This window comes from Ambystoma mexicanum, chromosome 4q, assembly GCF_040938575.1.
Source record: "Ambystoma mexicanum isolate Mex_15411 chromosome 4q, UKY_AmexF1_1, whole genome shotgun sequence".
NCBI classification, from domain to species: domain Eukaryota; kingdom Metazoa; phylum Chordata; class Amphibia; order Caudata; family Ambystomatidae; genus Ambystoma; species Ambystoma mexicanum.
Window position 1 is genome coordinate 118,255,323 of NC_090928.1, and position 72,089 is coordinate 118,327,411.

At 47.0% G+C, this 72,089-nt stretch overlaps 1 protein-coding gene across 2 annotated transcripts; it reads right to left on the bottom strand.

Moving 5' to 3' along the window:
- Positions 1 to 10,316: 10,316 nt before the first annotated feature.
- LOC138467525 (zinc finger protein 572-like) lies at positions 10,317 to 56,712 on the bottom strand. 2 transcript variants are annotated; one of them, XM_069607628.1, is made up of 2 exons: positions 56,501 to 56,712; positions 10,317 to 11,782 (listed from the first exon to the last, which is right to left on the bottom strand). In XM_069607628.1, the coding sequence occupies exon 2, from the start codon at positions 11,766 to 11,768 to the stop codon at positions 10,734 to 10,736; it is 1,035 nt and encodes a 344-aa protein (XP_069463729.1). In that variant the 5' UTR covers positions 11,769 to 11,782; positions 56,501 to 56,712; the 3' UTR covers positions 10,317 to 10,733. The 2 variants fall into 2 exon arrangements, with proteins under 2 accessions (XP_069463729.1, XP_069463728.1); XM_069607627.1 differs by having other exon boundaries at positions 10,597 to 11,779; positions 56,501 to 56,631.
- Between the last annotated feature and the right edge of the window lie 15,377 nt (positions 56,713 to 72,089).

Consider the following 72,089-nt stretch of genomic DNA (forward strand, 5'->3'; position numbering starts at 1 on the left):
TTGCTATTATGTTGCCCCTTCTGGAGAAGGCTTACTCAAACTGACTGTTAAATTAATAATTGTTTAATCAAGAAACCTTGTGTGTAAGAGTTTATTTGAATACTTGTCACTGTGGAGTACTGTGTAACTCCCCTACAGCCCACATTGACCCCTCTTGAGATAAGCCTGGCTGCTCAATCACGCTACCAACCTGTGTAGTACAGACTTATACCAAAGGTAGGGTTCCTATTGCCAGGAGGTCAGGGTTGTTCTAGTGCACCCAAAAGGTACTGCATACAATCTTGCCCAACACACTCCTCTTGTCTGGCTTCCTGCTATGACCATGCCATGTAGGCGGCATACTACAAAGCACCATCTTGCTGCACTCCAGCACCAACTCACAGAATCAGACTGATGTGACTGCAGGCCTGAGTTGGTGCTACAAGGATTCCACAAACCAGGAACTTCAGGGTCCAGGTGAGTATGTTTCAATGGCATGCTGATAGTCGGCTCGCGGCCAAGTGATTTTGAAAGTGTTGGTGACAGACGAAGCTGTGCCAGTGGTCACTGCTGGCACACCTTTCTTCATGCTTTCCAATGGCAGGGCCAAAGCAAATATGCCTAGCAAAGATTTGCCAGTCAGGTCTCCCCACTGAATTGGCTGCAAATCATTGAACAGAGCTGGCAACTTCTGCTCAGAGGGTGGAGCGGCTCCATGTCTACACTGATGACTTGGTGCCTGCCGATATCAATGTGGTGGTGGGTGCTAAGCAGCAATAGCAGCCTCTGCTGCTGGATTTACTCTACGCTTCCATGCTTGGGGGTTACTCCTACTCACCCATGTCCTCCTCCTGTGCAACATAATGAAAACAGCATCAGCATCAACATGGGTGGCAACAGAAGTCTAAGCTCTGCAAAGTATGCATTGGAAGGAGGGACAAGTGGTACGCTACCTCCCCTTATATGGTGAAAACGTCCTCAGAGTCCAATTCAGCAGTGGGTAGGTGGGATGCAGGCACTGCTGAGCTGCCAATCATGCTTTCATGAAATGGAAGGTGGGACAGCTGGAATCCCAGATTTCATCTACTGCTGCTGTGCTGCTTGCAGGGAGTATCAAGTTCTTCCCCTCCACAGTTAGTGGTGTGCTGCTCCCACTGCTTGCTGCTGAGGTGGAAATTGCCACGGTCATCCTAGAATTGTGGCTGGAGAGGGACTGGAAAGAAGGGCAAAGACGTTTTTTAAAGTTAGCGATGCTGTGCTGCTTCTGCTTCTCCCATCTCCTCCCCAACTAGAAGGGTTGTGGTGGTGACTGGGAGTTAAGGCTCACTTATATAGGAAGAACCACAAAAGCCAGCCAATCACTTTCTTCACACTTTGCAGAGAATGACAGGCAGCACTTTCCTAAGCAAAGAATGACAGGCAGCACATGCAAGAGAAATGCACAACTCCTTGTGTCCGAACATGAGAGAAAGTGCATGCCAGTGAAGGAAAATGCAAGCTTCGCATTTGCCCAAAGCAAAGCGTGAAGCAAATGCAGGAGCAAGAGAAACACATGCTTCGCTACACATGCAGCAAAGCATTTAATAAAGTGCATGCACACAAAAAAGGCAAAGCATGCGCTTCTGGGAAATTCAGGCGTGTTGTCAGCCTTTGTGAACCATGAGCTAGCGCTTGGAATTTTGGAATATTATTTTTCTGTTACAAGTACAGGCCATGTGATCTCACAAGGGGACCACTTTGTAGATATATAAATGAGAAAAACAATGTCAATTGTCTATGGAATTTCATAGTATAACCTAAACTACAGGGCTATCATAGTGCCTCTATAATAGACACTGCTATACTGGCTTCTTTTACAGGAACAAAGACAATTAATAAAGGCGCAGATCCTTCCTACAGGATATGGCAATACCCAGCATACTGGTGTCTAAACGCCCGCTCTTACCAGAGTAGACAAACCAGGCGGGAAAGATGTCTAGCTTCTTTCTCCTGTATCTGAACACTAATGTGGCTACCTAGTATGCTGGAAATATTGATAAATTAATTTAAGATGGGGGCGTGGCTTGGCACCAGGGATAGGACTGCACCGCCCTGGAGCATGCCATAATTAATGACAGTATTTAAATAACGTACTGCCTTTCGTCTTCGGTCCTCTTCAGCTGCCCGCTCTCCTGGTCCTCGCCTACAAGCTCTGCTGCGCTCCGGCGGCTTCGGTGTCTCTTCTCAGTAGACGCCGTCAACAAGGAGAAGCAAGCGCCCTCTGCCTCAGCTGGCTGCCCTACTTCGTGAGGAAACATTGGGCGACGTTCCTGACGCAACGAGCCGGCTCAGGCCTTTTCGGCTCGTCAGCTTCGTTTCGGAGCTCAGCGCCACCACCTGCATTACAATATTATTGCGGCTAAACTACTTCGCATAAGCTAAGTGTTTCCTCCTCATTTCTTTTTTCTGGATTCTTATTACTACGCTTGCCTTAATTTGACTATTATACATTGATAAGCACGTTGTGCTTGACGGCTTTCTACCTAGATTTTACAGACTTTTCCGAGAGGAATTTTTCATTGCTGAATACTGCCTGCTTTTCAGCATCTTTTTAATATTTATCCTCTGAGGAATGCTTTCCTGATGCTTTAAAGCCACCTCTCTGCAACGCCATTATTATCTGGCGCTTACCTGTTGCAGGGGCACTTGGTTGTTATTTTGACATTCCTGCAATATTTTTCTTGGGTAACTTGAAATATTTCATGCAAGCATTCCATTTTCATTCCTCACCGCAACGCTTACACACCTTATGTTGATTACTACTACTGGTCTGGGTTTTTAAAGCCTCCAAGGCTCAGACCTTTACATTTGGCTGTTTTTCACTGCCTTTATTCTACTACACTTCTAAAACAGTCCTTCTCGCGTACCTTATTCTCTGGCATGGCTTCTGGTAAAGGCACTCAAAAGTCAAAGCCCACTATCAAGGACTCTATTCCTCCCTTGGCCAATCTCAAAAGACCACTGCCACCGCGCTCTCCTGCTGATCCAGCCATTGAAGCTATCCTACAAGAGATCAGAGCTCTAAAACCCTTCTTTGAGACCACCAACCATAAACTGCAGCAATTAGATGACAGGTGGAAGGGTTTTGAAGATAGAATGGATGAAATGGAGAAAAGGGTCAGGTATGTGGAGGATGTTTCCCCAAAAGTGGCAATGCTTGAAAAAACAGTTAGGGATCTTCAAAGACACTCAGAGGAGTTGGAGAACAGAAGCAGGCGAAACAATCTGCGGGTTGCTGGTCTACCAGAGGGATCTGATACCATATCATTCCTGCTGAACATGCTGCCTGTCCTGCTTCGTCTCCAACCAAATACCTCAATCAACATCCAGCGTGCCCATCGCATCGGTCCAGTCAGAAATTCCCCATCATCTATTCAACCCCCTTGCATGCTGATATTATATCTTCTAGAATTTACTCAACTCCTAATTTCGAAGGTTAAGGAGAGGAATCCCCTTATATGGCAAGGTAGCAAAATTCATATCACGCAAGATGTGGCAAAGATCACTGCTCAACGTCGTAAGGAATTTTTGTCTTTTCACCTAGTCCGGAAAAAGCTTAACGTTAGATTCAGCCTTTTTCATCCCTGCTCCTTCAAAGTCACCCATGACGGGCGAACAGCCAGCTTTGACGAACCTGCCGATCTGAAGGCCTTTATTCGCTCTATAAAAAAATTAAGGCATGGACACATTGCTTAGCTTGGATTCACCCTCAACTTCGAGACCTTGATTCTCTTCTGCAATTGGCAGTTTCCTTCAACTTATTGTTTGTAATATTGTTACCATCTCATGTTCTGTATTTTTAATGGGTTGGTGTATTTTGTGACCCTTCTCCTGTAGAGGAATGTCTGTGTGTTTGACGGTCCTGGTGGTGTCATCCACTCCCATTACTTTGTTCCCCAATTTTCTCAATTTTTTAGCCAGACCCTCAAGCCTAATCAATTATTTTTATGTGCTTTATCACTTGGAATAGTGTTTTTTTTTCTCACCACCTTATATTGTGTGGCGATGTTAATCAGGTACTGGATCCCTTTTGAGATAGACCATCCAAATGTATCTTCAAAAGCTCTAGACCCCATAAGGCCTTCACGCGTTGTCTGGCCTTGTTGACACCTAGAGGCTCTCACCCTACTCACTTAGATTACACCTACTCATCACCTCATGAAACTATCCCCGAGACTTCCGTTTCTCCCACTCATATCAACTTTTTTGTAAAAAAAATAAATAAATAAATCAGTAGAACATCATAGCCTCAAACTAATCTTGGCCACTTGGAGGGAGCGGTTACTCTTCCTCGTACCATTAAAGGATTCAGCAGAGGGAAAGCCCCTGGTCCCAATGGGCTCTCTACTGAATTTTTTAAATCGCTTTGCTAGCTCCTTCTCTCCCAGATTAAAGACACTATACTCTTATTTTTGCATTCCAGCAATGTTCGTCTGGTTCTTTTTCCCGCAAGGCGACAAAGACCCCCCATCCCCCAACCTTGCCAAAAATTATAGACCAATCTCCCTCATTAATGTAGAAAGCAAGATTTTTGCCAAGATTCTGGCCAACAGAATTGAATCTTCAGTTCCCACCTTAATCAAGTTGGCTACGTCAAGGGCAGGAACATCTCCACGTATGCCAGGCTTTTACTGAATGCTCTACACATGGTGTCGGAAGGACAAAAAGGACTATCTAGAGAATGCTGCTATAGCACTTGATGCCGAAAAGGCTTTCGGTCGGATCAACTGGGATTTTATGTTTCAAACTCTGCGGTGGCATGGGTGTGAGGAAAACATTATATCCCTTGTTAAACTTCTTTATTCCTGCCCGAAACCTTCTGTCTGTATTAATGGCTTACCCTCACCCTTCTACCCTTTACTAAGAGGCACTAGATAGGATGTAGAGAATAGGGGAGAAAGGGTAGCCCTATCTCTAGAACCTCTGTTAGAATTAGGGTTGTTCTGGGTTACTGAGATCCAACAACTTGAAATTAGGCGCTGGACAGTGGTTCCTTAGTATCCAATGAGTATCAATTACCACACACGTTAGGTGTTGCAACATTTGTTGCTTTATTTTTCCTTCAGTAATTCACACATTGGTTATCACTCTTGTGACCAACATATTATTTGCTAAAACTTCATATGTGGTACAGAGTATGTGATATACGTTTATTCCATTAGTGCCGACACGTGTTTCAACCTTTGAGGTCTTTCTCAAGGCTGCATATTAGTGCCATGAGTGACAGGGTGCATGGTGAGTGGTGATAGAGGAACATTCATAGTTATTACATTAAAGCCCATAATTGGTTGTCAGTATTTGACGGCAAGACCATAGTTGACAAGTTCATAAACAATGTTAATAGTCCCATGACATTTGTCAGGTGTGACATATTCAGATATTAGCAATGCAATTGTGTGTATATTAATTGGTCACATGGGTTAAATTACCATTGTATTTTACCATTGTCATTCAATTATAGTCATGTTATGCAATTGTTATGGTTTCATGGTGTTATTAGCAAAATACAACAGGGACATTTAAAAAAAAATATTTTGGGGAGGTAAGAAGAGAGAAATTGCTCTTTAGTTGCCTTGTCTGTTGGTCTAATTAAGATTTGCATAAGCTTGGTTTAGTAAAGCTTACCAATTGTAGGGTTAGCATGTTCCCGGATGGTTGGAATTGAAATTCTTATGTTCAGCAATGGTAGAGGGTGACACCTATGTGGAAAGAGATTGAGGTAGTAATGAATTCTATGTTGGTCCTGATGCTAATAGTTCCATGGTTAGCTTGGGTTTCTTAGTTCCTCCATTTGGTGTAAATCACCAGATTTACGAGAAAGGGGGCACAAGGCCCGGTCACGTCATCCACCAGTGTTGGGTGTGCTCATGGGTTGGTTGGCTAGAAAAGTAGCGTGCCAAAATAATGCAGTGAATGCTACACATCCAGTGCTCAGTACATACAGAATGAGGAGAGGCCTCTATAGCATTAATGGGGTTCCATGGTGTGTTAACCCATTGCTCCTGAGAAGACTACGGAAGACACAATAGCTAAAACATCTGTAATGAAGGAACTGAACATTAAAGAATCAAATTTGGACATACCAGAGCTTAGAATCCAAGTTTACTTCGGTACAATGTGGGGACAATGCCACTGATATTTTCCAAATAGCAGTAACCTAAGACTTGCATGAGTTGGAGGATAAGTCCAAAACCAGGAAACGCTATAGCCAAGGCAATTTGAAACCAGAGGAAGTCAAGGTCCTCAAAACTTTGAAGGAGAACAAAACTATAATTATCAAAGAGGCTGACAAAGGTGGGAACATTGTGATACTTGATGAGGAAGATTATATAAAAATGGGAACACAACACTTACAAACACCAGGATGCTACAGCAAGATAGCAAGCAATCCGACTCAGGCAATAGTGCAACAAGCCATGAAACTGATAATGAAATGGCACAAGATGGGACAACTCACGGACGATGAGCGTGACTATTTGAAACCCAAGCACCCACGTATACCTACAATTTACTTTCTGCCAAAGGTACACAAGACGTTTGACACCATCCCAGAGGGCAGGCCAATACTAAATGCTATAGGTTGGATAACCTAGGCATTCGGCAAGCACAAACAATGTTCTGGGACCTGAGGTCAGCAAGATACCCGCATACCCAAGCTAACCATGGAACTATTAGGAGAATTCATTACTACCTCAATCTCTATCCACATAGGCTTCACCCTCTACCATTGCTGAACATAAGAATTTCAATTCCAACCATGCAGGAACACGCTAACCCTACAACTGGTAAGCTTTACTCAACCAACCTCATAAGCTTAGGCAAATCTTAATAGACCAACAGACAAGGCAACTAAAGAGCAATTTCTCCCTCTTCTCACCTCCCCAACGCCATGAAACTATAACAATTGCATAACATGACTATAATTGAATGACAATGGTAAAATACAATGGTAATTTAACCCATGTGACCAATTAACATACACACAAATGCATTGCTAATATGTGAATATGTCACACCCGACAAATGTCACAGGACTATGAACATTGTTTATGAACTTGTCAACTATGGTCTTGCCGTCAAATACTGACAACCAATTATGGGCTTTAATGTAATAACTATGAATGTTCCTCTATCACCACTCACCATGCACCCTGTCACTCATGGCACTAATATGCAGCCCTGAGAAAGACCTCAAAGGTTGAAACACGTGTCGGCACTAATGGAATAAAAGTATATCACATACTCTGTACCACATATGAAGTTTTAGCAAAGAATGTTGGTCACAAGAGTGACAACCAATATGTGAATTACTGAAGAAAAAATAAATCAACAAATGTTGCAAACACCTAACGTGTGTGGAAATGGATACTCATTTGATACTAAGGAACCACTGCCCAGCACCTAATTTCAGGTTATTGGATCTCAGTAACCCAGAATAACCCTTGCAAACATTGGGACCAGGCACTTTGTCCCTCTGAGATCCACCTGACAGGCGGCAGGCAACATAAAGAAGATAGCAACACACACACTAGCGCAAGACCCATAGTCCTAACAAGCTATCAAACCACTTTAACTACGTTAGAACTAATTAGGGCTGATGGAAACATCCCACACAAAAATTATGGCATATGCTGATGACATCTTGATTCTTATTAAAAACCCCAAGCTCCATCTTCCTTTTTTGCTAGATTCACTGTGTCAGTTTTCATTGGTCTCTGGCTACAAGCTTAATAGAGATGTCTGAGATTCTCCCTCTTAATTTCTTTTGTGTTAAGCATGATTTGGACAGGTTTGGTTTTAAATGGTGTGAGGACTCATTTAGGTCTACAATTTGCTTCTACTGTAGCCGAGACTGTTAAAAAGAACGCCAAATCACTAATTAATAGACTCAAAAGAACTCAGATTGAGTTGGTCACCCCTTCTTCTATCCTGGTGGGGTCATCTTGATACCATTAAAATTATATTGTCCCCCATTGTCCTGTACTATGTGCAGCTACTCCCAATCCCATTACCTTCCTCATTTTTCAAGTCCATCAATTCTACTCTTCTCAATTTCCTTTTGGGGGTCAGGGAAATGTAAAAGAATCGCTGTTCGCAAGTTAAGAGCCTCATATAAGGGGAGGTGTCAGATTCCCAGATTGTAAACTATATCACTCTGCCTTCTTACTCAAACAGACCTGTTGCTGGTTCACCACCTCGCTCCGTCTCACACCACCTTGGTATATGTTGGAAAACAAAAAAAAACTGGTACTCCCATATGACATCACTGATCTAATTTAGATCTTCAGTCATATCTCTTCTACATTCTCAGACACCATCAAAGCTTCCACCTCGGCCTTAAAACGGTTTCTCTCCCCACTGCAGATCCCCTGCCCAGAATCTCTCCATTTTTAATGCAACAATAAAGCCATCAATGCAGGCAGGTCACTCTACCGCAAGTCCTGGTTAACAAAGGCATCAGATTTTTTTAATCAGATTAGTGATAATGGCTCTCATCTCTCATTCCAACAGCTAAAATATCTTTTCCACATCTCCATCTCGGATTTCAACTTTTACAATAGATTGGTCAATGCGTGTCTGGATGCTCGGCTGCGTTTTCCGAATTGTATTCTCTGACCAGATGCCTCTAGATTCCTGCCTTTAACCATGGCTTCCGATGCCCCTGCTGCAAAATTGTATAAATCTTTATGTAATACGGCTCATCCCATCACTAAATGGCCTGTGCAGGCTAAATGGGAATTGGACTTTGGCACTACCTTAGATGAGAACACTTGGTCTCTATTGTTTGCAACGTTCAAGGGTGTGTCCACCTCTGCTAATATAACACATCTGTATTTTTTTTATTCATAGAGCATTCATTACTCCCCTGAAACTGTACAAATCTAAACATGGGGAGGGACAAAAGTGTTGGTCCTGTGGTGTTGCCCCTGCTTCCTATAAACATATGTTTTACGATTGTTCTTATGTACTCAAGTTTTGGAAAGAGGTCTGGCGATTTCTTCATCTCATTTTTGATGTTAATATACCTCTCTCATTTCTGAATGTTTTTCTTAGTAGTCATGCCGTCAATACTGCCAATTTACGAGAATCAGCTAAGCTCCATGACCTCTTTATAGCTCTTGCCCTTAAGCTGATCACTACTAATTGGAACAACTTGCAAAATATCTCAGCTAAGGGATGATGGAACACATTTGTCATGTGCAGAGAATGGAACAATGTATGGCCATTTACCTTAATACCATCCCCAAATATAATGCAAAATGGGCTTATTTCATTCACTATTTAGATCACTTCAGCTTGACTTCCCACGGCTCTTACATTGTCCTTTGATGCGCACTTGCTGCACCATCCTTTCTTATTGCACATTTGCCATTATTGACTTTTGTCTTAACTCCAGAGTTTATAATGCTTTAATGTTATATGCTCCGCTCCTTTCCTTCCCTTCTCTCCTCTCCTCTCCTCTCCTCCTTGTGTTCATTCCCTTGCCTGTTCCCCTGATTATTATTTATTCTTTTGTATTTTCAGAGTTGGTTGCTTTTGGCTAGTACTTGACATTATTAGAACATTAATCTGCCTGTTCATTTTTCTTCGAGCACTATTTGACAGGTTTGCTCAATTGTTGTTCATATTATCTTTGAACATTCTGTTTATATGATCTTCATTATGCGGTTATAACCCTCTTCATAATCTTATCAAACGGATACATGAATTTAAATCTTTGAATGGAGTGATTATATCGGAACAGATTTTGTACATTTGAAAATAGTAACACCAGTTCAGCAAAAGCCTTGTACACCAATGAAATTTGGTGAAAAAACAATGGGAAAACATTTCCCAAATCTGTCCTGAACAGTGTCCTAAGGAAGCTATAGTATGTTCCCTGTATTCCCAACCTCATTAAAAGCCTTAATCACAACATACATTTGTATAGATGTTTATATTGCCAAATGAAGCCTCTGTAGGCACCCCATTTAGATTTTAAAACCAACTTTCTAAGCATTATAATATGCATAAGAACACAGATCCTAAAGTGGGAATCTTCATGGAACCTTCCACAGAGTGGAATTGGGCAATTTGCAGTGTATTGAGAAATTGTTGAAACTTTCACACTCATATCCAGGTTATCACTGCAGTTAAGTAATTAAAGGGAGGAATACAGGAAATAGTCTGCAGGGTGATGACAACATGAATCCAAACAGGAATTGTCAAAAGAGAAAGTAAGAAATTAAGGTGTGAAAAAGCCAGTTTGGTGTGATTTACTAGAACACTGCAAACGAAAGAAGAAAGGGCAAAGAGAGTACAACTTTTTAGACCAAGTCTGTTTTATATTTGCAATTCAGAAGCAATTTCTCTTTCATGGTTTATGTCCCCAAAGTGCATTACATTTTTGCTAACATAACATTACAGGAACTAATAGTGCATTGCACTGTGTGGAATGTAAGTGCTTTAATTAAGCAATGTTACAATAGTGCTGCTGCTTTTCTTTTACATTTTCAAAAAGCATTTTCTCTTCTCAACAGTTGCAGAGTTAGCTTAAGTAAACTGAAGCTCATTTCTGAAGGCTTTTTTGTGCCCCTGAAAGTAAGGCACATTAGGACAGTATCCTGCATAAATATTTTATATGAAGTGCAAATTGCTTTCTTTAACATTGTATGGTGACACAATCTCGGTCATTATTGTTCAGCCTACTGTGAACTTTTTTTTCATGAGCCCAATCAATCAATCTGGACGATGCCAATGCTTTGTTGATCAATCTTATGGTCTGTGTCAACTTCTGCTGGTAGCCAATGATCTTCTGATTCTCCAAGGCTCTGAGAGAAGTAATCATTTGTGATTGTTACTTCTATGAGCCTAACCATAAGCGTGTGCATTTTTCTGGTACTCTTTTCTACATGTGTTTTTTGTTTTAGCAAAAGATCCATATTTTGAGCAAAACTTTCATTAGATTCACAGAATAGATTGGGCTGTTGTTCATTTGTCAGTTCATGATGTGCAATCACATTATCCTTCCATCCAAGTTCTTTTTTACATTCAGTACACTGGCATGTTCCTTCTCTTTTTCCACAGTTATCATTAACATTAATTTGCACAGTGACATCATTCTCATATTCAGGGCGCAGATGCGCTTCCACATGTTTACTTTTGCTAGAGTTTAATTTCTCAACATTACATTTTTTGTCATGCATTCTTTGATGATTTTTAAGATGCCCCCTCTGGCCAAAGCTTTTGTCACATTTACTACAAAAATATGGTCTTTCTCCCGAATGGGATCTTTGATGTCTAATAAGATCGCCATTCTGAATGAACTTCTTCTCACACTGAGTGCACGGAAAAGGCCTCTCTCCCGTATGTGTTCTTTGGTGTCTTGTAAGACTCGTCCTTGCACTAAAGATTTTTGTGCATTTAGTGCATGAATATCGTTTCTTCTTTTGCTCAGTGCCTTGGCTATACTTGGAGGGCTTTTTGTAATGAACATTGCTTTGATTTTCAGTTACATTTTCTGATCGCTCTATTTTGGGTTTCCTCTGAGGTCCAGTGGAATATATTATATCATTACTGCCATTTTCACAATGATGCATTTCCTCTCCACCCAATTCTTGGTTAAATCGTGAACACAGCAGAGTTCCAAAGCTTGTTCCCTCTTCAGTATACTGTGTGAACTTCATTTTGGTCTTTCCAAATGTAGCTGTGAATGGTTGGTTTCTTTCTGGCAAAGTTACGAATTCCAATGTTTTACCTTGATTGTTCATAGTTAGATAATCTGCTGGATAAAAAAAAAAAGTGTTAATCATATTTTATGTGTACAACAGACTATAGCAAAGCAAAGTCGTTCAATTTCCCAATCTCTCAGATTGCAGCCAATTTGATGGCCCATTTGTATTAGTTGTGTATTACAATAGCGAAAAAAGGCATGTTATTGCTTATATAATTGTGGCAGTGTGCAAAAGCAAAATCTGTGGAAGGGCATCTAGAATCAGGAAAAACAGACACTGCAGGAACATGGTGCCATAACAGGTGCCCAATGACTGAGTAGATACAGCAGGCACTGCCTGACACTTATTATGACGATCTTAAATGCAGCACTGATTTTAGAGGAAATACATTGCAGCACTGATTTTAGAGGAAATACATTGAAAATAAAGTTAAGAGAAATTGTGTACATGGAATACAATAGCATTAACACAATACAGACAAACCAATTGTCAATATTAGGTTTATGTATATAAAACGGTGCTAAAACGTATATAAATAAAAAAACTTAAAACCCCTGTGGCATCTACAATGTAAATATAAAATGGAATGGTGGATAAATAGAGAACTGTAATCTTGTAAGAAAAGTATTGTCTAAAGATGAATTTGCATCGGCTACAACTCACTGTTGGTTACAAATGCTTGTAACACAGAACACTCCTGCATACAGGCCCCTCAGTGATACACTGGTTTCACCCACAGGGAGAGATCATAAACATGGATACTTCTTACCCTAGATGCCCCTCAACCTTTTATGCAACTAGCACCAACATGGATAAAGTTATGAGGAAAAGTCGGAACATTACCAGTCACTAATCCCAGCATTACTGCATCATCCTTCTTCCTCATTTGAGCCCCAGCCCTAAGGTTCAAACATGTACCCTGCAGCAAAATAAATGTGCCAATTTATAGGCTATGGTGCAAAAGAGGGTCCCACGAGAGCTTCAGGGGACAAGACCTGGGCACACTATGGCAAATAGATTCAGTCACAATACACAACGTCGGATACTCTAAATTGTACTCATAAGTAATGATTGGTGCAAACAAATAAAAAATTCGGACAATTCAGTGGTAGCAGAAGAGAAATTAACATTTAATTCCAAAGAAAGCTTTAACATTGGCAATAATGTGCAATACTAGTGCAAATCTTTCGTATGTAACACATTTGATAAGTAAATTTTTGTGCATGGACAAAATTACATGGTGTAATACATAATTGCAAATGTAATGTGAGCAGATATCTCGGTAGGTGAGTTGTAGATTAGTTTAATTTTTTCTTAGTCGCAAAGTCTGCCTTAATCAAGTAATAACATAAGGATTTGCTTTTACATTAAGCAAATAGGGGGGGGGGGTAGGGAAATCGGGCCAAAGTCAGATCTAGTGATAAAGTTCTCCATTTTTTTGGATGATTTTCTTAATCTGGACACTGTTTAGAGTATGTGGTGATAGAGACTAGATCATTGATGGTTGTACATTCTTTAGATTGTAAAGCTAATTCTTGTGATATTTTTGACCTTTTCCACACTTGTTCTTACTGAGTCCAGATTATAACCACGTTTCTAGAGCTTCTCAGTGAGCTGTTCAGCTTTCATGAATTCATCTTAATCATCAGAAATGATGCACCTTAATCTGAGAAATAAACTCAAGGGATGCTTTCAATGATTCTTTTATGATGGAAAATTGTAGCATACAATAAGCTGACGGTTTGGTATATATGGTGGTTTTAATTTTTTTCTGATTTGATGTAGACTAGTACGTCCAGAAATGCAATCAACATCATGCTGAATTTGTTAGTAAACTTGATTCTGGGGGGCTAAGGAGTCCATGATAACAAAATAGAAATGCAGTCAATTCCTCAGCTCTACCGTTCCAGATCCCAAATAAATCGTCAATGTATCTGAAGAAACTTTTAAGATGTGTTATTCATTTCTCATTGTGCAAAACATAATATTCCTCTAGGTAAAGTCATATGTATTGGCATAACTGGGAGCCATCGCGGGTCCCATCGAGGTACCGGAAATCTGGACAAAGTACCTATCTTCAAACAAAGTCTGAAACACCAAATACAGATGCAATGGTAATCCGAAGGAATCTTAAAATAAAAAAGGAATTTAAGCCATCGTGAAGGATAGGTTTACAGTTCCTCAAACTTTCAGCAGACATATCCACCAAGATAAAAAGTTGAATGCAAAAAAAAGGATAATCCTGATAAGGTTTTAAAGGGCAGGTCTAGAATCACTCTTCCAACCAAGACAAGGTTTCAGGCAGGACAATGAAAACTGATAAATGGCTGGGACAACAAATGCTTTTGCAGACGGGAAGCAAAAAGCTTCTACTGTATTTATCCTGGTTAAGCAACCCAGGTTATTGGGAAGGTTGTGGATGGAAGAATGTTTGATTTAGCTTGGGCTGTGGGTGCTGCGTATATTGCCATAATTCTTACTTACCTGTAACTGCATTTCTCCAGCATTGGTATCTGTCATAGATTCACATGCTTGAATATTCCCCGTCAGACTGGGAATCCTATGGGATTTAAAAAAAAAAAATATATATATATATTTTTTTTTTAAATTATATGATACATTACTCACCGTAATAGTATTTCTGATGCTTGTATCTGCTTAGATTCAAATGGTGTGCATAGCCTGACATCTAGTGGAAGCCGCAGAGTATTACAGTTGTTCAACTCGAAAAGGGACGTCGACAGGGCCTGCCAGTAATACTATCCCTAGTGTGACGTCCACTGAAGCCATGATCCCTCACGCGTCGAGGTCCCTCAGATTGTTATTTTTTCTAACATGAGGTGTAGCGCGAGTACAGTTATATCCAAGCAGATACCTATCAGACAAGCTCATAAGCATCCATGCACTTTCTCTCCGAGGGGAGGAAGGGTGGGTTGCATGTGAATATAAGCAGATACAAGCATCAGAAATACGATTACGGTGAGTAATGCATCCCTTCTGAGGCTTGTGGAATCTGCTTAGATCACATGCTGTGCATAGATTAGCGAGCAGTGGAGGAAGGAGGTGGGAACGTGAGAAGGTTCATGAGCGAATAAGCTTGTCCCACTTGTGTATCTGTCTTGGAATGGGTGTCAATGCAGTAGTGCTGAGTGAAAGTATGTAGAGCTCCATGTAGCTGCTTTGCAAATACTGTCTAAAAGAACATTTGCAATAAAAGCCAGCGTGGCTCCAGTACCTCTTGTGGAGTGGGCCCTGGGTGTAAAAGGTAGTGTCTTATTTGAAAGGGAATAGCACACAGTTGGATACATCTGACTATCCACCTTGAGATGGCGTTCTTAGAGACGCAAACTCCTTCTCTGCCTGGCGCTACAGAGACAAACAGCTGATCTGTCTTTCTTAGCAGTCTGGACTTGTCTACATAGAAGAGGACCGCCCACCCACATCTAGTATGTGGAGTTTTACCTCAGCTGAGCTTTTGTGTTCTTGGAAGAAAGCCGGTAGCTCAATAGACTAAACCTAGAGTGAGTTCGTAAAACGTGTCTGTCCTTATGTATAGTAAAGAAAGGCTCCTGCACTGACAGAGCTTGGATTTCACTGACCCTTCTTATGGAAGCGATGGCTACTAAGAAGGCAGTTTTATAAGTCAAATATTTGAGACTAGATTTGTTCATAGGCTCAAGGGGGGGAGGGGGGCATGAGTTTAGCAAGTACTACATTAAGGTCCCAACCAGGTGGTGGGTTAGAAATTGGAGGGTGGAGTCTCTATACCCCTTCCATAAATGCTTTGACAACTGGCACTTTCCACCATGACACTTTGTTATGGGAAGTGGTGTAGGCTGATAAAGCTGCCAGGTGCACTTTAAGTGAGTTAAACACTAAACCTGCATCCAATAGGTGGCGCATATAGGTGACAACATTAGAAGGAGTACAATAAACTGAGTTGATTTGCTTATTTTGGCACCAAATAACAAATTGTTTCCATTTGTCATAGTAACAGTGCCTTGTGTTAGGTTTTCTTGATTCTTTCAAGATATCCTACATCTCTGGGGTAAGTTGAGATGTCCGAACTCTATGACTTCAGGAGCCATGCTGCCAAGTTCATTGAGTTGGGCTGAGGATGCACAGTTAGCCCCTCGTGCTGGGAGAGTAGGTTGTACCGGCACAGGACTTTAATTGGGGGGGGGGGGGGGGGGGGGGTGTCGCACACCGCCAGTTTGCATAGGTGTGAATACCATGGTCGTCTCACCCACATAGGAGCAACTAGGATGAGCGTCATAGGTTCCCTGTGGATGTTGTTCACCACTTTCCTCATCAGAGGGGTTGGTGGAAAAGCATAGGCAAACATCCCTGACCAATTCATCCATAGGGCGTTCCCCTTGGAGCCTGGTTGGAGAAACCTGAATGCAAAGTCTGGGCATGGACTAGTTTCGCTTGTGGCAAATAGGTCTACAGTTGGAAAACCCCACAGGGAAAAGGTGTTCTACGACCTCTTCATGTAGACGCCACTCGTGTTCTTCTGGCAGGGAGGGGGCGGGGGGGGGGCTCTGCTCAGTGATTCTGCTAGAGCATCGAGTTCCCCTGGAACATGTTGAGATGCCAGGAAAATCTTCCGTCGGAGTGGCCATCTCCAGATTTTCTGTGCAAGCCTGTGGTGCTGTCCGTTAGGATCTGCACCGACAGACTTGTTGAATGCGGTCTGAATGCTTGGAGGGCTTTGAACACAGCTAGAAGATCCAGCACATTGGTTCTGAGCCGTATAGGGAGACCACAGGCCCCTAGCTGTGTTGCGAAGGTAGTGTGCCCCCCTACCCCGCTAGTGAGGGATCTGTTGTGACCACTGCTCGCATCTGGATCATAGAAGGGTTTCCCTTGGTCAGATTCTCTCTCGTCCACCAGCGAAGATTTTGTACTAGTGTTGACGAAACAATCACTAGATCGTCCCACTGACCACTTGCCTGAGACCATCGTTTCGCCAACCACTCCTGTATTGGACACATGCGCAGGCGCGCGTGGGGAACCAGGTAAATGCAAGATGCCATCATGCCTATTAAACGCATTGCTTTGCGTACCCTTATCTGGCGTCCGACCTGATAGTGTGGTATTTGCAATAACAAGTTCTTTACTCTCTCCTCTGAGGGAAAGACTAACCCTTCCTCTGTGTTTAGAATAGCTCCTAAGAACTGTTTGAAGGTGCTGGGTACCAGGCTTGATTTTTCCTCGTTGATCGAGAAGCCCAATTGAAAGAAGAGGTGGATTGTTTGAATGTTTTGTCTGCAAATCAGAGGCGATTCCCCTGTTATGAGCCAGTCGTCCAAATAAGGGTACACTGGGATTGCCTCCCTGCGCAGGTGCGCTGCCACCACCGCCAGTACCTTGGTGAATACCCTTTGAGCCGAGGCTATTCTGAAGGGCAGCACCTTGAATTGGTAGTGCTGGTGCGCTATCTTGAAACGCAAGAACCTTCTGTGCACTGGAAACATTGGAATATGAAAATAGGCATCGTTCATATCCAGTGTTGCCATGTAATCCCGTTTTTAGAAGCAGGATTACTTCTTGTAGCGTGGTCATGCAGAACTTTTGTGGCGTGACATACTTGTTTGCAGGCCTCAAATATAATACAGGGCGCATTGTTAATCTTTTTTTGGGCACAAGGCAGCAAGTTGAATATATACCCCTGTTTACCTGGTTGGCCGGGACCACTTCTATGGCATCCTTTAATAGAAGCGCTGCAATTTCCTCTAGAAGAATCCGCTGATGTTCTTCTGAGTGTACCTTTTGTCACCACCGCCAGGTGCAGTCCGCACAACATGGCCGCCGGCCTGTTCTACAGGGTCGGGGGCTGGCGCTTGGGTAGCTAAAGCTACTCCAGTACCCTCGCCGTCCGAAAGTGCGGCGTCGCTGAAGGCTCCCTCCACCTCCATGGCCTCGAGTTGCCTGGTGTGGTGGGGCCAGCGCTTAGGGGAACGGTCCTTCAACGTCTTCGGCTTGAAGAGCCTACAGGCTCAACAAGACGTCTCGACGTGATCTCTCGGGAGACACAAGTTGCAAACGAGATGTTTGTCTACCCTGGGGAAGTTACGATTGCACTTAGGGCAAAACTTAAATGGGGTGTTCTCCATAATACTGGGTAAAGGTGATGGCAACTGGCCGAACCAAGTGTTGGAAGGGGGAGAATATGCATTCTACAAATGGCCTCTCCCCGCTCTCCCTACGGTTTGGGCACTGAGGCCCGGGGCGGCCTTCCAAGGCCGTTCGGTCCGTCGCGATGGTCTTCGACGGTTGTCTTCTTTCTGAATCTTCGGCGTACTACTACGAAGTCGAAGAATGAATAAAAGAAAAACTATCTTAATTAACAAAGTCAATGGCTAATTTGCCGAAAGGAGCTCCGCTATACGCGTCCGTCTAGCATGGTGGAAAAAAACAATACGAGGGACCTCGACACGTGAGGGATCATGGGTACAGTGGACGTCACACTAGGGATAGTATTACTAGGCCGCCCTGTTGACATCCCTTTTCGAGTTTCGAAAACAACAACTGTAATACTCCGCAGCTTCCACTAGATGTCAGGCTTTGCACAGCATGTGATCTAAGCAGATTCCACAAGCCTCAGAAATTTATAATCTCCTTAAGAAATTAATGTAGATTGCCCATTGTGGCCAATGAGGCATTCAATTGTGTAGTCCTTCCACCTCACTTTGGTCCATTATGGCTCTAACCAATGAGGTGGCAGGGCTTAAGTTCCACCCCAGGCAGCCATTTTGAGCTGCGAGTAGACTACATACATGATGACTGCCGGGCGCTGGAGCAGCCTCTCAGGGGGAGGCGGGTGGGCGCATGTGAATATATGAAAGATACCCATGCTGGAGAAATACAGTTACAGGTAAGTAACAGACTTCTCCAGCATTGGATCTTTCATAGATTCAGATGCTTGAATAGAATACCAAGCAGTTGAGGATGCCCACAATACTATACATTCAAAAGTAGTCTTCAGTGCGCCTACAGTAACTCAACAAGTCACATTTACCAGGGAAAGGCAGCTGCTCCTACTTTATGCAAAGAGGTGGCGGAGGACCACCTGTTCCACCGCTGATTCTTTGTTGGCATCTTCAGCCAAGCAGGAATGTTTGGCGAAGGTATGCAGTGTGCTCAAGTCGCGGCTCTGCAGAATTGGTATTCCTGCATGAAACGCAACTGAAGCTGCTCTTCCTCTGGTGGAGTGAGCTAAAGGAGGTCTGGCGAGAGGATCACCTTTAGATTGAAGGCAGTGACCAATACATTGGGTCACCAAACGTGCTAGGTTCTGTTTCGAGATATGCTGTCCTTTTCTGCGACCAGCGAATGATATGAAAAGCTTTGTAGAGGAGCCTTGTTCCTTTGTATGTAGTATTTTAGGACACACTACATCTAGCGAATGTAATAATGTCTCTGCATTAGATGTGTGGTTTGCGAAGAAGGTCAGAAGCACGATACGCTGCAAGAATGACATTTCTGATAGTACCTTCGGAAGGAATTTAGGGTGCGTTTTAAGGATGACACGGTCCCTTTGGAATATGGTGAATAGAGGTTCTGATGAAAGAGCTTGCAGTTCACTAATCCTCCTGGCTGATGTGGTGATGGCTACTAGGAAAGCAGTTTTCCAGGATAGGAATGTCACACCTACGTGTGGGTTCTTATTGTGGTTCCATGAGCGCTGACAGGACCGTGTTCAGGCTCCAAGAAGGAACCAGCATTGGCGGGAAAGCACGCAGCAATCCAGGTTGGTAAGCAAGGATGGCTGATTTGGATTTGTCATGTATGCTGATATAAATGTACCTTGATGGAGGCCAGGGAGAGCCCCGCTTTACCTAGGTGCAATAAGTATGGTAGCGCTTGTTCTACGGACGCAGTGATTGGGTTCACCAGAGACATCTCGCACCATCTGGTGGAACAAGTCCATTTTCGGATGTATGTGGTCCATGTAGACTGAGCCCTAGAGGCTTCGATTATGTCCCGGCATTCTGGAGGAAGTCTCAAATTAGCTAGTTTTCGCTGCTCAGGACAGGCTTGAGCGACAGGCTCGCTGGGTCGTGGTGGAGATCCTTGTGATTCTGTGTTAAAATATTCTGGTGAGTTTTGCGGTGAATCGGGGTCCACTGGGATAAGTGTTGGAGGGTTGGGTACCAAACTTGACGAGCCCAATCCGGTGCTATTAGTATCATTATGCACACCGGTTCCTTCCATCTGCAAAGTACTCGCGCTATCAAAGGAATCGGCGGGAAAGCGTACAGGAATTTGCCTGTCCAGTTCACTGAGAAGGCATCCTTTAGTGACAGGTGTTCTGAATATCTGGAGGCGAACATTTGACATTTCCTGTTGCCGTTGGTGGCAAAGAGGTCGATCTTCAGATGTCCCCACTCGTGGAATATCCGTTCAGTTCCCATTCATGGGATGCCGAGTAGTCTCTGTTCAGCTTGTCCGCTAAGACATTGTCCACTCCCGGTATATGTTCTGCTTTGATGTGAACTTTGTGCTGTAGTACTCCGGTCCATAGCTTCTGCGCTTCCTGGGACAACACCTCTGTCTTGTGCCTCCCTGCTTGTTGGTATAATGCATGGAGGTTGTGTTGTCCATCTGGATGGTTACTACTTGCCCTGCTAGTACCGGCAGGAAAGTTTTCAATGTCCAGCGTACTGCTCTGAATTCCAATACATTGATATGTACCCGGGACTCTGGGCCTGACCGCCTGACCACCTGCCCACCTACCCTTTGTTTGCAGATCTGCCAGGCCTGATAACGATGCCTGTTCTGTTGAGAAGCGTTGATGTCGAAGCTTGGAAAGGCATTCCCTGCGACAAATTTGAGGTGTGCTCCACCATTGGAGTGCTTTGTGGAAGTTGCTGGGAGCTGGATGATCTTCCCATGACCTGAATGCTTGTGTCCATTGCCGGTCTAGGGTCTCTTGGAATGGCCTAATGCAAAGGCTGCAATTTGGTATGAGAAATATACATGAGGACATCATGCCCAGGAGTGATTTGAAAGAGCGTACTGTGGCTCCTACATTGTCATTGAACCAAAAGGTTAGTTGAAGTATTGCTGATATTCTGTCCGCTGAAGGCCGTACCCTGGGTATGCTGGTGTTGAGCTCTGCTCCCAGGAAGAGCACCGTCTTGTCGGGTATTCGACAGGAGTGATCTATGTTTACAGAGAAAGCTAACCCCTTTAGGAGGTTCATTGTTTTTGTCACAGCCGAGGTTGCGAGTTTGAACAAGCTTACCCTTATTAACCAGTCGTCCAGGTATGGATAAACATTGGTTCCTGTTCGTCCGAGTCTTACTGCCACTGGTGCCAGACACTTTGTAAAAACTCTTGGTGCTTACCTTAGCCCGACTGGGAGAACACGGAATTGACAATGTGACTCCCCTATTGCAAATCTGAGGAACTTTCTGTTGGCAGGATGGATGGGAATGTGAAAATAAGCATCTTCCAAGTCAAGGGTGGCTAGGAAATTGTGTTTGTTTAACCATGGGAGGACATTCTGTAGGGATGTCATCTTGAATTTGATGCGCTTGATAAATTTGTTTAGCGCTCTTAAATCCAATATTGGTCTCCTTTTTCTCACAAGGAACAACTGGAAGTAGAAGCCTCTTCCCATTTGTTGGTCTGGAACCGGTTCTATAGCTGCTTTTTGAAGCAGCTTGCGAATTTCCAATATGATATGTTTCATGAGATGTACTTTGCGTGGGATGGGAGCAAGGGATGGGGGTGGATCCAGAAATTCGATTGTGTGACCCTCACAAATCACTTGCAACACCCACTTGTCCGATGTTATCCTCCTGCCAGTGTTGGTAATAGCAGCTTACTCTCCCTCCCCCACCCCCACCGGGGTGTGTCGTCTGAGGGGAAGGTAGGAGTTTTCAGTTTTGTTTGCTTTGTGTTTTGGCCTAGTTAGAGCCACGTTTTCCCCCCTTTGGCTGTACCTGGCTGTCCACTGATGGTATCATTTTCCTGAAAGGTGTTGGCCTGTAGGACGGATGGTTAAAACCTCTGTACTTGGACGATGATCCTCTCCGCGCTCCTTGTCCTCAGCTTTAAGGGAACTGATGGCTCAGGCTGTATCAGTGTCCGTTTTCATTCCCTCGAGATGGTCATCAATCTTTTCCCCCAAAGAGATTGTGTCTATCAAAGGGCCTATCCAATATTTGAGCTTCAACCTCTGGTCTGAAGTTTGTTGCCTTCATCCAGGCGTGTCTTCTCAGGACCGTGCCATTTGCCAAAAGCCTGATTCTGCTATGTCCACCACTGTGTCAATCATAAGATGGGATGTAGCTTCTCCGTCCGATATGCTTGACCTAGCCTCTTCCTGCAATTCCGCTGGTGTTTGGATAGCTTAGCCATGCAAAGCCATAGCTCATGGTCCAGTCGCGCTGTCATGGCCAGAGCGTTGCCTGCCCTGATGGTAAGGGAAGTGGACAAGGACACTTTTCTGCCCATAGACTCCAATTTACGGCCTCCCTTATCAGGTGGGGCTGATAAAGGAGATGATGGGTTAGCCATTTTCTTTTGGTCTGCCACTGTGATTATGGATCTGGCTTAGTATGCCCTCTTAGGGATAGTGGCGCTGTGTCCGGGGCTTTCTATTTCTTTTCTGGTCGCAAGACGAGTGCAGTTGTGGACAGAGGTGTAGATAACAGCTTTGCTCCCGAGTCCCATTTGGTATCTAAAAGAGGGATAGCAGCGATTGTTCTCCTACGCTTATCCCTATGTCCATATAAAACGGACTTCTTTTCTTCTGCCATAACTTGCAACTTGAAAAGGTCTGCTGCCTGGCCGATAATCGTATGGAACAATACCAAACCGTCAGGTGGTGAAGTATCTTCTGGAGAATCCTTCTTCCGGGGTTTCTCTATGATGTAGTCGTCCCACTCGCTTTGTGTGTCCGGTTCATGAGTAATCTCCCCTTCTTCAGGGTATGAAAAATCTCTGAATGGTTACTCCTGCCAGTCTGAAACCAAAGCAGTTGATAGCACAACCGTAGGATCCCGTGTAGGTAGCGTGGTCTTGGTCTGTGGGGAAGACTCTTGGTGAAGCACTGCGTGCCCTGCTGATAGCTCTGTGAAGAGGTTTGGGTGAACACAGCCTTTTATGAAGTCTGCTCTTGTGAGGGGAGCTTCTCGGCGTGCTTTGATGAGGCAATTTGTCCCTCTGAAGAGATCTTACATCTCTCGGAGTAGCAGAACAATTCCTCCATCTGACGCTTTTTGAATACGTCAATAGTTCTTTGCATTGACTCCATGAGTGTTGGGTCTTATGGATCTGTGGGCTCCTCCATAGTGGGGTGCCAGGGAGGGCTATTCTCCTTAGGAGTGAGAATAGGTAGTCCACGTATGAATTTGGTGTCTGAAAGAATCTTCCTGTAGAATGTCAGGCAGCATGGTCCTCTCTCTAAGGTAGATAACTGCGCCTACTGGTTCCTCGTGTGCCTCTGAGGTGTGGAATTGTGCCCATTGGTTTAACTGTGCTGCCCTCATTGGACAGCGTAACTGGGTTTTAGGCTTGCTTTTCTCAGTCGACGTGAGGGTTGATAGTTCGTCGACGAGTGATGATCTTTTGGCTCAGTCGACGAGATATGGGAATATTTCGTCGACTATCGTTTCGTGGACGACGATTTTGGCGACGAAGACTTATTCGTCGATGACCAGGTTTGACGAGTCGTGGATGGCTTCGGCTGAATTGACTGTTTGGTCGTCGACAAGCCCTTATCACTGGTGCCACTCGTAGACCACGTTTTCGTGGACGCTTGCCCCTCCCACTCCCAGTGAGTTTTTCGCATACGCCCCCTGACCTTTGGAGGTCGTTTTTTCCAGAGCTAATAGAAGGTGTGAGGGAAGTCATCTCCACCTTTCTTTTGCTTTTATGTGAAGGGGGAAATGCTCCTTTCCATTGAAGAGGCCCTTCTCTTTGAGGTTTGCCTTTCAGATGGTTTTATAGGTGGTATAGGGGCTGTCTTGACAGATTCCTCATCAGAAGATTGCCCCCTTTGATTCGAGGTGTAGCAAAAGCCTCCCGTGTCTGTCCTGCAAGGTTTTGTTGAAGGTCTTGCAAATGTCGCATTTGTGGATGTCATGAGGATAGAGGCAGTAAATACACTGGTCATGAAGGTTCCTCATATAGGCAAGTTTCTTCTTGCATCTGGTGCAGTCCCTGAACAGGGAAAGCTTTTTGGTAGTTGGTTCTTCAGCCATGGTGTGAAGTGAATCTTCAAATCGACAAAAACAGGTTGAATATTTGTGTTTTCTGAGCCCCAAAACAGTAGTGTCTGATCAGGAGATCAAGTTAGAGTATTTTTTGAAAAAGTTTGAAACAGCTAACCTTAGAAAAACTAAAAGCTCAGAAAGCTAGAGGATTCCCTCTGTTAGACTGCAGTGAAAAATCTGAAGATGGCTGCCTGGGGCGGAGCTCAAGCCCTGCCACCTCATTGGTTAGAGCCATAAAGAACCAAAGTGCGGTGGAAGGACTACACAATTGAATGCCTCATTGGCCACAACGGGCAATCGACATTCATTTCCTATGGAGATAATGTATATACATTTAATTGTTTTTAATAATTATTTAAATTGCCAAGGATTCCGGCTCTGCCCACGGGAAATATTCAAGCATCTGAATCTATGAAATATCCAATGCTGGAGAACCACTCTTGCACTTCCTGCACCCCATCTTATTAAAAAGGACCAATGGCAAGAAAGGCCATCTACTGCAATCAAGCACTTTCTCACCATCAAAAGATATCAGTACAGCAGACGTTTTGGTCCTGTGGATATATCCAGCAATTATATTTTATTAGTTTGTGGACAATATATTGCTAATACTTTAGCATACAGTTTAGCAATTATGTTTCGGGGTGCTACTGGTCAAGCGGAGCACCACTTGTATGAAAGGTTAGGGGTTTGAACTTGCGAAGTGCAGGCTGTTCTCATATAAGAGACCAATGATTTACCCTCAAAGCCATTGATCCTAGGTGATAATCTGTAATTGCACTGTGAAGACTGTCGTGTCCAGGGATATGGATTAGCAAACGCATTTTGAAACAAACTGGGACTGCCCCTCTGCCCCCGAAAAGCAGCCCAAAGAATATCTAGGGAGCCACAAGGTTTTTTTCAAAAGAGAGGGGCGACTGCTTTAACAGAAAATACAAGCAGTTGGGGCCTTTGAGGCATCTACCAACAGTACCCGTACTCAAGAATGGCTCCATATAACAAGCTTGGAAACTTAAGAGGGACAAATACAAGTTCTTGAAGAGATCCGCTTTGTCCTCCATCTGGAATTTACTTCAGCAATAATCACTTGTTGCTGGGGGAGGGCGGAATTCACCAGCGGTTAACGGCCCAAGTCCCAAATTATACGCCTGAGCAAGCAAGGGCCACAACGCCAGGCCCTGGTGCCATTACCAGCTGTTAACACAGGCTTGGTTCGTCGGATTCAGCTTTGGTTTAGAGCAACTGGGCTGGCTAGCGCACCGGCTGAGGAGGCTAATTTTTAATTCTTCAATGTGTTATTTGATAAATTTTGGCCATAGCCTTGAACTTAACCACTCAGAGGCCAATGGATGTGCCACTCTTTTTAAACTGCTGTACCAAAGGTAACAGGTAGTGGATTCTTGGTGATCTAAAGGCAATGGTGCACTTTAACAGAGGCATTGGTTCTATGCATTATTGTATTCACCAAGTACAATGATAACACAAGATTTTATATGGGAAGGGCCAACAAACACAATGGGATAATCCCAAAATAATAACCCAAAAGTCAGGTTGGCTCTCAAAGCCTACTCAGATAGCCCTTACTATCCTTGAGAGTGACTGGATATTTGCTGAGTCCTGGTTTAATGCCTTTCGGCCCTGTCCAGCTCCTAGTAAGTCCTTCATGTTATACATGATGAAGCAAGACTGCCTTGATATTTTATTTAAATATCTTTCCTTCAGGTGCATATGGTCCACCTTCCCACCAACCTAGTTTTGACAGACTAAAAGCAAAAATCCTTATGTCTTTCAACTTAAATAATCATCCTTTTGGTTTATCATCCCCTACACTCACCTTCTTAATACCTTGTGCACATGGAAACAACCTTACTTTAGGTGACTAAAATATGGCAGATACTACTTTGGATCCATGTTTCTGAAGCATATGCCCTAGATCTGGCTCTAACACATATTAATGCATTAGCTACTCACGGGAATGCCACACTATTGACTGGATACTCCAAATAACTCTAACAGCATCTTCCCCCAACATCTTAACCATTGGCTGGAATTTCTGTTTTACATATCTTGCCCTGGAAATGTTATCTTGGCCCTTGTTCCTCTTCTGGCCAACAGTCCCCAGTTGACTGGCCAAAAAACCCTGAAAACATTCATTTTATTTGCACCTCAGATTCAAGCAGCATTTATGATGTGTATAGGTGCATCATGAATGCCATATCCTAAGTGTTTCAAGGCGCAACGCAGCAAGGGAGGGGGAACAGAGAGAAAACAGAGACAACGATCCTACTTGGCCAAGTGTCATTCAGATTGCGCAAGTGAGGGGAAGGGTGAAGGGGAAAAGTGCGGGGTGGGGACAGTGCAGTGCCTGGAATAAAAGAATGAAAACAATAAGAGAAGTACGGCCAGCTGGTGGCAAGTGCAGACATCCGGTGATGAAGGGCTGGTGGGGGGACTGTAGGGATACAAAAAACAGTTGCCAAGTGCAGGGGTTGCCAGGGAGGCAGGGCAGGTGTGCAACTGGCGGGGGAGGGGACCTGGGCCCGATATCAGAGGGTGGCCAGGTAACCAGTGCAGTTTTAGCCAGGAGTTTAGCAGGGTACAGTAGGAGAGAAAGCAGAAGCAAAGAGGAAGGTTTTGAGGTGCTTCCGGAAACTGAGATGGTTCTCCTCAAGTTTCAAGGAGGCTGTTCCAGAGGGAGACCCCAGCCGAAGAAGAGATCTACCACCAACTAGTTGCTTGGAGAAGCAACTGACCCCGAGGGAGTTGGGGGCGGATGGGCAAAGAGCTTGAGAAGGAAGATATTTAGGAACAGAGCATTGAAGGTATTGAGGCCCCAGAAAGCCTTATGGACAATCCAAGAGGGTTTTGAACTTGATCCTCGCAGCCATTGGGAACCAGTGCAGAGATTTCAGTCCTGGAGAGATACGATCCCTGAGCTTGAGGCCAAGGACAAGTCTCTTAGTCCTGTTCTGGATGAGTTGCAGGGGGCAGAGAATAGAAGAAGGCAGATTTAGAAAGAGGCTGTAGTCCAGCCTAGAGAGAACCAGAGCTCTAGAGACCGTGAGCTTCTAGGGGAAGGAGAGGAAAGGAAGAATACCTCTGAGGAGGTGCATCTGGTAGGGCAACTTCTTAGAGATGTGAGGAGAGAAGGAGAGTGTGGAGTCGAAGATGACCCCGAGGTTTTTAGCCTCGCAGGTTGGAGCAGGAAGAGGGCCAAGAAAGGCCAGCCAGGGGATGACAGGAAAGGAGGCTTTAGAAATGCCTCGTCTCCTATGATCTGCATACTCTTTTGGTGGAGTAACAGTACAAAGATTACAGATAAATTTGCACCTATCAGCACTAAGGGCATATCCCCCACAAACCCTGCCCCCCCAAAAAAATCTGTAGATTTGGAACTTCGCACTCTTCCGATTAAACTGAGGAAGGGCCAGAGGGCCCGTCACGCCTCGCAAAATCTACTCACCAACTAGCATCGGCTAGCACCTTTAAGGCAGGTGGAGCCCTATTCTTACAGTACTAAACATTGCTGGCGAGCCCATCGAAGATGTTTTCAATCAATATTTCACTTTGATGTAATGATCATGGCTGTCCATTTGATGGCGGCAGTGCACACAGCATTTCAATGTCCAATTGTGTTAATACAGAAATAACAGTTTCCAAATCTGGCAATTAGCACACCACATACCCACACATTATTTCTAGTAATTCTTCTGAATGCCAACCCATGAAAGCCTACAAATAATGTTGAATGTAATTTGAAGTGTACATAGTCCAGTCCCCAGATAAGGTTTCTAATCAGATATATTTTAGGTCGTAGTTAGCTGTTACACAACATGTGGCCCGTGGGTCATGTGTGCCCCCACCATATTGCAGCCCACACCAGATTGATGACTACGAAATAAAACGAAGCAGTGTGCACTTCTTTATGCAAGAAATCAGTCGGTTTGCTCCAGAGTATTGCTGGCCCACTTGGCCTCCAACATGCACAGCCATTTAGCTCCTGCTTCTAGACCCGGAGAGCCAACTGTTGTGATACAAACAAGCCTATGTTGCATTAACTTTCTGCATCTAAGAATGTGTATAAATAACCATTAATGACAGATATTTAAAGCAGAATCAATTATATACAATGGACAAAATGTTGACGTTTCCATCCCATGTAAGTTGGATATGCAGCACGCCATGTAGTAGCTCCTGCCTACTAGCTGATAGCCGATGAGCAGGAGCTTGTTTTTTGCTCCTGCTCATGAAATTCGAATTTTGACACGCGAATGCATTGCATATTTATAGCTATTCCAAATCAAAGCGCAAATGCTGAGCCAATAGGCAACCAGCAACATGGGAACCATGCCCACATCAAATGGGCTTGTGTAAGCATCACTGTTGTTGTCAGAAGATTGCACCGTTGCACTAAAGACCCTCACTGGCAACAGTCATCTCAGCCTACTGGCATGCAGACCATCACTGGAGCCTTAGAATGTCTGCTTCCCTGGCCTAAACGGAGACCCTTACTGCCTGCAGAGCTTTGCCCTTCGAGGTAAGAGGAGGACAGTGTCAACTGTCTGGGAGTGATACCGGACATGCACCTATACATTTGATATTTGCCAATAGATGTGAAATGACTGTTGCATTAAGGGCTGTACTCATCCGTTTACGAAATCCGGTTTGAAACCTTGATAAAATGTCGTTGCAGCTATATTGTATTTGTTGGAAAAACAAATAAGTGTCGAAAAAAACATTAGCTGCACCGTCAGAAAGTGCAATAGGATGATAGGGATGGATCACCTTTTTTTTATATATGGGCACTATAATTGTATTGACCCAGGTCTCTGGCATAGTTGATGTTGCTAAGATAAGATCAAATTTAATTTTCAAAATAGCAGCCCATAGGGCAGGATCGATTTATAAAAACAGGGAGGCGCTGTCATGATGCCCGCTCCCGGGGCGCCAGTTCAAGCCCTGCGTCCCCGAAAGCGGACATCCAGTCCCCAAGGACTGGCGCCAGGCTCATAAAAGACATCCAGACATCTCATTATGGAAGTGCTTGGGTGCACTTACCTGATGCAGACCTTGCTGCAGGATTCCCGGCCTCCTTGAGGCCTGAAAGGAACTACTTTACCTGTGGACTAAATTTACCATCCGGGCGTGGTTGAGGAAGGATACATACCTGGAACTTCTTCCAAGGCTATTTAAACCCCACCCGAACAGCCACACGTGCTTCGCGTTGTTCTGCATCTAGCAGCTGGACGCTCACCGTGTCTGCTCCTGCATCCTGACTTCTGCCACGCCTGCCAGCATCCTGGATCACCTGCAAAGGAAGAGAAGAAGCGAACAGAAGAAGGAAAAGTCCTTACCTGCTAAATCCGCATCCCGGAGACATCTCGCCGACAATCCTGAAAAGGAAGACTTATTTAAAAGCTCATCGCGTCGATCCCTGCAGCGCCGCATTCCACTCACCTTTACTGGGCGCCTCCATGTTCAGCAGCGATCATCCGGATTCGCAGTCACGCCCCAGCGCCTAGGGAGAAAAAGACCAGAACAAAAAGGTGAGAGAGAGAAGGGAATAAGGAAAGCTAAATCTCCATGTTAAGACTTACCTGTTGATTCATTCCCTCTTCATTTCGGGTCCGCGCCACATCCTGGCATTTCCGGACCCCGGCCCCTAAGGGGAAAAAGAGACACCAGCGTTAATGAGCGAATGAAAATACATTACCAAAAAACGCTCATTAAAGACTTACCTGATTTCTACAAGGATTTCACCTCTCATCTCGGGTCGGTGCCTGTTCCCCGGCATTCCGTTCCCCGGCCCCTATGGGGAAAAAGACACTAGCATTAGTACATTAATGCATGGACACAAGGGGAACCTCTTATAAAAAAACTTACCTGGAAGCCAAGCAAGTTTGGTTCTCACAATCCGAAAATCCAGTGAAGTAACTGGATACCAACGCGCCCCTGCATCAGAAGCAGGATGGAGAGCTCGTCCTTCCAGACCCTAAGGTGAGACGCTACGAGGAATCACAGAAGGGTTGAGGAGGGTGAGAGGGGAAAGTGGGAGGCTGATTGGATTACCCCGCAGACAGTTAATCCCCTATTTTCGCCTACAGAAAGATACTTCTGCGAGCCAGACAAGCCAGATTTGGGGGCCCGGTCCAATCCGTCTTCCGAACCCTGCGCATCACCTTAGAAGAGGTCACAGCAGCGCGAACCAGGCCAGCGCCTCCGTGGGAGTCAGGTGAGCGTTACAGAACGCGAAGCCTTCCTACAAATTCCCACCCAGGCGCTATGGAAAGTTCTGAGACTGATCAGTTGGCCCAATTACTGGGGGAATTACGGGCCGAAGTACATGCCGCTCGTCAAGAGACTAATGCCCTCAGGAGGGAATTAATAATATCAAAGGAAAGAACTGATGACCTGGCCAGACAGCTTTTGCAAGGTCAAGCTGGGCAAACTCCTCTACCCGGTTCCGGAGGCCCGCTCCTGTGGTTTCCAGTAACCCTGTGCAGATTAATCTACCTGGAAACATGCCGCTGGCCCCACCCGAACGCTTTGCTGGGGACCCCAAACGATTCGCCGTATATTGGTCAGTTCCACTGGTTACTCAAGATGACCCGATTCTCCGTGATTTTCAAAAGTTTCAAGCAAGCATGGAAAGGTTATTTGCTCGATACTCTCAGGGGCAGGCTCTAGATGACGAACTTCTATCCCTGCGACAGGGCAATCAGGACCTCTTATCCTATATTGCAACCTTTAATAGACTAATTGTGGAAACGGGATGGCCAGAGGATAAAAGAGTCACGTTGTTTTATTGAGGCCTACGCGGAGAACTTAAAGATGTCTTGGCCCAAGTTGTAAATCCGCCCCAAGAATGCACAGAGTATATAGACTTAGTGGTGCAATTGGATCACAGACTTCAAAACAGAAAAGCAGATCGGTCCAGGTTTGAGACCCGGGTGTTGGTCAAGACCCATGCTGATCCCAAGGGAGTTGATGTCTCTGAGCCTATGCAAATTGGAGGGGTTAAAGGACCCTTAAAAGGAACGTGAAAGGAACGTGAAAGGAACGTGAAAGGAACGTGAAAGGAACGTGAAAGGAGGCGGCAGTTAAAATTATGTCTTTATTGTGGGAATTCTGGACACTTTCTACGAGATTGCCCAGCAAAACCGCCCCGAAAGGCGGTAGGAGCCGCTGATAAAAACCATGAAGACTCTGTTTCGGGAAAAGACTCCGCCCGACAAGTGTAGGGGTCTGCTTGCCGAGCTTGAAAACTAACTCTCAGACCTCGCATTTCATTGTGCCAATGGTTCTCGTAGATCCAGAACAGCCTAAGCGGTTGCATGCAATAAAGGCATACATCGATAGTGGGGCTATTGGAAACTATGTGGATCGTGAATTGGTCTCTAGGATTAGCCTCCCTCACCGTCCTAAAACCAGCAAAGATGTCATCACCACAATCGATGGAACTGAAATTGCCTCTGGACCGGTAACACATTCCACTACTGAGGTGACTCTTATTGGTCCCGACGGCCATCGGGAGGGTGTTGTGTTTGATGTAATCAAGGCTCCACAGTTTCAGGTTATTCTTGGAATCCCTTGGTTAGAGACACATAATCCTCGAATTGATTGGCAAGCTAAGAGAATAACCTTCCCGGATTGTACACAAACCTGCTACCCAGAAAACCTGAAGATTAATCTAGCATCTGTAACCTCTGCCTCCATGCAACTACCTCCGGAATCCCAAGACTTTCAGGACGTCTTCCAAAAGGAACAGGCCAACACGTTACCTCCTCACAGATCGTACGATTGCCAAATCGATCTGGTGCCCGGTGCACAACCCCCTTGTAGCAGGATTTATGCCCTTACCGAACCTGAGAATCTGCATTTGAGACAATATTTGGATCAATACCTAGCTAATGGTTTTATTCGCCAGTCAAAGTCCCCAGCATCCTCGGCTTTGTTCTTCGTGCCCAAAAAAGAAGGCGACCTTAGAACTTGTATCAATTACCGCGCATTGAACCAGATCCTCTGCCTCTGATCCCTGAACTCCTTGACCAGGTGAAGGACGCTTGCATATACACCAAGTTAGATCTCCGGGGGGCTTATCATCTGGTACGAGTTAAAGGCGGCGACGAATGGAAAACTGCCTTCCGTACTAAATACGGATTATTCGAGTACCAGGTGATGCCTTTCGGATTGTGTAACGCGCCGGCTGCGTTCCAATACTTCATGAATGATGTCCTTCGGGAACTCATCGATGTTTGTGTTGTCGTATATATCGATGACATTCTGGTGTACTCCTCTTCGGAATCTGATCACAGAAAACACGTCAGGGCAGTACTTGAAAAACTGCGCCGACACAAACTATTTGCTAAATTGGAGAAATGTGTTTTCCATACCACAGAAGTCGAGTTTCTAGGTTTCATCCTGACACCCAAAGGAGTCCGAATGGACTCAAGAAAAGTGGATGCCATCCAGGTGAGCGTTACATGCACCCCGTCAGGACTAGCGGCTCTAGATGGATTAAGTTGACCTATAGCCCATACGATACCTTTGGAGGGACATCTCAATAGCGGAATCCGAACATTACCAGACGTCAATTAACTTAACTCCTTGAATTTAGGAGCTAGACTAGATTTGCTTTTTATATAATCCACACAGACGTCCGCAGAGACATAGGAACTACGATCTATCTTGTGAGAATCACGTTTTATTAATTTCCAAATATACTTGGGGTTTTGGGAGCATATAAAATGTAAACTTTTGAGATTCTCTAGGTTATGGTTCTATATTCTCAAGTGTTTAAGGTTATTATTGTAAGTCTGAATTTTTGTTCCTGGTAAGCCTGAACTATACATTCCATCCTCAAGTCTTTGTTTTTGGACAGTTTTAGAATCATGGTTCTTTGGTCGAAAGGATATCTATGTGAAGCTAAAGATTTTCTTTGAGTCTCTTTCATGTGATTAATGATTTTAGTGACGATACCAGAAACCACTTCCTCACATCGTATCAGAGAAGGTTGACAAAGGATTGCACAATTTAGGGAATTCATTTGTTGGGATACCAAAGAGGAAATCTGGAAGCAAAGGCTGCGATTCCAACGCAAGAATTACTTAGAACTATCTGTCTCTAGGGGTTCCAGTAGGGGATTAATAACCTGCATAGGAACCAGATATGCAACAGTTTGTTGTATCATCGCATGATCACTGTAATCCGTAGAGAGTACAACAAGATTAGCCGCCAGATGTCTAATGGTATGTGAATCCCAAAAAAAAAAAATAAATAAAATAAAATTATATCATGGAACTGGCATTCTTTTTCCATGTATACAAGGGGCCATCATTGTCGAAGACACCAATATCCATATCCCAGTCAGATAAAGATACCCATAGCTTTCCTCTTTTTCTTGAAACTGATTTCTCAGCAACACCTTGATCCCCTAAAAAAAGCATTTGCGAGACAATCTGAATTGAAATCTCCTCCTACAATGATGTTAATTAGGGGATAGAGTAAGCTAGCATGTTCCAAGATCAAATCCAATTAATTAAACAAGTATCTTGTGAAACTTTAGACAGGTTCCAATATAGGTTGATCAATAAGATTGACCACGAGAAGTTACCTTGAAACTTCAACACCATCAGATGATCAGAGGAGGAAATCATATTGCAAGTACATAACATTGAATTACTCACACCAATTGCTAAACCGCCCGACGGGTGACACAACAAAATCAGACTAGCATGGACACAAAACATTTTGTATTCTTGTAAGGAAAAATGTGTTAATTTCATAGGCTCTTGTAAAAAGGATCACACTTGACCGACTACAAGAGGGAAGAGAGCAAAATAGCCAACTAGATATTCTATAACCACAAGAGTTCCAAGGCGAGAGTATGTGTTTGCGACATAAATCCAGCTATGTGGGTTTTAACGTCTGGTTTAAGGCATAATTAAAGATTTCATAAGAGGCTCCACCCATGACCATTCTTTTATGGATACTGCCATGGTCAGGAATTGAGTGACGTTTGTTGTACCATCTTTTTCACCATGAGATCTTAAAGTTAGTTTGGCTATCTTCCCATTCTGTATTCGGATCCTGAAAATTCAGAAATTCCTGTGCATCTACTTTAGTTCCAAATGAATGCAGTTCAAAACCTAGCTCCAGTAAATCAGACCGATGGGCCCATAAGAGTTTTTAAATAATGGTGGATGATAAATAACAAGCATTCTATAATTATTCTCACGAAGTAAGGAAATCCTATCAAGATCTCTCAATAAGAGATTGCGTGGCGCTGGAATTTAATTGATGATCTAAGATGACCGGGCGATTCATATGGATCTTTCCAAGCATCGCTCGATCACCTACCCAGCCGATTATATTAACCAGAATTGTGACATTTTCGCAGGTGAGATAAGCATCCTGTGGGACACTCTTTTGTGCTACGACACAACGTGGAGAAGTCTTTTCCACAGGATGGATCACCATCTCATCTCCATCTGGATGCACCAAAAGATGGTTTACATGAGGTGCAGAGTTGACATTACTATCTTCAGAATCACAGCCCGCAATAATAGAGCCTAAAGCGTGAGCTGTGAAGGAGCCATCATAGAGGGCTTGTCTTAAGGTCCTCAGTGTTTAAAAATGTGGTTCGGTTTCAGCGTGGAAATTAGAAGAATCACTACTAAGACCACCACAAAAGGGAGTAGAGGATGATCCTTTAATCAATTCCACCATTACTCTGTCATCAGGCAGGGCTCGTGCGGAATCCAAGCCCAACAGGGTCACTGCTTTGGGCTTCGGTTTCTCAGTACCCCAAGCCTCAGCAGAAGTCCATGTTGAATATCATGTCTTTGGTAGGGCAGGTTCTTGTATCATCCTGTTTAGAAATAGAACAGATCTAGAAACCACAGGTTTACAACCCTGAATGGGAAAAAATGTGGAAAGCAATGGTTGGAACGCTTCAGATTTAAGCATAGCCCTGGGGGTGTGGGGGGAACCCATCATCAATTGAATCAACTAAGACCATAGGGACACTTACTTTATTTTGCACCCCTTTTGATTTTTCACCTTTTTTTGTCTTAAATAGTAGAACCCACAATGTATTGGGTCCGGGACTTTTAAGAGGCGGTTTTTCTCTTTTGGCTGAAGATGTAATCGACGTTCTTCACTTAACTGAGTCAAGTCGATTACTTAGTGGTTACCGGTATGTTATTTGCGCTGACCTTATCCAGTGTACGTGCAGAAGGAGGCATATTATTTTCTTGGTTTGCAATTCCAAGGGCTTTTTGCTATTGACCCTCTGTTTTTCTGCTCTCATCTGCAGTCGTTTATGTCGACGCAACAGGGTTATAGCTACGCTATTTGACTTCTGTGAGTCCAATTGAGCCAGCTCAATTAAGTCTGTTAGCGCTGTAGGACTATTGGGTGAAACACCTTCTTCACAGACTGTTCGACTTTTACTATCCCGATGATCAGGAATCCCAACACCATCCCTGGACCTCCCCTCTAGTAGGCATGCATGAATTTGCGCTTTTACGTCCTTCATGTCCCGAATCATGTCCTTCATTTCCTGTGTAAGACACGCAACAGAGGCCATAAAGGATTCCATGTCGGATAATTTATCCATTTTAGCCGTAAGATCCATATGGTTTATAGAAGCACATGCATTAAGAATATCAACATCTGCAGTGGTAATTGCCATCAGATTGGTCTGCGCTGATTGGTTAGAAGACAGAGGCTCGGGTGTTGAATTATTGTGGGAATACATTTTTTTTTCATATCCTCCCAAAAAATCATTGTCCAATTGCCTACAGGTTTCTCTTGCCATAATAAAACCCTCGATACGATTAATTTTAGATGTCGGCTATTGACACCTTAATGTCCCTTATTTCTAAATGGGTTCCAGAGGAGGTCAAGAATTCTAATAATCACTGGGAATGAATAAGACTCCCCCAGGTCTGTCCTGCCATCAAGGGAGGGTTACACTCAGTCATTCAGGGGGGAGAGAGGTACCGTGTCCTTTTTCCCCCCAATAGGGCGTTGCTAGCCTGATCATTAGAAAATGACGAGTTAAGTGGACCTCCGCCATTACACCCACAGCTTTTGTCGTTCTGTATAGGGGAAAGTTTATTTGAGGGATACATCAGAGTATAGGGGAAAGTTTGGGGGATACATTGGACAATGTGCGAGAGGTAACAACAGACCCCGACGATTGTTCCCAAAATCGCTGATGCCGAAGTGATTCTTGGTGTCTTTACTATCGGGTTGTCTCGTGAATAGAGTGCAACTTCGTCCACCCCTTTTAGAAAACTCCGATGAGGAATGTTGGAGCCAAGGGACAACCTAATACGTTTATCTAGTTCCTCAACCACCACCGGGCCCGGAATAGAATTTATGGCATCAAAGTGTAGATCTATCTAATTCAAGGAATGAGTAGCACACTTGTGTTGCGGGGCATTTACTACCCTAATGCCCAACAAAGTCTTTTCCTGAGAATTCATTTCCTTGAGGGAGTACAAAAAATCCTGGGAAAAGGGCAAAGCTTCAAGTGGAGCATGGACTTGAGCTATGCTTTATACTTAGGTGGCCCAACAATGGCGCAATATCCCCACCCAGGACAGTTTCAACTGGGGTGATTTCTTCACTAGATGTCATATTTCATCATCACTAGCAGGAACATCCTGCTCCTCTTTGTTAAGGTTGCAGTAGAGACCTGCATGCGCGCCAGCAATCATAGGGTTCACAATCTGGGGTTCAATGCATCTGCCGCTACGAAGCACTGCGCCGTCCACCATAGTATCTAAAGTTGTTAAGCAGGAGCTGGAAGGTATGGAGTAATGACTACAAAAGCCAATGTCATGCGTGGCTCTGCAGAAGCTTAAAGAGAACTATAAATACAGAAGTGCTATACGTAAATAAAAAGTGGTTCTGAACACCTGCAATTGTGAGATAAACATGCAATGCGTAAATATTATCATAACCAGACCAGACCAGACTCACGCCTCCAGTCACCCAGTTTAACAGGACAACACTTCTTGGAACTTCCGGATGCATGTGCACCGTGCCCTAAGAGGTGTTTCTGGGAGGCGGGGGTGGACGCCTGTCACACACAGCATTACTGCAAAGAGAAAATAACGTGGCCAGCGTGGTGCTAAGCTAAGAGAAAGAACCTTAGCAGCAAGTCCATAAGCAAGTCCCCAAAACGCTACGCACGTTCGCAGTATGAGAATTACTGGTTAATGACGTTCCTTGTAGCGTTCGCCGCGCCGGGAGCAAACAAGGCATACAGCAATCAGCCAAAGTTGTTGGGAAAATCAATAGATGAATAAAGTAAAGTTCGTGCAGCGTTCCTGGCACAACACTTCTTGGCACTTCCGGATGCGCACCAATGGCCATAGAACATCTAGGCTAGAGCAAGCAACATCATATACAAATCAACAACTTTGGCAGTACTGTGCGCCACTGGGCCTAGATCGCTTAATTGGGCTAGTTCAATGCCCTGGTTGGGACCAGTAGACATGGATCCTCATATTAAATGAGGCGTAGGGGGAAGCGGCCCGTCCAGTTATGCAGCATTATGGGCGTGTGGGTAATGTGTGTTGAATAGCAGGTATATGCAAGTGTGAGGTTCCCACGAATTTTCAGAGACTGGGTAACCCTTCCACCTCACCAGATATTCTAACCGTCCCTTACAGTATCGAGAATCACAGATTTGCGAGACCTCATATTCTTGGAGCTCCGGAATGGTTGGAGTACGCCTTCTTGTAGATGGTTGTGTGTAGGCATCTGGTTCCCAGGTCGAAGAGTGGCATGAAAACAGGGTGCAACCGGCCGAGAGACTTGGTAGCTTGAAAGCTAGTGGGTTGATCTTGGTTAGGATCTCGAACGGTCCAATTGTCACACACCGCCCGTGGCGTGTGTGGGACCGTTGGCGACGCAGCCATTGACAAGCACAGCATGTTCATTCCGTACAAGCTGTAGCGGTCTAGTGTTTAGACCCGTCTGTCACGCCCCATGAACAATGCGGCAGATAGGACTCTGCGCGCGTTGTAACCCATTCCCTTCACATATGGGTTACTGCGCTAGTCCTAGGACCTTCTGGTAAGCTTTGCCTCGCTCCCATCAGTGTTACCTCCTTGCCTCGCTCCGGTTCACGTTTCGCTGTGTCTGGAGCTGCTTTGCCTGCCATCTGTTTTCTCCAGTTCCTGCATTCGCTCGCTCTCCCCGTTCTCCTGGGTCTATATCCTTTCGCCTGGGACTCCTTTCATTTCTACTCTTTTTTCCCCCCCTGGCGTTCGCTACGTTTCACTCAAGCTCCTTTTGGCGATCTCTCTCTCTCTCCCCCCCCTCTCTGCTGGAGGAGACTCCTCTACAGCGCTACAGTGCTCGAATGCAATGAACACCAACTTACCATGGAATCAAACCGCACCCTTCAATCCTCTTGCAACCTGAGAATTCAACACTAACCTCCCACGCTGGGCAAAGGGCTATTCAAGACATCTACTACTGGGGTTTTTGCGCCTTGCCAGACTTTTCCCCACTCCTTGGCTATCTTGGGGTAGAGGTCCCTAGTCCACCTGCTCCCCTCACAGACATAGTGGCTTCTCCGAGGTTTTTCCAGAAAAAGAGGTAACAGCCCGCCAGAACGAAGGGAAGACGCAAGGAGTCCTCTTCAAGTCCAGAACAATCAGGTGAGGCCCTCATTTTCCAATGAGATCAAGAGGAAAGTGACTGCAACGCCAACAAGACCGTCCCATGGCAACCGCTGAACAAGTACAAGAACTGGTGGGGGCTGTACAGGGTCCCACTCTGGGAGGTACAAAACCTCAAAGCCGAAAACACAGTATTAAGGCAATTGGTGACGGCCTGAGGACAACCTCCCACTGATCTTCCAGCCATGACCCCTTTCTGAGGGCAAGTTTGACGGGTCGCCCAGAAAAAAAAACAAAAAAAATAAAAAAAGAAAAAAGAATTTTGTGGAAGCCTGCGTAGTCCACTTCACTTTTCGCTCCGGTACTTATGCCACAGACCATGCCAAAGTGGGATTCCTGGTCTCAAACATGGTTGGAAATGCCCTGGCATGGGCCACACCCATTGGTCACTGCAGCTAATCCCATTTCATTTTGCACGTTATGGAGCTTTCCCTGCCCTTTTCAGACAAACATAACGACATGAGGTGGTTTACACAGCATGTAAAGAACTCTTGGACATCCGACAGGGTTCGCTGGATCGACTCTCATACATCACCTTATTCAAAAGAGTAGCAGCAGATACAGGGTGGCCGGAAGCGGTTCAGTTCTCCATCTTTCGACGGGGCTTGAGAAAGGAACTTAAGGACGAGTTAGCCCGAACCCCACAATCTAGTTCCTTCGCGGAACTCCTTTCTGCAGTATTCCAAACAGATTACCAGATGACGGAAAGGCGCATGGAGAAACGCAAAGGAAGGGGATTAACACCTATACCTGACTCTTCTACACTGGCCTCAGCCACGTCCAAACCTCCACGAGATGAACCTATGCAGATAGCTACAGCTAGAGCACCCCTTACCCCAGAAGAACGCAACAGATGGTGCAACAAAAACGTCTGTATATGTACTGTGGCTCTGACGCTCATTTACTGAGAGACTGCCCCGAAGTACCCCTGAGGAGATCAGGAAACGAACAGCCTCAGTCTTAAAGGGACAATCAACTAAGGAGTTTACCAGCACCTTTCTTTCATCGGCCCAGACTTCTACGACTGAGGATTCCTGGCTCATGATTGTTTCAGTCCAGCTCACGTTAGTCCACCGAAACATCGAGGCCTTGGCCCTTATCGACTGCGGTGAAGCCGGCAACTTTGTTGATACCATTTGGAAAAAGAAAGAAGGAATCCCACTGGTGGAAAGCGACGAAGAACAGAAGGTAGAGGGAGTAGACGGCCGTCCTCATTTCTGGCAAGATCACTCACTCCACGGAAAGTCTAATGGTTGCTATCTTCCAACATTCAGAATCTCTGCATTTCGACATAATTAGGGCTGCTCACTTTCCCATGATTCCGGGCATCCCGTGGTTGAGGAAACATAATCCTTCTATCAATTGGTCAAAGAATCTCCTTGAATTCGATTCATGCAACTGCAACCAACATTGTCGGAATACAAGGTTCCCAGAAGTAGTAAGGGCACAGCTGGCAACTACTGAAGAAACCGTCAAGATCCACTGCATCCCTGATGTCTTCCAAGACAAAATCCCACAGGATCTTCCTCCACATCGGCCAGAAGATTGCGCCATAAACGTGGTACCCAGGGAGGGGGGCAGGGGAGGTAGACAGGCGGGGGGGGGGAAGATGGTTCCTTTTGGGCGTATGTAGTCTGTCGGTGAAGAAGGGAATACTTGGAAGCAAATCTTCACAATGGTCTAACTCAGGCCCTGCATAGATTACAAGGGCTTAAACGGGGTTACCATACTCACCCAAGAGATCCGAGAGGCAGTACAAGGTGCAGTAGCATTTTCTAAATTGGACTTAAAAGCATACCACCTCCAACGAATACAGACTGGGGACGAGTGCAAAACCGCATTCCATACACCCTTGGGCCATTACAAGTATTGCGTGATGCCATTCGGCCTAGTCAATGCACCGGCTATATTCCAGCGGTTCATGGACCGACTCTTCTCTGACCTTCGCTTCCATTCAGTCATAGTATATCTTGATATACTGATCTATTCGTCCTCTCATTCAGAACACCGGATACACCTACCATACTGTACTTACCCGCCTTCGCAAGAATCGTCTACTGGTCAAGCCGGAAAAATGCCTCTTCTGTCTCCACTTTACCCTATTTTGGCCTTCTGTTGTCCAGCCAAAGCATAGAAATGGATCCTAGCAAAGTCACTGCCATACTCAACTGGCCTACACCATGCTGCATCAAGGACATGGTTCCTCTGCCTGGCAAACATCTACCACCGGTTTATTCCCGAGTTCTCCAGACTGGTGCTACCCATTACTTCTCTCCTTAAGAAGGGAGTCGCCTTTCAATGGAGTCACCTTCACTCAACTCATTGTTCTGCTTGTCACTTTTATTAGGTCAACCAGAATTAACGCTCCCTTTTATCGTGGAATCAGATGCCTCAGCCTTTGCCATAGGGGCTGCCCTCCTTCAAGAGATAGAAGGGATCGAACATCCAATCGCCTACCTGTCGAAGACATTAACTCCTGTAATTGAAAAAGAACTGCTAGCAATGAAGACTGCTTGTGAAGAGTGGCACCATTTGCTCCAGGGAGGCGCACACCAGTTTACCATCCGCACTGACCATCACTGACCATCGCAATCTCAGGGTGCTGCAACACATGGAATGTCACAACACCAGAAAGGCACGTTGGGCACTTTTTTTTTTAGCGTTGGGCGCATTTTTTTTTTTTTGCGCAATACAATTTTGTAATCTCATACATACCGGGCAGTCAGAATATCCTGGCAGATTCCTTATCCAGAAGACAAAACACTAATTCCGTTCCGGAGCATCAGCAGGAAAAGGTGTTTTCTAAGAATCGATTCATACAGCAAGTCTCCTCCTTTCTTCAGGAAGTCCAAGAAGCTTCTATCAGAACACCATTGGATCCGAAGACTGCCCGTGGGGGTTCTGTCACCAGACAAGAAGGCATAATATTTGTTGACCACCATTTGTACATCCCTACGCCAGCAAATCATGTCTTGGGGGCAGGATACTAAAACGGCAGGTTGGAGTTGCCAATACTACCAAACTTATCCTCCGGAACTTCTGGTGGCCAAACCTACATTCTGAACTCACGTATGCAGTTGCCCATGGTGTGCACAGTGCAAGTACAGCACTCACCGACCTATAGGACTGTTGGAACAAATTCCAGTACCTACCCGGCCCTGGGGTCAGACATTAGGGTGGATTTATCTCTCCTTGTGGTCGCTTGCTGGGGATTCAGAGAGCGTTATTGTCTGGGTTCCACCCTCAAACAAACAGCCAGACTGAACGCTTAATAGTACCATGGAGCAGTACTTGCGTTGTTTCAGTAACCAACAACACGACAACTGGGTCGAACTCTTTCCGACCGCCGAGTACTCAAACAATAACGCAGTACATTCCGCCACAAAACTCAGCCCTTTCTACTGTACTTAGGTTTTCATCCTCGCAGTCTACCCATATCCTTCACATCAATCTCTGCCATCCCTTCAATTGATGCTGTACTATCCGAACTGTCTAAAGCTCTCAAGGCCGCGCTCTGGTGTCTGGAAGACAGCAAGAAGAGGAACAAAAGACAGGTGGACAAACACTGTCAAATAACGCCCGATTGGACGGTCAGGTCAATGGTTTGGTTGGCTACCAAGTACCTCCCACGGTGGGTTCATCCATCCAAATTAACACCCCCATTATCTCAGTCCATATAAGATCACGGCCAAGATCAACCCGGCCGCATTCCGACTACAACGGCCCGAGAAACTCGAGCGACTGCATCCTGTGTTCCACACCTCTTTGTTGCGTCAATATGTTCCAGACCCGTACCAGCGACATCCATCTGGCTATTGGATTCCTGATACTCGCCAACCACGGGAGTATGAGGTGACCCGAATCTGGGATTCCCGGTACCGTAAAGGGCGACTTGATTAGCTAATCCAGTGGAAAGGATACCCTCTCTCGGAAATCTCCTGGGAGCCTCATTCCTACATGCATGCCCCAAGTCTTCTACAGAAATTCCATCGGCTCCATCCCGGTAAACTGGGGATGGCCTGGCCCAGACGGGGCATACTGTCACACACCGCCCGTGGTGGGTGTGGGACTGTTGGCGAAGCAGCCATTGACAAGCACTGCACGTTTATTCTGTACGCGCTGTAGCAGTCTAGTGTTTAGACCTGCCTGTCGCACCCCATAAAGCAATGTGGCAGATGGGTTGCATTGCAACCCATTTCGTTCTCATACGGGTTACAGCGCTAGTCCTAGGACCTTCTGCTAAGCTTTGCCTCGCTCCCCTTGTGCTTCGTTCTGTTTGCACATTGTTCCCTCCTTCCCTTGCTCGGTTCACGTTTCACTGTGTCCGGAGTGGCTTTGTCTGCCTTCTGTTTTCTCCAGTAAATGCCTTTGCTCGCTCTCCCCTTTCGCCTGGGGCTGCTTCCATCCTACTCTTTTTCCCCAGCGTTCGCTACATTTCACTCAAGCTCCTTTTGGCGTTCTCCCTCTCCACTGGAGGAGACTCCTCTACAATGCTCGAATCCACTGGACACCAATTTACCCTGGAATCAAACCGCACCCTTCTAGCCTCTTGCAACCTGAGAACTCAACACTGACCTCCCACGCTGGTCTAAGGACTATTCAAGACATCTACTGGGGTTTTTGCGCCTGGTCAGGCCCCCCCCCCCCTCCTTGGCTATCTCGGGGTAGAGTTCCCTAGTCTGAAAGCTCCCCTCGGCAGACATACTGGCTTCTCTTTGAGGTAGACCGTACCTCTTCCAGAAAAAGAAAAAACAGCCGGCCAGAAAGAAGAGAAGAGTCATCTTCAAGTCCAGAACAACCAGGTGAGGACCTCACTTTCCATTCAGATCAAGAAGAGGAAAGTGACACCAATATACCGAGGGGAGAATTTCGATGGACGCACCCATCTAGGCAGAAACTTGGTTGATAACCAGACCTTCGGTCCTGCTTCCCAACCCGGCACGTCTCAGCGATGGGCATCCGATTGAAGCTTGCTTCTTTTCTTGCTTTCCTCAAGACTCATATAGGCAATCTTGTGAGCGTTGGTAGTGTCGGAAAGCAAGGCATCTATAGAGAGAATCTTAGAGGAAGGACAAACAGAGGTGGGTAAGATGCACGGATGGAGGCCATACGTGCAGAACAATGGGCTTAGTCGAATGGAGGTATGCAAGGAGTTGTAAGAGAACTCGGCCATTGGTAGAAGGTAAACCCAGTTGTCTAGTTGGAAATTCACAAAGCACCATAGCTACTGTTCCAGAGTACTGTCGAGTCCTTCTGTCCGCCCATTGGTTTGAGGAGGATAGCTGGAGGACATTGCTCTTGATTCCCAAGATCTTACACAGAGAACTCCAGAAGGTTGAGATATATTGAGACCCCCGGTCCGATACGATGCATTCTAGTAGGCCTTGAAGACAGAATATTTCCTTAAAGAACACTTTGGCCATGCAATAGAAGTCCTGGAAAGGGTACAAAATTAGCCATCTTGGTGAATGAGTCTACCTTAACCATGATAGCTGTACAACCCTGTGAGGGAGGTAGATCGACTACGAAGTGGGTAGAAAGAGGACTCCAAGGCTGCATGGGAACTACACTTTGTTCGAGTAGTTCTATAGGCTTCTGAGTGCTGTACTTTCTTTGGGAGCAAACAGCGCAGGCTTGGGTGTAGGTCCTATACAGATCATATAGCCGGCCACCAAAAGCTCAGTTGTATGAGTTCCAGAGTGTTGGAAAAACCTTGATGACCCACCACCTTGCTTTCATGACACCACGAAAGCACCAGTCTTTGTAGAGCCGGAGCAGGTAGGTAAAAGTGATGGCTCACAAAAACGAAACCCTCTTTTCTTTCAAGGCGTAGTTTTTGGTTTCTGAGGAATCCTGGTGGTAAGGAGACTGAAGCTTCTTTGACCTCTTGTAGAAGTGAGGATACCTGGCACAAGAACTTGTTTCGTCTAAAGAGTGGTTCCTGGGAGAGAGGAGAGCTGAGTTGAGACCTGCAGCGTGACCACGGGATAAAGCATCTGCCAAGCTGTTGTGGCTTCCCGGAATATAAGAGATGGAAAGGTCGTATTGAGCAAATAAAATTAGCCCATCGAGCCTGTCTAGGGTTGAGACATTGCGTCCGTTTAAGACTCAAATTCCGGTGGTCTGTCCGAATGACAAAAGGATGAGAGCTTCCTTGTAGGAGATGTCGCCATTCTTCGCATGCGAGCTTCACCACTAACAACTCCCTCTCAATCATTGAGTAGTTCCTTTCACTTGAGGATAAGGTCTTCGACAGGTAGGTGATGGAATGTTCCTTGCCTTCTGTTTCCTTCAAGAGAACTGCTCCTACAGTCGCAGTGTCAGACTCAATGATGAATGGAAAAGATTGATCCGGCTGGCATAAGACAGGAGCAGAGGTGAATAAGGTTTTGAGTTGTTTGAAGGCTGTTTCGGCTTCCTCATTCCAAGAGATGCGGTGTGTTGTGGAAGGAAGCCACTAGGTCTGTCCAGATAAACAGGTGGACTAGTGGCTCTCTTTCCGGAACAGCCAGGCAGGGGAAAAAGCCGGAAAGGCAAAAAGAAATTCCTAGGAAAGATAGGCAGGCTGAGACTTTGAAGTCTGTCCTTGAGATCAACTTCCGAAGGCTGGTGTGAGGAAGATCCTGAACACTTCAAACACAGTCCGAGGGCTAGGAGGATGATAAGGATACTGGCAGAAAGCAGGGATGCAAGGAGTATCTGATAACTAAGGGAACGAAGGGAAAGAACTGCCCAAAGAATCCAGGGGGGCGGGGGGGAAAATAGAACAGAACAGCGAGCCAGAGGGGGTGGGGGGAACCAGCAGAGAGCCCAGAGGAACCAGGAGGGAGCCGGGGCAAAAGAGAAATCACCAACAGGTCCGGAGAGCAACAAGAGGACCCAACAGCACTGCCCTTGGGAGAGAGCGTTTCCAGCACGGGAGAAGAGGGAGAGCCGCCACAAGCAGGGCACACGTAGCAAGAGGGATGACAGTACAGGATAAGCGCAAGCACTAGCGTGTAACAACCAGGGTGAGAATGGAGGTTGCAACGCGTAGCGCTGTGGACTCCAGAGTCTTTTGATATCCCAGACGGCCATCTTGGAAACCACTAGACGCAGCTCCGCGTAGTGGAGTTGCATGCTGGAACGTTAATGGCAGCCCTTCCATCTCGTCCAAAGCCACCATGGAGGAAATAGTGTGACATCAGCCATCTGGATATGAATTTTGGTTCTGTGTCTCAATCTCTCTCCGGGGGGCTTTCGCGTTATCACTGTCTTTTCTTGGGGAGTGAATAGTGATTGCAACGCACCAATCGTCTGGTACTTCTCTCTTCCCCTTTTTCTGTGCTTCCTCTGGTCATCCGGGGAACCAACTTTGTTGTCTTCGTTCGTGGTGATGACCCATAGTTTTTGTTAGTTCCCTTCTAATAAGACCGATTTGACCGTAGTGTAACCAGAACCAGAAAACTAATACAACTTCCAACGTAGTGCCAACTTCCAACGTAATGCCAACCGGTGAAGTCCTGTAGAGACCTAGCCACCAGCTGTTCCTGATGCATTTTAGGATTCGGGCCCCCCCCCCCCCCCCCCCCCGAGTACTCTTAGGTCCAAGTGTAGGTGCGGGGTCAAGTTCCCAGGCCTGTTGCACGCGAGAGCGGGTGGTGCTTCCCAGTTGCTGTGCCCCTCTTGGTGGTCTTGGCCTGGGGCTGGTTTGTCAGTGTGAGTTTTAGAAACCAGGTATGCAGGGTTCCCGCCGGAGTTACCACAATTTGGTCGTGCTTAAAGCTTATTGCGTATGGGCTTGTTACTTTTCCTTTTCGGCTCCCTTGGGGCCTGGTCCTCCTGGCATCTGCCCCACGTTGTGCTCGTCCAGCCAGTCGTTCACTTCCTCTGGCATTTCAAGGAAGAGGGATTTCCCTTTGTGCAGTATTTTTAATGTTGCAGGGTAGAGGAACATGTATTTTATGTCCTGACTGAGCATTGCAGTTCTTTGGTTGGTATGAACTGAGCTTGCCTCCTTTGGACTTGGATAGTGTAGTCTGGGTATGTTTCCAGGGTTGCACAGTCTCTCCACCCCTATCTGGATTAGGCTAGGATTTTTCCATGTCTCGATAGTTAAGGATTTTAGCTATGATGGGTCGCAAGGGTGCTCCTGGGAGGAGGGGGTTTCCTCGTGAGTGTGCTGGGTCCCGTTTCCTGGAGGAGCATATTTTCAATGAAGTTAGTGGGGTTTCTGCCCTCCACCCCCTCAGGTAGCCCAGGATCCTGATGTTACTTCTCCTTGCTCGTCCCTCTGCGTCAGCCTGCTCTTGCAGCATACAGACTTTGGCTGTTAGGTCTCGGACTGTGATCTGCAAGTCCTTGGTAGGGAATGCGGTCTCTTCTAGGTTCTTTTCTGTGTCACCTATTCTGCTGGCAAGGTTGCGCACATCTTGGCGCAGGAGGCTCAAATCACATTTTATTTCCCCAATGTAGGTCTCCATGGACGTTCGCATGGCTGCGATCGCCTCTAGGATCTTGTTCTCTTTGTCTTTTGGTTCCTGGTGTGTGGGATCTGGTTTTGGATCATTTTTCTTTGCATGTTTTTCCATTGCCGTCTGTTTTGGCTGGCCAGACATCTTCCTTCCCTCGGGCATCCAGGCTATTCCCTGGTTTGAGGCTTGCTTGGACAATGTGGTCTCTCTTGTCTGGGTGGCTTTTCTGCTCGTGGGAGGTCTAGGATCCGGTTTTCAGCACCGTGTTAATGGTAGTCCAATATGCGTTTTGGGCACCTATTGCTTCTGGCGCCAGGTGTACTATTAGCAGTTCTCTGTGATTTACTGCTACTTATGAGGGAACCTAGGTTGTTGGTTCCGCTTGTGCTCTTCACCGGCTTGTGTGGGCTCTCGGGTTGCTCTGCTGCTGTCCCGATTGCAGGGGTGAGGAGCAGTGGCTGTTGGCGTATGTGGGCCGGCTGGTGTCTGTTGCCCCCAAACGCCTTGCATGTGTTATGAGGGGGCTGAAGTGAGAGTGCTCCAACCACTGTGGCTGCTCACTGTGTTATTAGTGGGTAGACTGCTACCAGGTTGCTGCCTGCTTAATTCCATTTTCCTCCTTGTGACTTTGTGTGGGGTCACAGCGGCCCGCTGTTGTCACCAGTGCTCAAGGGGAAAGGCGAGAAGGCTGGCTGCACTACCATTCGTTGCGGTTTCTCATTTCTATGCACAGCACTTTCCACTTTCCTCCCCTCCCCCCTTGCACTTTTGCCTCCCCTGCACTCGCGCTTTCTCAATGTCACTGGGCCTAGTAAGACTGTTTTTGTTCTCCCTTGTTCCCCTCCTCTGCCCTGCCTCGTCGCGCTCTGAAACACGTGTAGGAGCGCGATACAAATAAAATATCAGTAACTGGGCCCGACGATGTGTTTTTTCTTCATTTGCTTATTGTGCGCGTTGTTGGATGTCCGGGAGGAAGAGCGCCCCGGCCGCTTTACTAACTGCCAGCTCCTTGTTGGGTCGCCCCGGGGTGGGAGCGTACTTTGCTTCCCACCGTCGCCTGGCTGCTGCTCTCTGTCAGCCCCTCGGCTGCGGGGACACCGCCTTCGCCACACGCTACTGGGGCAGTCTCCTGGCCTTACCAGCTGTTCTCTGGCCGCTGGGCAAAGGCTCCTGCGCGGTCTACCAAGGGTCCAGAGGGTGCTTCAGGAATGCTTCCTGGCACCCGGGGCTTTCCACACAATCCTCATCTGCCGTGGATCGCGGCTGCCATTTTGCAGGCGCCTTTCTCGGGCCGTCTCTGCTAGTTCCTCCTCTCCTATGCCACCAAGAGCCCCCGAAATGCGGATCGGTGAATGCTGCAGGGGTTCACACTTCTACCATTGGTTTTGTGTAGCAGGATGATCTCTATATTGCATGCAGGATCTGCTTTTGCAGGATCACTTCCTCACATCGCAGCTGGCCATGCCTCTCTGTAAATGTGACATTACTTTTGTGTATTCGAGAATGAAAATGTTAATAAAGAAAAGTTAAAAACCACATCCACTTTACATTTAAACACAATGGTTCATACAAAATGGACAAAAAGTTAAAACATCTCTAGCTCAGGTCTACAGACATCCAGGAGCTGGTTTTAGATCCTGCTCATCAAATCTCAATTCCAAACCCTGTGCTGGATCTAAAAAACCAACTGGACGAGATCAAATCTGCAATTCTACTCTTGCTGGACTTGTCACAGCCTTTGACCTTGTGGACCACCAAATCCTGAACCCCTTTTTTTGGTGGCCAACTTCTCATCTGAAGCCATCGGCTGGATCTCCTCTTTCCTACCCAGCAAATCCATGAGAGTTTTTGCAGAGAACACCTTGGCTCCTCCATCGCCAGTCACATGCGGTGTGCACCAAGGCCCATGTGTCTCCCCAACCCTTTACAACATCTTTATTTGACCTTGTCAACGACCTTGGCATCTCGTACACCAACTATGCAGATGATACACAGAACCTCCTCCAATTTACCATAAACTACTACTGACTGACACACTGCACAGTGTACCAAACGATCCAGGTGTCAGATTTGTATACAGAACTTGCCTGAGGAAACCATGACGTAAGTACATCAGGGCAAGGAATGGAAGGAAGTCCCGGCCTAGAACATATTGGAACCCCTTCCCTTTCCCATCCAGGTATAAAAAGTGAATCTAGAGTGCAAGAATACGGGCAAGCAGGTCTTCCTAGGCTGAAGAACTGCAGGAAGTGGGGATAAAGAAGGTTAAAAAAAGGAGTTGGGTGGGTCCCCGCCAAAGAGTAGGCTTACTTACTGGATTCCTTTCTGTGCAGTGAAAAATGAGGTCCTCCAGGTCTTGGAAACTATCACAGTGGTCCTCCGCTGTGACCCGGAATATAAAATATTGAAAGATAAGCACATCCCAACTCATCGATGCTAAATAGGCAGAGGCGGTCTTCTTCCGGATTGCACACGCCACCCAGTGGCATAGGGATGCCGAGAACACCATTGGTAAGAGGCTGCTCTCACAGACCAGATCTCCTGGTCCAGTGAGTTTTAACTCAAGGGGCAGGTGCGGAATACCAGACACCAGGCCTGGATGGCCGCACATCGCCTCTGCCTTAATGAGGACAAAACCGAAATACTCTTGGTCGGTTCACAAGCCTTGCCCAAAAAGTTGGATGTACACCTGGATACCACCCTTTCCCTAACCAGGCTGGTCAATGCCATTGCTTCCTCAGCTGCACACACCACAAAGCCAATCAACGCCAGCAGACAGTTTCTTTCCACAGACAGCTGGCTTACCATCACCCGGGTGCCTATTGGCTCCAGTCTTGTCTATTGCAATGCCCTTTTCGCAGGCAACTCCAATCGCAACATAAACAAACGCCAGGCCATTCAGAACAATGCTCTTCGAGCTGAAGCAAATCTCCCAATGCGAGAGCGCATATCGGCAGCCAGAGAAGTGTCCATTGGCTTCCCATACGTGTGTGCATCATTTTCAAAACCCTAGCCATTACCCACAAATGCCTTCACAACTCTGCCCCCCAACATACCTGTCCCAAAAACTCAATCTTCAAGACCCCAACCGCTCCCTTCATTATCACTGTCTCATTAGACCCAGATACAAATTAACAAGAGCCGCAGGAGCGAGCTTCCCGGTCTTTGTCACCAAAAACTGGAATTCTCTAACACCAGCACCAAGATCGGAACAATCTTATTGGACCTTTTCGTAAACACCTCAAGACTCTGCTTTTCGCGCAAGACCACTCCCTGAGCTAAACCATTACCTGTGACTAAGTTTGTTCCTTTGCTGACAATGTTGCAACTAGAGCCTCGCGCTTTACAAATTACAAAATGTAAAAATAATTGGTGCTAGACAGGCGTCCAGAATTTTGGCCAAACTGTTATTGGGCCTCATTACAAGTTTAGCGGTAGCCTTGCCGATAAAACTGGCAGGCTGCCGCCAAACTTGCGAATTTTACTGGTGCCTGGCAATGGGGAAATCAGTATTACCCCATTGCCAGGCGCCGGTATTTTTTACTCCACATTCCCATTGAGTCCTATAGGACTCAATGGGAATGCGGAGGACGTTAGCACCGGTGCCGGTACTAACGTCAAGGTCTGCGGGCTGGTGCTGTTCCGCCCGCCAGGTCAGACCTGGCGGGCGGGAGGGCGCCCGCCCACAGAACTCATAGTTTGCTGGTCCAGTAACAACGGCACCAGCAAGCTTACCTGTAGCGTTGTTACCGGACCGGCAAACTTGTAATGAGGCCCACTGTTTGTATTTCTAAGTGAGATTGGCCGATCCTGGTTTAAGCAATCGGGTCACCACTGCCTCATCTACTCCGGGAGAACCCCATCCACTAAGGCCCAATGGGATACCTGAATCACATGCAGGGCTAAACACGCAGAGTATGCTTTGTAAAGGAAGACCGTCAACTCGTCCGGCGCTGGTGATTTCCCTGCAGGCAGTGCTTGAATGGCCAGCAGTATCACTTGTAGCATAATGGGGCTGCCGAATACATCTCTCGATTGATCCAGTATTGTGCCATTTGGTTCAGATACCCCTCTATATGTGGAGGAGATACGTCCAGAACTTAAGTGTATACCTGGGAGTAGAATTCCATCATTGCCTGCACAATCCCTTTCTATTAGTGCATTGTACCACCCCAACAGCTACCTTTGCGCTTTTAGAGTTCTCAGCTCTTGCCAGCCAAGCCGGTACTTTCCCTGGCTGCTCTCCCTCCCCATACTGTCTGAGGTCTGTCTGCCCAGACATATTGTACCTTCCTTTGCGCCGTTTCATTGAATCGTGATAGCGGGTCATGTATCTCGTCAGAAAGTGTCATGTATCTTGGCTTGCGCAGTGGGGTTGCCTATACTAGCCTCGTCCTCTTACAGGCCTATGGTGTCTCCTCATGCAATTCCCTTCTGATGGTTTCAAATTGCCACACTCTTTATCTATGCAGACACCCCTAATAACACATTTGAAGGCCTTCCAGAGCACTTTTGGGGGGAATGGAGGAGGGGGGGGGGGGTTGAAAGTGTCCCTTCGTTTTATCAAAAGAAATGTCAATACCCTCCAGAATCCCAGCCCAAAACACTGTATTGGTCAGGAACTCACTTTTAAAAAGTACCACCTTGACTGCCTCGGCAGCCTCCCCAAGATATTGATGCACACACTCACAGGTGCGTTATCTGACACCATACGAGCCAATATTTCACATTCCACTACCCACCCCCTTGCCCGACCATCATAAATAGTCAATACGCAAGGCGGAGTCGTATATGAGAAACCATCATTTGGACTTCTGTACTAAGCAGACAGTTGGTATTTAAATACTCATCCGGAGTCTCGGCCGGTGGGGAGCACAAACCCCCCACACCCCTGGCTAGGGGAGCGAGGCGATCTCAATGGCAGCGAGTCCAAGAATCCCTGAGCCTCCTCCAGCATCCTTTGCGCTCCACTCTTAGCTTAGCCGTAAAGAGCGTATCATATTTTATACCCCTCTTCCCTCATGCACCTTTCACATCCAGCTATGATTTCCTGGAGGCCTGAATTCCATTCAAGAAATCTGAGAAAAGGCGGATCTGGTCACCACTGTACATCAGCAGTCCTTTTTCCAGGAGCTTGGCGTAGCAGTGCATCTCTGTCTCTATAGTTAAGCAGGCGCGCTATAATCTGCCTCGCTGGTGCTCTGTGAATGGGCTCTCTCCCCAGAATGCGGTGGGCACGTCAACTAGGAAGACCGACGAGAGGCCTTCCGTGCCAAAAATCTCCTTGATCAGCATTGCACTTGTTGCTCCATTGAGCATGCCTCGGATTTTTTAAATATCCAGACAATCCGAATGTTATTTCTACGTGATCTGGATTCCAAATCCTCCTGCTTATTTCGGATTTGAACCATCTCTCTCATCGTAGCTGACGCATCCTCAAACATCGATATCCGTGTTTCTGCCGTGACGCTCCCCTGTGCTGGTCCAGCCTGACCGTCATGTGGTCCACCTTGCAGGTATGGGTGCAGAGTTCCACGTCCAATGCCTGTATTCCTGCCCACAACTGCATGAACATTCCTTAATGTCAATAAGGGCCCCAGGTTCTCCGTTAGGCTGGCCCTCTCGTGCCTGTGGGCAGGATGCCCCTTGCATTTTCCCTTTCTTTTCCCTGAATTGGAGGACACAAAGGGAGCCTGGATTGGTGTTTATCAGATTTCTCCACTGGCAGTTCTGACAGGTTGTGACCACAAGTAGGAAAATGACAGAAGTGAGGGCCCCCCCACCCACCCCCTTATCCAGATTGGCCGACTCAGTAGCAATCAAGAGAGCCGATATGCCTAATGGAGCTGCATTGGGGGTATCGGGTGTGTATTAGGGACCTTCTTTGGATCGCCCACCTATTACTAGAAGGGTCCAACCCAGAGGCTGACAAAGCACAGTACTTGTGCCAGAGATGTTTCCCAGGTTTTACAGATACCAGCTCCAGTGAGGTCCCCACGCCTATCCGCCTTCTGCCTAGGTCCTCGGATTCCCGTCACTGCGCCCCAGCGCTTGAGCATGCCGCAAGATGAGAGCCCCTACCAGATCAAGTAGTAAAGGCCATTGCACTCCGCAGTCGCCGCGCCGGCCGTCTCATAGGGCCTTCATTTACTTCTTGCACTCTCTTATGAGGGAATTCAGAAAAGCAGCAGCCCAAAGTCACAGCCCCTGACCCAACCAGGGTGGCGTGTAGGCACCCCAGGCAGAGCACCCGTGCCCCGCTCCCATCACCTCGATGCTCACATCTCTCAGCTGGAGACAGGGCCGCTCCACCCGACTGCAGCAGCCAATATGCAGCTCTTGCTAGCCCTAGGGGCCAGACATCAGCTTCCCAACTCAGCCTCCTCTAATCCCGATTCGCAGCCTTGCTGACACCTGGGCCACAAGCCGTCCCCGCACCAATGCGATTCGCCCAAGCACCTAGGTCACCTCACGATGAAGCCTCATGTCTACTGATGGCCAGCTCAAGTCTCACTCCTCCCAGGATACGAGGTTGGTTTCGGCAGTTTATGAAGCCTGTCAGCCCTCGCCTCTCTTGTCATTGCGCTCGTCCCTCGGTGGTCCGCCCACAGCGCCGGGCGGTATCCACCAACTTGGCACCGCGGTTGAGTCGCGCACTGTGGAGGAAGCCGTATCCCACCGTCCACTGCACAAGCGTTTGTCCAGCAGAACAAGATGCGGTTCATGCAGAGGAATGAGCATCGCCTGTCGAGGTCAGGATATGAATACCAGAGTTTACAGGGGCATCACGGAGCTCACATCGGAGCAGCCATCTTGGCTAGGCTCTCAAGCATTCAAGAATTTAGAAAAACTTGGTCTCTTGGATCCCTATGCAGTCTTTGTGCACTGCGGAAATGGCTATATATATTGCTGCTGGGACTGTGCATACCAGTTAAGCAGCGAGATCTGCAGCCCAAGTTTAGATGCATTATGTTTAACTGAAAGTTGAAGTAACAAATCAGGGTGCAAGGAGCCAAATGGTGGCTCTCCATGTCTAAAGGAGCGCAGATGCCTCTTCAGTTGCACATTATTTAAGCCTGCCGTGAGACTAGTACTAAGAAAAAAAATGGGTATTTTCAAACATGGTGCAAATATCAGTTGACGTTTACTTAGGGGGTGAATTATGGCTCACCCAACCAGAACTTCAGTGTTTCACGATTTTCAAGAGTAAACGTGAGGGTTTGCTTGATTAGTCTCTTTTCACTGTTAGTTACTGGGGGAAGGGGGTATTTCACAGACATTATCTGAATGGAAGCAAAGACCTTTGAAAGAAAGGAGTTTGTAAAATCTATGCAATTTGAGGGAACATACCACTATTTGAAGGTCGAGTGCACATAAATTATTTATACAGAAGACAACCACAAGAATTGTAATTGATGCACAATCTGAGAGATAGCTGTCTTCAAGCTTAGTCCACGGGATATATTTAGCAGATGGCTCTACTGCATTTCAGTGAGGATCTGTGCATGAGAGATCGACCCAAGGTCATCAATCTGTAAAATGTGTAAAACACAAGCAATGGTTCTGCCGTTTTAGGCCTTAATCTATGAGATCACTTGAAAGATAGATCTAAACTTATATAAGGTGCGGATATGTTAATACTGAGAAGCAGTTATCCCGGGCCTAGAGAACCATTATCTAGGGCAGGGTTCTGCTACCTGTGGCTTTCAAGATGTTTTCAACTACAACTCCTATGATCCCTCACCCTGGACTATGTTGGGTAGTGTCGATAAAAGTTGTAATCAAACACATCGGGAGAGCACAAGGTTGCCGACTGCTGTAATGTTATAAGTCTGTAAGATCTGTCAAACACGAGATAGTTCCTCTTTATTTGGCCTTAGGGTAGATCTGTAACTTAAGAGATAGCTCTACTGCACATCAGGTGAAGGTGTGTGTATGAAAAGCAGTTCCACGTTCAAAGGTCACAGGCCTTTACGATCTGTAAAACATTAGAAGATGATGTACTGCTCACACAGCACTCATTTGGTAACGTCTCACATGATGAGTCGTTTATCTGCGTTAGGCCTTCCCAGTCATTTCGTGAGCTGCGAGATAGATCATATCAGGTGCAGTCATTTACGCTGATGTTGTTGCAATTACTATTTTTTGAAACTTTAACCCCACCTCTTTTTGGTCACAGAATGTTGGCTATTATGCCAAAGTGGAAACGAGGTCAGGAACTGATACCAGGTTGGGACACGAGAGATTAAATTGAATAGCATGAGCCAAATTGTAATCGCATTTAACAATAGCCAATGAAAATAAATGTGCGTGAAAGATACACCAGGGGAAAGTGCAATGCACCAGACAAGGCAAACCAGTTTACAGCGTACTAAAAAAAAATCTGATCTTTACACTTACCCAACAAGCCTTGAGCAATGATAGACCCCCAAAAACGAACTCTTCGTTTTACAGTATATCAAAATGTGTTGGTGTGTAGAGCTGGCCTTGGTTTCGCCATGCCATTAGCCCCCGCGACGCCAGTTCGGGCGAGTCTTTCAAGGGCTCATGCAGGTAATGTGGAGCTTGTAATGCCAGGTGCTTGGCCATGACACAAAACTACTGGGGGGCAGTAGGGGATCCCCGGTAAAATGTGCCGAACGAACCCTCTGAGATTCCCACAACCAAGAGAAACACATAAGACCTGGAACCTTGACCCAAGTAGGGGAGGAGAGGTGGGGCCCAGCGGGAACTCAGGGGCTGCAGGACCCCTTGACTCAGTTGATAGTGTGGGCAATACAGAAAGCGAGGCGCCGGAACGAGGTAAGTGGTGCATCCTGGCCCCTCTCCCCCCCGCCGCCCCCTCCCGCAAGTTGACAAGGGGGGCGCCAATACGGCCATGCGCTTCTGCCGCCAAGGCCGGCCCTGGTGGTGTGGGTACACAATTTGCTCCTGCCAAATCACTGTATCCGAACAAAAATTTAAGAAAAGAAAAAAAAAACGAATCTACTAGAATATATTTTTGGTTCACGAAGTAGCATTTGGATGGCTGTTTTTTCGGGAGGGGAGGGGGGGGGGGTCAAAGTCGGACGTCTGAAAATCGGCTACGTCAACCCTTACACCGTATTCATCAAACCAGTTATTATCATTTAAAGCGAAACTGATTACAAGAAAGGAATGTGAAAAGGCCATTACACAAAAAGAGCGATCGTACGCTTTTAATGACCCCACGTTTCAGACTACAGCACACGCCAAGAGCATTTGCTTTCCAATGTTTGTTTCTATGGTTTTATTCTTAAACGCTACACAACAAATCTTTTCTAACGGGCCTCTGAATATCCAGCGTCCAAGACTCAAGGAATGTTGAAATCTTAAACTGTGAAGCAGACACCACTCACTTTATGCGCAATCAGCCGCGATGTTCTTTGCTGAAGGTTTCCTCGTGTTTTCCGCCTGAGAAATGTTCTCGTAAGTGCGTGAGCCGACAGGCACAGCACACTCCTTATGCAGCAGACTCATGAGGTGCGGGAATTATGACGGACTAGCACTGGCTGCACGTGAGCTGATCACAACTGTACAAACCCACGTGGTGCCCATCTTGAAACCGGATCACTATCAGAGCGGCTTAGCAGGCACTCCAGAAAAACACACACACTCCCCAATATAAACTCCTAGGGATATCCATTTTATATTTTCAACAAGTATTATTTATGACAGTAATCAAATGAACATTTTAAAAATAGACATATTTCCTCGTGGCTGATAACTGTTGCCGCGGCTAAATAATGAAAATACCGAACTTCAGATACTCCTTGTGAAGATTCGTGTGTTCACTTTAATTTTCACAAAGACCTTGCCTAAGTGCCGAAACGCAACCCATGCTCTGAGGTACAGGCATCAGGAAGACATGCGTCAATACAGTCCTTCTTCTGTTTTCAGGCTGCATTGTCGGAATTCTCAAATGATTAATATGTTATATGAGCATGCGCGGATGATTAGTGTCTCTAGTAGAACATTCTACAGGACCAAATATTTTAGAAGGAGTGTGCCCTTCCTGATTGAACAAGTCATTGCATTCAAGGAATATTTTTCGCTAGGGAACCACAGGGGATTTTGAATTTTCAGTTATTTGCCTGGTAATCGTGCTCCGACCCCACTTCCTTTCATTGGCTCCAAGACACCTTCCTCGTCTCAGTACCGTCTTATGCAACATAGTGCTTCTTGGCCCCGCCCCTCCCCTATGTAGGCATATAACATTACCTCCACGTCCTTCTTCCTCGTCCCAGTACTTATCTTTGCGTATGTTCTACTCACAGGACCTATTTCTTTTAACAATCGTGCCTCTTCTGGCCCCTCTCACCCCAGGAGGTATAACCCCCCACTTACCCAATCCAAGGCAGTTCTTTTGTTCCTGCCGGAACTGTCTGATCCTCTTCGTGCAGGGCTCTCAAGGGGCAACGGCTAGTGTCCCACACACAGCGCCTCTGCAGTGCTTGGTGGCCATAGCTCTCAACTCACCCGCTTTTGGCGGGTGTCACCCGTCTTGCAAAGGGCTGACTCACCCGCCAAGCCTCCTGTACGCCCATTCATTCCAATGGGCGTCTCACCCGCCAGAAACAAAACGGGTGATTTCACCCGCCTTTGCGAGACAAATGGTTGAGAGCTATGTTGGTGGCTGAAAAGTGCTGATGTTCACGAAGGGCCACCTGCAGTGCTGCATGGCCCGAAGGTCGTGTGTGCCTGTGTCCTCGGGCAACTGGAGTGTGCCCCCCGGTATCCTGCTAGCATCTATCATCTGTGCCGGGGCATCCAGTGTCCTACCCGGCATCTACAGTGAGTGCTGGGGGGGTGGTTGTAGGGCCTCCGCCTCCCCTTCCGGTTTGTTGCTTGGAGGAGGGCTTCATGTTGCAGCACGCTGACATTCTGTGCAGGGACTGCACCTGCCTTGCCCTCGGGCTCCCTATTCTCAGTGTCTGGTGGGTTGATTCTGCGGCCCTCTGTTGTGGTGGGGCCGTGGGTTCCCACCTCTCCCATGTGACCAGGCCGGTGGTTGGGCTTGGGAGGCAGGGCAGCGCGGCCATGTCACGCTGCGCAGGAATGAGACACAGGATGCTCAGCTTAGTGACTGGAGCGGGAACTGCCTTTTGGCAGGCTCTCCCCTCCTTTTATTTGCTCATCCACGTGACCCTTGTCCCGTAGACATCACATCCCTTTTCAACTTTGGATAAACAAAACAAACGTCATAAACATAAGAGAACAAACACAGGGTCACAGTCGGAACAGTCGAGACAGGGTTGTCCTTGACTATGTGGTGAAGCTTGTCTTGTTGTTCAGCCTCCCTTGCGCACATAGATGCCGTTCAGTACATAACCTTGCAGTCTGGTTGACGGCACTAGTCGTTTCCGGGGTGAGTAGTGTTCCCCTCGCTCCCGGTGTGGGGTTTGGGGTATGGGCGTGCTCCTCTCTTCTTCTTTCTGATCTGGGCTCTTCTGAGTTGGGCCCTCGCCAGGCATCTCGCCCGCCGTGGGGCTGCTTTTATGTGAGAGCTGTGCTCTTGTGGGGCTCAGGTTCACGTTCACTTCTTCCCATAGAGTTGGCGGGATCCTTAGGAAGTGTAAGACGTTCCTGGTCATGGTTTCCTGCCCTCGGGTGGCCGAGGCGAGGCCATGTTCTCGGTGAGATATCGTCCACGGCGCAGAATCTTGGGGGAGAGACATCTGCCCCTTTTGGGTCCTGTTCTTTATGAATACCGTGTCTCCTACTTGGAGCTTGTTAGGGATGGCTTTTCTGACTTCGTCTTCCATGGGGTTGTGTTTGCGCCTTCTGGTTTCCACCTCTTCTAGGCCCCCCAGTGGAGGCTTCCAGGAGTGATGTAGGGGTAGGCTTCCTTGGATGGGGACATGGAACATCATGGCTGCTGGACTGACGCGTGTTGTTGAGTGGGGGCGTCAGTCGATAGGCTCGGAGAAACCTGGAGAGCTCTGGGAGCCATGGTCGACCTTTGTCTTTGGCAATTCTCACGGTTTTGTTAATTGATGCCATGAACCTCTCAGCGTCTCCGTTGGCCTGTGGCCAGTACGGGGTAATATGGTGTTGGCATATTCCTAGACTGTCTATGAAAGTTCTGAATCCTTTTCTTGTAAAGGGGGGGGTCCGTTGTCGCTCCAGATCAAAGATGGGATGCCATGCGTCGCAAACATCTTTTCAAGTTCAGTGGTGACTGATGTGGCGTCTGTTGAGGCGACAGCGTCGACTTCCGGATATCTGGTGTGTTCATCGATCGGTACGAGTAGGTACGTTTCATTCGCAATCATGCAGAAGTCGATACTTTTGGCGTCCCACCTGCAGTCGCTCCTCGCAGAGCACTCCATGGGTTCCAGTGGTCCTGGTCGGCGTGTGGACAAACATGCGGTGCAGGCTTCTACGAGTGCTATGGCTTTGCATTGCATGTGAGGTAGCCATATGCGGGACTTGCGGAATGCTTGCGTTTTCACTATTCCCTGGTGTCCCTCATGCGCCAGTCTGAGGGTTCTTTCATGGAGGGAGGCAGGCAGCACGATTAGGTGCCCTTTCAGGATTAGGCCATCTAGTCAAATGGATAGCTCATGACGTATACCAAAGAGTGGCTGTATTGGCTCTTCAGCTGGGGCTGTTTTCCGTGCGACTGATAGTATTGCTGTCTTTGCAAGTTGCAGGCATGGATCCTTGTCTGTCTCAACTTGGATCTCTTCGATCTTCATGGTCTTGGGCCTGGCGCATGCAATGATTTGGCATACATGTTCTTCCGTCACTTTCGTGGCTGGCTTTCTGCTCTGTGGTGGTGTCCGGGCGAGGGTGACGTGACAAGAAGTCTGCCGGATTGTCAGCACCTGCTCGGTACTGGACGTCCAGGTCGATTGTTGTAGCTGAAGTAGCCAGCGCTCAATCCTGGCGGGGGGGGGTGTGGTGCTGATCCTCCGAAGATAGGAATGAGCGGCTTGTGGTCTGTCATCACTTTTGCTGGGTGTCCCAAGATGTACACGTGGAAGTGTTTGCACCCCCAAATGATTGCTATCGCCTCTTTTTCAATGTGGGCATAGTTTCTTTCTGTTAGTGTGAACGCCCTGCTCGTGAATGTAATGGTGAAGACTGTCCCTTTGTCTCTCTGCATCAGCACCGCTCCTAACCCTACCGGGCTTGCGTCGACGAGCAGTTCCGTCGTGCGGGTGATGTCAAAGAATGCCATGGTGGCATAACTGGAGAGGGAGTCCTTGATCTTCTTGAATGCCTGTTCTTGTTCGATGCCCCATTGCCAGGGAGCTTTGGCTTTCGTGAGTTCGCACAGGGGGGCGGCGTTAGTGGCTAGGTCTGGAATGAAGCGACCACAGTAAGGGGCCATGCCTAGAAAGCTCTGAATCTTGGTCGATGTCATTGGGGCCTGTGCATTCTTAATGTCGTTGACTTTGCCAGGGTCGGGTGATACGCCATGCTCGTTGAAAACATAGCCAAAGAAACTCAGCGATCGTTTTCCAAATTTGCACTTCTCCTCGTGGTGCATGAGCCCTGAGTCTTCTAGTCGTTGAAGGGTGGCTGCAAGTCGATTGGTGTGTTCGGCTTCTGTTTTGCCGTAGATCAGCATATCGTCGCTGACGTTTGTCACTCCCGGTAGGTCTTGTAGGACTTTCCGTATCTCGTGTTGAAATACCTCAGCCGCTGAGGAGATGCCAAAGTTGAGGCGGCGGTAGCGTCGGAGACCCAGGTGCGAGGAAAACGTGGTGATATAGCGAGATTCCCTTGCAAGGCGGATATGGTGGTAGTCAGATGGGAGATCAAGCTTGCTGAAGATGGTTGCGCCAGTCAGATCAACGATCAATTCATCTGTAGTTGGCGTGATGTATCTCTCTCGCCCTATTGCAGCGTTGGGGAGCTGCATGTCAATACATATGCAGACTGCATTAGGTTGCTTTGGCTTGGCTGTGACTACCATTGGCGAGACTCATGGGGTGGGCCCTGAGGTTTTCTCATTGATCTTGCAGTCCTCTAGTTTACTGAGCTCTGCCTCTACTGCAGCCCGCATGTGGAATGGTACTCTTTTTCTTTTTTTTTGGTAGGGTCAATGTGAAATTTCACTGACCTTCCTTTGAGTCAGCCGATTTCTGTGAAGATGTTCTTGTGCTTCGCCAGCAGGTGCTCTATGTCTTCCGATTAGATTGCGAGGTTTAACTGGATAACCTCCAGACGTTCTGCTGTTGCGCATCTGAGTAGGGTCTTTATCCCGGCATCTACAACATGGACGCATGTTTTGCAGCGCACTCCCCGGTGACAGAGTGTTGTCTTGAAGTAACCAGCCACAGGGAGAGGCTTTTTGCAGCCGTAGGCATAGAGCAGGACTGAACGCCGCCGGAGCGTAGGTTTGGGGTCGAGTTTGCTGAATCTGGAGGACGTCACTTACTTCTGTCGGGCCAGTTGTTTTTTTTTTTTTATTCGCTCCACTGGGTGGCGCGAGTAGTCTCAGTTGGCCATGGGGTTGCCAGGGAGGCACGTTCGGGCTGGCTGTGGTTATGCTCTTTGTTGTGGGGCTTTGTCAGGCGGTCCTGGGGATCCCGCCTCGTTGCCAGTGTGACATCTAGACCAGGCCGGGGGCTGGGCCTTGGAGGCAGTGCAGCGCGGCTGTCTCACGCTGCGCAGGAATGAGACACAGGAGGCTCAGCTTAGTGACTGGAGTGGGAACTGCCTTTTGGCAGGCTCTCCCCTCTTTTTATTTGCTCGTCCACGTGACCCTTTTCACATGGACATCACATCCCGCTATATCTAGTTGGGCCTCAGAGCTTGGCCGGCTCCCCCCATGAGGGTGCGGGGCTTGAGGGTTCTTGGCCTTTCCCTCAGTTGCTGAGGCAACAGGAACACTGCCTGTGCTTTCCCAGGCTTTCTTCTGACTGCTTTAACCAACGCTTATCACAGTAGTGTGCTGCAGTGTTCTCGGTGTGTGCAACTATGGGTAAACACACTGAAAAGAGGAACAATGCCATGTCTGCATCTTCAGATTTGTCACAGCTTCCTGAAAGGTGGAAGGTGTCTCCCCCTACTCCTGGGGTTTCTCGCAAGGACTTTAAAGCCCAGTTTAATTAATTCCTGGCATCCCATGCTGCTCCAGGTGTTTCAACGCCTGCCCATGATCCTGCCCTTTCTAGTTCTTATTCCGCTTCCTCGGACACTGCTGGGTCCTCCCTTTCGTCAGATGATGAGGATGCTGCTGGCAAATACTTGGACCGGGATGAGGTCCAGCTGGTGATACACCAGATTTGTGTGTCTATGGGTTTCAGGAGCCTGCTGTTGTGGATCAGGTTGCAGAGCCCTCTATTCGCCAATATAAGCATAGTCCCAACTGTAGCTTCTGTTTATCTCTGACATTCGGGACAAGATCCTTTGTGAGTGGCCCAGATGGGAACAAATCACCATGCCCCGGTTCATGGCTAAGCTGTACCGCCTCAAGGGTGAGGATGCCCGACTGCATCTTGTGGTGGAGGTTGATGACATTCTGGCCAGCCTTGCAGGCCGTTCATCCATGTCTGCTGAAGAGGCTGTGGTCAAGCACCCTGTGGACTGGAAAGTGTATTTTGCCCTCAAGAAATCCTACGTGGGGTCCCATCTGGCTTTGCAGGTGTTACGCTCACCTGGTCACTGCGGGGGCGTCGGGTGCTGTTTGGCGATAGACAATCTTCCCCTGGTTCACTGGTCGGGATAGCTTGGGACAAACTCCTTGGAATCGGCTCCTATGGAAAATAGCGAAGGGGTGATGAGTTGTGGGCAACCCTAAGATTGTGGTAGTCCCCTTCCCCCTCTCCAGTTCATACCCATATGGGTGGTTAGGCCAGATGGCTCACCTGATATTTTGTAATGCTGGACTCTCCGTCCTGCCGTTCATGCAGGGGCGCTAGTCTTCTTAGAACCAGTTACTTCACTGATTCCTGATGAGGACTGACCAAGGCCTGCTGTGGTAGTCCTGTCTGTTGCTGCTTATCTATTCTCCAGCAGTTTGTTATCAATCTTTGCCCCTTTATGTCCTCTTTGTCTTCCTCTGTGTTGTTCGTTGTCAGTTCTTACTGTCTGTTTGTTAACGTGGTGCCTTTTCCTTCTTTTCAGTGTTGTGTCGGCTCTTGTGTTATTCGTTTAAATGCTTGTTGTCCTTCCATTAACGCCGTTTTGTCTTTATCTCCCCAGGTGTTAATGCAACTCCGAGACCATAGCGCGGTAAGCGGAAGCGGCCGTGAAGGAGATAGCACCGTTGTATGCAGATGCAGCCACGAGCAAAAGGTATGTAAGCGTGAGTGCAAGTGACTTGGGCGCTGCACGTGTTTTCAATGTGCTAACCTTTCTCCTGTTCTTCTCTTTACAGCACTGCGGTCGAGGTGTGGCATCAGGTCCAACGGTAAGTATTTGCAGGTTCAAGGTTTATTCTCCGCTCCTTCTGGTAAGGTCGACTCTGCATCCAATGGTAAGTTGCTGTTTGCCTGGTTCTTGCATGGATGAGGATGTTTCTTCTGCAGACTGGATCACGGTGAGAGTTACTGGATGAGGATGTTTCTTCTGCAGACGGATCACAATGAGTGTTACGTTGCAAGCAAAGTAACGCGAAGCACAGACCAATGTGGGATAAATAGCCTTAGGTAGCCTGGCTGTGCACGCCCAACCACACCCGATGGAAGATGCTGGACACACTCTGCCACACCCTATGCACGATGCACGTGCAGCACGAGCCTGGCAGTTAAACAGGCTCAGAACTCCACATGGTTTGGTCTTTCTCATGAGCCTGGTGCCCCAGAGGTGTCAGGACAACACCCACCTGGCTCCATGATGCATTCCATGGGGAATTCTAGATTCCCCCAAGCAGTCCCTGCATAGGGGCGGATGGGCATTCCTGCCCCTGACTGGGTGGCCATGACAGCGGGCCTGCACCTATGGGTCCTATGCCGCGGGTAGAGATTGTTGGCTGGCTTTCGTGGTCTGCAGCAGGCCTTGGCGGATGGCACTGACTGTTCCCAGCTCTTGACTGACATGCAGCGACAGACTGAGTTCATGTCGGACCTGTTTTACGATGGAGTTTGGGCGACTGCAATGGCCATGGGCGCCACTGTCGCAGGTAGGCGCCATTTGTGTCTTCGGGATTGGAAGTCAGAGGGTTCCCAGGGGCCTGCTGCTTTGAAGCTCCCCTTTCAGGGTCGGAAATTGTTTGGTGATGCTCTGGAGCCCAAGGTTCAACGGGTCTTTAAGGCCGATAAACATGCTGACAAATTGAGAAAGAAGGTGGCTCCTGCGTCGGCCAGTGGTTTTCGTCCTCCTCGCAAGTCTTATGTCCCTCGTTCCTGGACGGATCAGAGAAAGCAAGGTTTCAGGGGTTCTTTCCATCGTGAGAGGTGAGACAGCCCATGAATGCAGGAAGAGGGTCAACGATGTTGGATGAGGGAACTAACCTTCTGGGAAGTGATAGTTGATCCACTGGATTCAGGGGTCCAGTGCGTGTGGAGTCTCTGCAGCCTCATGGGTAGCATTGGGGGTGTATGGAAGGACCCCCACACCCAGCCAGTCAACAGACAGGGAACAGACAGGGGCCTTCGTTCGTGGGCCTTGGAGGTAGGCTGTCTCGCCTGATTGGTCAATAGGAATGAATGAGCGACCAATCCCAGGTGAGCAGGCAAAACGGCCGGCACAGCAGCGCTGCAGTACATGGCATAGGCCATGATGAAAGAGGCAGAAATAGTGAATGAGATTGTTTTCGGAACACCATTCCTGCACTGCCGCAGTGCGCAGCAGCAAAGGTAAGGGCCAGATGAAACAAACTTAGAATTTCAAGTAAAATACAGCAATCCTCATTATAATAAGAGCAATTCAAGTTGGCACCACAAGCCCATCAAGGTGGGCCACAATTCACCCAGAGGGCCTACCTTCCATCTGCGGTTGGCAACGTTGGATCCAAGGGCCTCCAGGCCTTGAGGTAGGAGGGTGCCCGCTACTGCATCAGGGAAAAGCGTGAAGTGAGGGGGAAAGGCAGGACACAGAGGGCATAGTTTGTGGGCCTTGGAGGTGGGTCGCGCCGCCAGCTCACCTGATTGGTCAATAGGAATGAATGAGGGACCAATCCCGTCAATTTACAAAGCTCCCGGCACCCCTTATGTCTTTTCTCCATCTGGAAGTTCTCCAGAATTTTCCAGGCCGCGGCAAATGGCTGGTCAGCACTGCAAACAGAAGGTGACCATTGCACCTATCTAGAGAACCTATCCGTATCTAGAGGAATTATGGTTTCTGATAAATTAGGGAAAATCCTATGTAACCTTTTCAGGAGCTATCATTCATAGGGTATAATTTCTACGCAAAGAAAGTGACTGTGTTTCTTCCAGTGGACATGGGGACTAGAGTAGCATGTGCTGTGTCCAGAGTTTTGCAGAATCAGGTGGTCCCAGGAGCTGGTTTATGTCTTTCCTCCAGTACTGATGATATGATCAGATGGTTGGAAAGATCACAGACAGCCGAGCAACACTAATTCTAATGGTACAGTGCTGGCCGAGAAGGAACTGGTTTCAGCATTGTAAGAGCTACAGATGGGGCACATTTGGAAGATTCCAAAGTACTCAAAACCTCTAAGGCAGCAGGCATTCCCCTGGTTAATGTACATACAATAATTGGTTTGGAAATTGAGAGGAGGGGTCTGCAGAGGATGGGACTGTCAGCTGAGGTCACAGAAACAATCCATCTTACTAGAACTGACACATCTTACTTCATGACTTGTGTGGACGGAATGTCAAAGTATTAGATTGCAGGTTCCTGGTGGTGCTACAATTTCTTCAGGTTGAATATCATAAGGAGGGCCAGCTGTTATGGTGCAATGTTGCCTTGGAAACCGCAGGGATAGATGTAACTATGGTGACGTTGGAGACATCCATCTTTGGCGCCCCCTGGATCTAACATGCTCCTTTCAAAATTGTGGTGCGGATGGGCAACGCTACGTGCCATCACCAAGATGACAGTGCGCTCTAGCGGCGCTATGCCACTTTCGGCTCCGAAATCCTCATGTTCTCCTCTAATATGAGATCAATGAACACTGTATATTCTCATCACAACTTCAAGGTACCTCTCCTTTCCCGTTGCCAAGTTTGTTCCCTGCCCCGTTGCCTCATTTCTCCTTGCTTCCTATTTCTCCATCTGCCTCCAGTGTGCTCCTTCTCAGTCCTCCTTCTCCTTCGCCCGCAGTCCCTCACTAGACACACCTCCTTCCTTCTCTATACTATTGTCTTCCTCCCCTGTGCTTCTCCACTGGGCCTGTGCTGAATAGCCACTTTACAAAGTTGGACAGGGTTTTTTTCACCCTTCTTGGGCTTTTCCTCTGCGTTTGTGGGTTCACACCAGATGTCACCCCCCCCCCTTCTTGTCCTGCTGTACAGGTAGGGTGCCATCCAGAGAGGACTATATGTATCTTGGGCTGACCACTTTCTTCTCTCCTCTCACCTGTCGCTCTCTGCCCCTCAGGTTAAGCCATCCCCAGCACTACCACCCACCTTCTCAGTCATCCTGCCCATGAAGTGTGTGTCAATGGAGGTTTTTGCCGCTACTTTCTCTCTTCCTCCTACACCTTCAGCTGACTTACACTCTGACACAGCCCTTTCCAACCTTCATATCTCAATCTCTAATACTCTGGATGTCCTTGCCCCTGTCATGAGGATCTGTTTGAGGCCTGCATCCAAGTGCAGCTCTTGGTACAATTCCGACCGCGCCAACCTTAAGCGCAAGTGTAGGGTGTCTGAGAGGAGGAAGTGGAGGGCATCAGGCTCATCCTCTAACAAACTGGCCTGCTGCCTGCTCCAAAGGCAATACAGACTATTTGTCCTTTCTAAGAAGAGAGCCTAGATCCAAGCCTGCGTCTCTGCAGCCTCTAACAACTTGGCCAAACTTTTAAAAATCTGCAAGGAGCTGGCCAATCCTGCTGCAGTCTCCACCTCTCCTGTCCCCCCCCCCCAGGCTCTTTGTACAGCACTGGCATCTCATTTTACCACTAACACTCAGGACATCCTCATCTTCCACCTCCTGTTCCTCTCCCTCTACCATTCCATGCCCCTTTCTGGCTGTATCTCCTCTGCCTTTCTCCTCCTTCTCCCTATTCACTCCAGACAATGTTTCTAGACAAGTCCGATCTATGAAAGTCTAGTCAAAGCAGGTGCTCCCCTGCTACTCCAGAACCATTAAGGACCACATTGACACCCTTGCTCCAGCCTTGGCCAATTTCTGCAATCACGCATTTGCCACTAGAACCTTCCCCTCGCCCCTTAAGCACTCCCTTGTGCACCACCTCCTTAAGAAGCCCCCTTCCGATCCTTTCTCTCTGGCAAACTACCATCCGACTTCCATCACTCCTTTCCTGCTCAAACTCCTGGAAAAGCTGGCCATCTCCCAGCTTAATCTACATACTGAATCTGTTGGTTGTCCCCATGACCACCAGTCTGGCTTCAGAGCAGCCAGAAGCACGGAGACTGCTTTCCCGAACACCCGTGAAGACTTGCTCTCTAGACGCCAACCTTCCTTCTGTCTTCATTCTCCTTGATCTATCCTCTTCTTTCGACACGGTCAACCATGCCATCCTGCTCAATCGTCTCTGTGACAACCTGAGTATCTCTGGTCAGGCCTAGCCTGGTTAACCTCCTTTCACTTAGATCAACCCTCCCAGGTCCAACTGGGGTCTTTTCCCTCTTCTATCTCTACATGTGGTGTCCCCAAGGGGTCTAGCCTCTTCCCGTGGCTCTTTAACCACTACCTGTCACCTCTAGCCCATGCATCTCTACCTTCTGTTCTAACTTTCAGTGTTATGCGGAAGACATTGTAACGCTCACCTGATTCCCGCAGAGGCGCCGGTCTTGACTGGGTGATTGCCGTATCTTCAAAGGTGATGTGTAACACACGGTTGGCTCTTTGGGCTGGACCTCTGTGCACTGTATGTCTGACTCGAAGAGTAAGATGTCTGCAGATAGAAAATATGGGATTAATGAACTGGGGTTATTGGGTGCCTCTCTCCTCTTCCCTTTCTCTTCTCCTGTAGAACCCCAAAGGTTAACGCCCTCACCTTAGGTAAGTGAACGCCGAGCTCTCCATCTGCCTCGGGGCAGGGTGCCGTAACCAGTTTCTTCACTGGATAAGGGTGCAGGCCTCTTGACCTCAGAGGACTGCTGTCCGTCGTTAACTGCACGAACGGTAAGTTCTGGGCACTTCAAATGTCTTAAAAGTCTTTTGTAATGATATCTCTTGTTTTGCAGGGTTCCGGCGATGGCGGATGGCGGGCTGATGAGAGTTGAGGATCGAACCCGCGTGAGGAATAGAAGCGCCTGGAAGCACGTAAGTAAGCGCTTGTAGCCTGCTTCACGATGCGCACTAACTGTCCCTTTTATCTTGCAGGTACAAGTTCGGAGCTTTAGAGAAGCTGAAGGGCGCTGGAATACCCACTGGATTCGGCGTGGGAAGGAATAATGGCACGTGAGTAATAAAGTTTCCCAATGTCTTTAAACGCACCTTCTTTTGTCTTTCAGATGCGGGATGCAGCGCCGAAGGCCTCCGGAGCGTGCGAAGAGCTGGTAAGCTTTTGTCTTTCAGATGCGGGATGCAGCGCCGAAGGCCTCCGGAGCGTGCGAAGAGCTGGTAAGCTTTTGTCTTTCAGATGCCGGAATGCAGCGCGAGGCGTTGGTGACAGCCGATGGACCAGGTAAGAGATGCGCTGCCACTGAAGACCGTAGTGCTAACCTGTTCTTTCTTTGTCTTTACAGGTGCTGCTGAAGACTGGATTCCAGGATGGTAAGCCTTTGTTCCCTTAGGCCCAGGATCAGAAGCAGAAGACACGATGAGCGTTCTGCTGCAGAGAATGCAGAATAACACAAAGCAAGATTCATCCATCGGGTGTGGTTTAAATAGCCTCCTGTAGTGCTTAGGTGTCTCCTTCCACAGCCTTGCCTAAGAAAAGAGTTCCTGCTTTCCAGAAGAGTTCCAGTGTTCTGAACCTAGGGCGTGGCTCCTGCCCCACCCAACAGGAAAAGTAGTCCCAAACAGAAGAGGATCAGGGGCTCAACTGGCAGGTAAGTAAGCAGCATGGTCTGCTGCAGGTAAGTCCACCCAAGCATTATGAGCCCCGCACTTCCAGCGCTGGGACTGGGCATCTTTATGAGCCTGGTGCCACTGGCGCCAGGACAGGGTCCAAAAGGTCCCAATTGGGACTGGCTGGCACTCGGAACCGGGGTTATGGGTCTGCTTCCAAGGGAGTTGGGCAAGTCCTGATCTTTTGGAAGCAGAGATCATGACAGCACCCCCCCTCAAGGCCCCTCCCAAACCGGGCTTCTCCGGGGGTTTTGGCTTGTTAGGAAATGTTCGATGAAATCTTTTGATTAGACGAGGAGCGTGGACATATTCTGCAGGTTCCCAGGATCTTTCTTGGGGACCGTAGCCTTTCCAGTCAATCAGGTAAAATAGTTTAGATTTGGAGATCTTGGAATCCAGGATGCTTTTGACTTCAAACTCGAGTTCTCCATCAACTAGAATAGGTTTTGGAGATTTAGTTAGTCGGGTTTGAGGTTGCACGGGTTTTAATAGAGAGACGTGGAAGACCGGATGTATCTTCATGTGAGGGGGCAAGTCCAACTTGACCGCTACTGGATTTACTATGGTAGTGATGGAATAGGGACCAAGGTATCTTGGGTTGAATGTGCGTGGTCCTTTTAGAGGTAGATATTTGGTGGATAACCAGACTTGATCTCCTACTTGATTTTGGGGGGCTTCCTTCCGATGTTGGTCTGCTCCTTTCTTGTATTGTTCTTTAGCCCTTTGAAGGTGAGAAACGGCTTCCTTAAAGGCTTGGGTGATTGTAGAATGCAGGTGGTCTACTGCTGGTGTTCCAAGATCTTGGAGTGGATCCAACTCCGAGGTTCGAGGGTGACTACCGTATAAAAGAAAAAACGGGGTCTTCCCAGTTCCCGAGTGGACAGAGTTATTGTAGGCATATTCGGCTATCCAAAGGATATCTTTCCAAGTTTTTTCAGTTTGTTGTAGCATGCAGCGCAAATACTGTTCCAGAGTTTGATTGGTCCTCTCGGTTTGTCCGTCGGTTTGAGGGTGGTGGCTGGTCGAAAGTCTCACATCAAATTGAGCCGACCGACAGTAACTTTGCCAAAAATGAGAAATAAATTGACTACCTCGATCCGAAATTAGAACTGAAGGAAAACCGTGCAGTCGGACGATGTTTTCGAGAAATTCTCGGGCCAGAGTTGCTGCTGTTGGTAAGCCTTTGAGTGGAATGAAATGCGCCATCTTGGAGAATAGGTCCACGATTACTAGGATCGTATTGTATCCGGAGCATGGAGGTAGATCGGTGATGAAGTCCATAGAAAGCGTATGCCAAGGGCGAGGTGGGATGTCAATAGGGCGTAAGAGGCCGGCTGGTTTTTCCTTTTGACTCTTGTTTTGGGCGCATACTCCACAGGACATTATAAAGTCTCTGATATCTTTTTTCCAAGACGGCCACCAGAAGTAGCGCTTGATCTTTTCCGAGGTTTTGGCCATACCGGGATGTCCTTCCATTAAAGAATCGTGATAACAAGAGATTACCTTCTTCTGTAAATCTGTGCTGGGCAGGTATAACCGTTCTTGGAAATATAATAGGTTGTCCTTCACCGTAAAGTCCTTTCCCTGCAGATGCCAATTCTGTATGTCTGCTGGAGTTACCAGTAGCCTGGCTTTATCCTTAACTTCCTCTATGGATTGTGTGGCGATTACACCCAGAATTCTTTGTTCGGGAATGATAGGTACAGGTTTAGGATTGATCAAATGTTCTTCCACTCCCATCCGAGAAAGGGCATCAGCTTTACCGTTTTTTGTACCAGGTCGATAGGTAATTATGAAGTCAAACTCGGCAAAGAATAGTGCCCAACGGAGTTGCCTAGAGGATTGAGCTTTTGCGGTTTTTAAATATTGTAGGTTTCGGTGATCTGTAATCACAGTAACGGTGTGTCGGGCCCCCAGAAGATAATGCCGCCAAGCCTTAAAGGCGGACATGATAGCTAGAAGTTCCTTATCAGTAATTGTGTAATTGATTTCAGGAGGCGAGAATTTGCGGGACCAAAATGCCACGGGATGCAACTGATTGGTTACTGGGTCCTTTTGTGATAGAACTGCCCCCATGGCAAGGCTCGAAGCATCAGTTTCAACGATGTAGGGGAGTTCTGGGCGAGGATGTTTTAAGATCGGTGCAGAGATAAATCTAGTCTTCAAATTCTGGAAAGCTTGTTCCGCCTCGGTAGACCATTCAAAACGTTTGTTTTTCTTTAACAAGGCGGTGATGGGCTGGACTATTCGAGAGAATTCGGGGATAAACCTGCGGTAAAAGTTAGCGAAGCCTAACATGCTTTGAACACCTTTTACGGAGGATGGCGATGGCCATTTGAGAATTGCATCAACCTTCTTTGAATCCATACGCACTCCGCTAGGTGATAATATGAATCCCAAGAATTCAACTTCAGTCACGTTGAAAACACGGTCTAGGAGGATTGAGTGATTGATCGTGTCAAAGGCAGCGGATAGGTCAAGGAGGATTAGTGCTGCGCATCCTGCGGCGTCTGCTGTCATTTTGAGGTCGTCCCAGATCGACGTTAGGGTGGTTTCGGTTCCGTGACGTGATCTGAAACCTGATTGAGCAGGGTCTAGGAGGTTATTGGCTTCGACAAAGGCATTTAGTTGGGAGTAGACGGTTCGGTCAATGAGTTTGGCAAGGAACCTGGTGTTTGAGATTGGGCGGTAGTTTTTGACGTCGTTAGGGTCGAGCGAAGATTTTTTTATTAGAGGTTTGACGTATACCATTTTGAATGTCTCGGGAAATATACCGGAGGAGAGGGAGTCGTTTATGATAGATCTTGCGTGCTCCCCTGCGCAGGTAGAGGTAAAAATTCCTTTAAGAGTTTTAGCTGGGCAAGGGTCTAGTGGCGATCCAGA

Coding starts and splice junctions, on each gene's coding strand:
- LOC138467525 (XM_069607628.1), bottom strand. CDS start 11,768: ATGAACAATCAAGGTAAAACATTGGAATTCGTAACTTTGCCAGAAAGA.